At 55.3% G+C, this 58,054-nt stretch overlaps 1 protein-coding gene across 16 annotated transcripts; it reads left to right on the plus strand.

Annotated features, from left to right (window-relative positions):
- The first annotated feature begins 13,388 nt into the window (after window positions 1-13,388).
- On the plus strand, window positions 13,389-30,251 carry IRF4 (interferon regulatory factor 4). Of its 16 annotated transcripts, none has more exons than XM_084966014.1 (9): window positions 13,389-13,557; window positions 15,233-15,509; window positions 16,540-16,726; window positions 17,478-17,566; window positions 18,170-18,311; window positions 20,282-20,389; window positions 22,458-22,811; window positions 25,252-25,364; window positions 27,233-30,251. In XM_084966014.1, exons 2-9 carry the CDS (start codon window positions 15,294-15,296, stop codon window positions 27,374-27,376), a joined length of 1,353 nt encoding a protein of 450 aa, XP_084822140.1. In that variant the 5' UTR covers window positions 13,389-13,557; window positions 15,233-15,293; the 3' UTR covers window positions 27,377-30,251.
- The last annotated feature ends 27,803 nt before the right edge of the window (window positions 30,252-58,054 follow it).

Here is a 58,054-nt window from a genome sequence, read left to right on the forward strand (position 1 = left end):
TGTCAGCAGTGGTACCAGCAGTGACAGTAGTGGCAGTGGTGGCAGTGGCCACCCTTTATCCAATGCCCCTTGAGGTGAACACTGCCCTAGGGTACCCTTATCTAATCTAAAAAAGAGCTTGTCGGAAACGCTTCAAGGTTTGGTTGCCCGTGCACTGGCATCTGAGCACTGTCACCGCCTGGCTGCGCCTTCTCCCCTGCCCGCCAGCCCCCTGCACCCTTCCTCCAGGTGCCCAAGGCCTCCTGCTCCCCCCATGCCCAGCCCACCTCCCACCCCACGGCCTCAGCCTGTCAGCCTTGTAAGTGCGCGTTTCTGCCCATGGAGCCAGAAAGAAGGAGGAACTCGGAAAGGGTGGGAATCTGGACACTGATGCCAGCCAGAGGGGCGAGAGGAAAAAGGGTGGTGTAGCTCCGGATGCACAGAATAAAGTGAAGCTCAGGGTCCGAGTGGACATTAGAAACCAGACCAGAGGCGAGAAAGGCTTCGTCCACCTGGCCCCCGGTGGCAACTGTCAGTCTCGGCCCAGCCTGGACCCTGCATGTCCGCTGACCCTCAGGAGGGGGTGAGGCGCTGCCATCGCCTCCAAACAGGCCTGGATGGAGCCAAAGGGAAACGGTGCCTTGGGAAGGGAGGGAGTGGAGGGGGGGCCTGAGACAGTGATGGTGATGATTTGGGCACCCACCACACATACCGCTGGCATATGTCACGTGTGTGGTATGCGCGATACGTGGTTGCACTTGTGCAATATGCACACCATGTGTGTGATGTGTTGCAATGTATGTATGATGTGTGTGGTATGTGCTTTAGAGACCAAGCTACCTGACCTTCTGGGACACACATGCCCATTTCCTGGCTGCTTGAGCAGCACTCGGTTCTGTGGGATAACTTAGACTTCCTGGATTCTACCTCCTTAAGAGCTGTTTTTGGAAAAATAAAGACACTTGATTCCTAGTTTCAGGCTCCCCAGGCTGGCAGAAGCTGGAATTGCTTCAAAGCCGGATCCTTCTGTGACCAACTTGCCCGCCTCCCTCCTGAGAGGGAGCCAAGCAGATGGCCTTGCTCTTCTGGGGCCAGTGTCTCCACCCGAAGATGGTGATTGGCTGTGGCTGTGGCTGTGATACAGAAGTTCAAGCACAGAGGCCCACAGCCTGTTTTAAGTCAGGTGTCCTTGGGGTGGCGTTCAGCTCTGGGGAGGGGGTTCATCCAGGGTGGAAGCAGAGAAATGACCAGATAAGCCTGAGACTTGTGGGGCCAGAAAGCAGGGAAGTGTCTGAAAAAGAGAGGGAAGTGCCAAGAGAGACAGCCCCAGGGCTCACTGAGCAATGTGAGCCACCGAGGAGACAGCAGCTTCTAACCCACAAATTAGGGGTGTCAAAATCACTGGGCTAAGCTTTGAGAAAAGGCAGGATATTTTCATAGTCTCAACTTATCTCCCCCAAGAGAACAATCAGTCAGGGAGAGGGAAGTAGTAACTTTCTCTTCTTTACCACGGAGAACGCCTGCAGCCACCACAACCAGGTGAGCCAGGTAGCGCCTTCAGGAAGAAGCACCTGCCTCTGATGCTCTGGGGACCATGTACCATCTCCATGGGATTCCTGCTCAAATCATCACCTCAACCGTCAATAGGCAAGTCCTCATCCTGAGACTTTTTCAAGGTCACTGCCTGGAATCAACTGTCAAGCGCGCGAAGGACGAGAAAAGATGGAGGGGTCATTAACAAATTCTAGTGACCTGCTCTCCTAAAAACAAGAAGGCAAAGGCTGAGACGCAGAGCTGCTCTTAAGCCCCAGCCAGGGCTTGGCATGTCCTGAGGGCAGGGGAGCCCAGGAAAGCGTGGCCCTGATGCACTGAGGGGATGAAAGCATCTGAATGTGGCCCACGTGGAAGGACAGTGAGGACAGTGCAAACCCAGATTTGTTATTTTAAAAAATGAGCCTCATTTGAAAAATTGCCTCACTTTTCAGCTTTGAGTTGCCTGCCAGAGAGCTTACTTCACACAGAGCCCTGTTCTAGGTCCCTATGAAAATAATGAAGAATTAGAAAACGTGATCCTTACGCTTAGAACTTAGGGGAAAATAAAGTACTACACGGGGTAGACACAAACCAAGATTTAAAAACCCCTGTGGTCACTGACCAGGCACCCCCCACCTGGAGTTTCGCTACGAGTCTGGTCTTGGCCTCTCAGGTGCAGTTGTGTGCCAATAGCTGTCAATCTGTCCACACCCCTCGCAGCCCAGCAGGTGCCGTGATATTGTAAAAGTTACCCAAGAATATTTGTTGAATGAATACAATGCCCCATAGTTTTTAAAAACACCTGCAATGAATGGATAAAGAAATGTGGTGTGTGCATGTGTGGGGTTTCGTTTGGTCTTAAAACAAGAAGGACCTCCTGCTACTGTGACGACATGGACGGACCTCATCGAGACAGGCGGACGTGGAGGGTGGGTCCTGTGTGGCTGCGCTTGCACGTAGAACCTCGAATAGGCACACTCACAGGGGCAGAGGGTAGAGGAGGGGCTGGAGGAGGAGGGAGGGAGGTGACAGCCAAAGGGCACGTCGTGCGGACGGAGGGGGACAGGTTCTGGAGGCAGGTCCACCGCAGGGCACGGTACCTGGGCAAACGGCGCTGTGTTGTACACTCACGCTCGGCTAAGAGGGTAGACCTTGTGTTAAGTGTTCTCACCACAGAATAACAATGCTGGAAGGCAAAGAATATGCTCATGGCCTTGATGGGGGTGATGGTTTCAAAGACTGTATTTAAACCCAAACTCAATTCGTATGTATGAAGTAGGTTCAGCTTCTTACATGTCAATCATACCTCAGTCGAGCAGTTTAAAATTTAAATACACGCTGAGTAAATTTTTAGAAACCCTGCCCATAGGTATCACACATCCCCTGAGATAGAGCTCCTGCAGAGCCAAGGGACAGCCCATCACAGGAGGTGGTTCAGAGAGGACCAGCCCAGGAACGGGAAGTTAGAAGCTATGGCTGAACGCTTGAATTTGGGCTGTGAGGAGAATATGCTGGGATGGAGAAAAACCCGCCTTTTCCTGCTGAAGACACAGCACTGGAATCACTGGGAGGGGTGGCAAAGGCTAGAGGCAGTAGTGAGGTTGCTTTGGTTCAAGAGGGCAGACAAGGCCACTGAGCCCAAGGCTATGACGGTGATTGGCGTCGAGAAAATAAGCAGCTCTGAAGTATTTGGTTAGATGATCAGGGCTGATTCCAAGGCGCTGTGAGGCTTAGAGATGCTGGGAAGGAGGGAAGGAATTCAGTTGGACGCCAACGGAACATGAAAGCAATGACGACGAAGCCGGAGGTCCCTGAAGACCAGACCCGAGGCGTATCGTGGGCAAAGGCTGATCAGACTCTGCAGAGGAGCTGAGAGGCCCAGAGGCTCAGAAAAGGGATGAGGCCATTGGATTCTTGCCTTAAGAGCATCATGGGTGGTTCATTAATAAAAGTGGTTCCTCCAAAGTAAAGACAAGAGACCCAGAGGTATTCAACTGAAAGTATATTGAGGCAGGAAGCATGCTCCAATATATCTCTTTATTTCCCCAAAATACCTGACCCAGAAGATCCGCTTTGAGTTCTGACAGTGGAGTCCTGTGGTCCTGGCCAAGAGCCTCAACCCAAGCGAGAGTGAAGCGACCCAGAAGACGACCCCAGTGTGAAGACAGGTGTGACTTGCACCACAGAGTGTGAGGGATGAGTTTCACAGCCAGAAGGAAGAGAACGGGGGCTGGCCCGGGCTGGGGGTAAATGTGTCACAACGTCAGCCACAGGCTGTGTTATTTTCTGTCCTTAAGGACACGATTCGACAGTTTTGATTGTAACATATTTTATCCCTAAGAAAGCATCAGCTTCGGAAAAGGAATGGAGGAAAGGACAACTGTCCACGTGCAGACGGACCCCCACTCCCGCACGTCTTCTCGGCTACGACCACACACAAGCACGGGATTCTGTGCCCCTCTCCGCTTCACTTCGATCACAAGCACGTTTGCCGGATTCACAAAAAGTTCCGTACATACAATTTCCCAACAGTGCGACTGCGCTGACGTGTATTGAATTGTTCCCCATGACTGGATGTTTAACCCAGTTCCAGGTACCGCAGTGACGACCGCTGCAATGAGCATCTTGAGCAAGAACGACCTCTTGTTCCTGGAGGAGCGGGGTTCACTCCGGCCATGCTCGTCTCATGTGGCCTCACCTAAATGGGTGTGAACCTGCCTTCTCTCCGCAACCACCACTCACTCATGTGTTCTTTCCTGGCGAGCCCAATATGTGCGGATCCTGCCTCTGCCCTCGGAGGGACCCTCTGGAGGGCAGAGGTCGTGGATGTGGACAGTGACGGGAGCAGCGTCGCCCTGAGCAGAGGACCAGAAGGACCTCCCACCAAGGGCCGCGCCCAAGGCCGTGTTCAGGGCTGGTCGTACTGGGCTCCCAGGAGGTGGGGGGCCAAGGGTCCACCCAGCGCATCAGGTGCAGGCGCCCCTAGGAACCCCGCATCTCAAGGGTTCATCCCCGAGTGGAAGCACCACGCCTGCCTCCCACCACCACCCCCGCCCCCGCTCACAGTGGAGAACCAGCCCCGACCTGGAGGGCACTGGGTAGAGACCTCCAACCTCAGCTGCCCAAGTGGGCCGCGCAGCTTCATGTCCGGACAACTAGTCGCTGGAGTCACAGCCCCCGCCCCACTTGTGCCCTCTTGGCACTGGATCCTCTCCCTCCTCCCTCGTGTTCCCAGGGCACGTCTGCTCTCAGCCACCCGGAGCGCGGCTTCCTCCCAGGCTCCCTCCCAGGCTCCCTCCCAGGCCTGGAGCCTAAAGGACGTCGTCACCTTTTGCGGCTGCCACCAGGGCTACCTCAGGGCCTGCCAAACGAAACCTCCTTGGAGGGAAGTGACCTGCATCCACGGTCAGGGGAAACCTAGTTCCTCCTGCCCTGCCCCTGCCCCCAGCCTGACGATCCAGGGCAATGGAGGGCCTGCCGGCATCCACCGAGCCAAGGACTCTGGCCCTCCCTGTCCTCGGGGCCTGTCCCCCACCACCCTGCTCTGACGTGGGCTGCGCTCCTTTTTACAGGACGCTCCACCCAAACGTCCAGCTGCCGGTTCAGACTTATCCTCCATGTCTGGTTCTCGGCAACCAGGCCAGCACATCTCTGACATGGCCTCTGCCGTGACCGCCCGGCCCCCAGCCAGCGCCCGCGCTCCCACCTCCAGGCCCTCTCCCCCCCGCTGCAAAGCTGCCTTCCTGAAACTCGAGTGGGTTGCATCACTTCCTCCTCTGACATGGGTAACGTGCCCCCTCCCCCCGCTGCCCCCGGGTGGTCCCGGGGCACCCCGGCCTGACGGGAATGCAGATTCCTGGCCTCCCAGGGAAGCGCCTGGGTCCTGCTCACACAGTGCAGGCCGGGTGGCTGTTCCTAAGGCTCTGAGGTCTCCCTCGTGGGCCCGGAGCCCCTCCCTTCACCCCGAGCCACTCTCCACCCGATCTGGGCTCTCCGCCCGCTGCCACACCCAGCCGGGGCATCCTCGGCCCTCCTCCCTCCTCCGCGACACTGCCGAGCTCAAGGTCTGGGCCGAATGCCATCGTCACGACGCCCTGCCTTCCCTCAGTGCCTCGCCTTTGGTCCCTCCGACCGGTCTTCATTCTGCTCTGTGTTCCTCCTGTGGGCAGACTCGGTGGGCTCTTGGCTCACCAGGTGCCACCGGCCTCCAGATCTCAGAAGAAGAACTTTACTGAGATCCGGGGTGTGCTTCCAGCCTGCAGCTGGTGCGAGGGAGATTCAGGTCCTCGCCTCCAACATTAGGACTCAGTTTTCACAAGCTCTGCCTCCCAGAAGAGGGCAGAAACCTGAGGCAGAACAGTCTTGGGGTGCTCTGGGCTACTCTGGGGAGCATTCAGCCGTCAGGGCAGGACTGCTCCTGATCTTCGAGGGCCTTAGGAGGGTCGGAGCCTCATGGTGGGTGCAAGGGCCCCCAGGTCAAGGTGCAGCACCTGCTCTACTTCTCTGAGACCTGGTCACGCGGTGGGGGTCTCAGTCTGTGCCCTGTGGTTCTGCTGCTGCAGGTGGGGAGACGTGGCAGACAGAACAGAAACCTCAGGACAGACAGACGGACACCGGAGAGTTCAGGGAGCCTCCTTGTGAGGGACTGATGCACGCACACTACTGAGATCTGGGCGCGATTGTTCCATATTTCGAGAACAAGATTTTCCTGAAAATTATTCAGTAAGCTAATGCAAACAAAATAGCCCCGCTAGATATATACTCATCTACTCGGTGGTTTAATGTGAGAATCAAAATAAACAGGGACTTTGCTGATGGACCTTGAACTTGATTTTCAAAATGAAGAAATTGTGAAGGAATTGGGACGTTTCAATGAACTTTGAGAAAGGAATGTGGATTTTTAATTTATAAAGATGGAGTCAGAAAAGAACAGATTAGGAGGACTTTTGTTACAGATGCCACAAAAAGAAGCCAAGAAATGGCAAAAATTTCCCAGCAAAAGGAACATCACATTAATCTATAAAAGTAGAAAGTTTATAAATTGGCAAAGTGAAAAATTTTAAGCATCCCAAAAGTTCTACGTAGGTCGCGCAGGACGAACACCCCCAAGTACAACCTACAAGGACCTGATTACTACCTGTGACCTTCGGGGACAATGGTGACACTTTGAGATAAAAGCAAAATGCACCTGCCAAAGAAGCTTAATTAAGCTCTCACGGCATAGCCTCTGGAGGCTTCATCTTCTCTGTAAGCTGGTTCCTTTCTACTCTTGACAGACAATACCAAATAAAAAGAGAGCCGAGTTCAGTGAGCAGAAAGTTCTACTCAAGTCCAGGGGGTTATTCAAAACGCACTGCCTGCTGGCCTTGAATGATACTTGGCTAAGAGTTGAAAGAAAAAGCACAATGTTTAGAAAAGAAAGGGAATTTCTGAGGGGAGTTTCAAACCAGAAACTTCAGCTCAGGCAGATGAAGGACACGGGTGAGTTCAGCAACCACGGAGAGCCTCCTGGGCACAGGCTCCCGGGAGATGCCGCAGGCGTTCAGCCCTGGGCCTTGGAGGCTTGCCCACAGCGACGGGCAAAGGCAAGGACAGCCCAGAGACGGCTACCTCGCACCCGAGCCCTCAGCGTTTCCACGCAGACCCGCCTCTGCTGCCCAGGCCAAGGGCCACGAGCAGGAGCTGGCCGATGAGCACATGAGAACCCACTTTGAACAACATATGTCTTTGGAGAAAGCCTCTGTCAGGGTCCAGACTGGCCCCAGTGACTGAATGCCTCTGATGGACGTGCGTCCATTCCCTGGGCCCTTGTGCACACGACCTTTCAGAACCTTGAGCTTGGGGATGAGTTGGCCAGTTAAATCCAAAACACACATCTCACCAGCCACCTGCCCTGGCTGTGCAGGGGCACCTCGGCCATCGCCTCATTCCCTCCCGAGCCTCTGATGCAGGCAGGTGGGACCCAGTAGCTCCTCGGGTGCAGCAGGTGCCTCGGCTTCTCCAGGAGGTGGGCAGCCAAGGGCACCAGGTGAGTGCAGCAGGGAGCCTGCAGCCCCTCGTGGTTTTGCTTCTTCATGTCCAGCCGAGTGCTAGAGGGGGCAAGCAGAGACAAGGAAGTGACAGTCCCGGGGGCCTGCAAGGACTGGGTGAAAGGTCAGGAGCCTGGGCATCAGCAAGGTGTGTGGCCAAGAGTGGCCTCACTGACCAGCGTGTTCTGGTAACATCCCTAGATCATAAGTGTTCGTCTCGAAGATGGAATCATGACGCCTACCTCACTTCCTCACCGGCCAAGGAAAGTTTCTTTGAGTGCGTCACGGAGCCCGTCTAAGGTGTCAGGGACCAGGCTGTTGGCCGTCGTGTCCAGGAGAAGAACACCGGGCCATGCCCAAGGTCAGAAGGGGCCACTTCCTCTTGGTGGGGGAGGCCGGGCCTCCAAACCCAATGATGCTGGGCTCTCATTGCTGTGTGCATCCCAGGAGAAGTCCTAGGGTGTGGATGAGTGTGGGTCGTGGGCCTTTGCACATTCTAGGGGCAGACACCCCCTCTCAGAGGGCCAGCCTGGGTCCAGTTCAGAGCTCTGAGGCAGGAACTCCACAGTGAAGTTCCTAGGGTGTCCACCTCTGCAGCTGCAGGTGGCCTGCCAGGAGAACAGGTCCCTGAGTCCCTAAAGAGGAGCTGCCACCTGACTTGGCGTGGAAGCCCCGCCTCATTTCCCAGTCAGGGCAAATCACTGGCATTCGTACATAAAGGTCTTAGAATATTCAGAAGGAGACACGTCCAGGATTTTTAAGCTAAACACCTGCGGAGAGGCGTTGAAAGGACTTTTTGAGTCGCTTAATATCCAAGTTCAAATTAGGTCAGTAACTCTTACTAGAATCAGTTTATGTGTATAAAGCACTTAAGCTGCTGTGTGTCAGAGGCTGTCCAGCGTGGAAAGCACGGAGCCAAGGAGGAACCAGTGCTTTCCAACCTGAAATGCCCCCTGTGGATCTCCCCAAGCACGGGGCACCGGGCTGGGGAATGACGCTGCTTCCTGGCCAGCTGCTCCCCCGCCCACTCGGGCATCGCTCATGCCAACCTCCCACCAGTTCCCACACCAGGGGCGGGGGGGCGCCTGCTGGACACCACCCTGTCTTTTCTGCTCTTGTCTCATGGAGGGGCTGTGCCCCTGACCAGACTGAGGGGAACGGCCTGGTGCATCCTGTTGAGAGGGAACAAGACGGTAAATTGCAAGGACAAGGACAGTGGCCCAGAGGAGACCTGCACCGGGCTGGCTGCTGGGTCTCGACTCCCAGGCTCCACAGAGCTCTGAGCCCGCAGGAGTGCAGCCCTCCGGCAAAGGCCATCGCTCCCCTTGTTTGAAAACAATGCAGAGGCTCCTCTTCTGCCCCCCAGACTCTGCCCTGTTGCCTCTCCTGGCTGGCCACGGGGCCAAGTTACTGGAAGGCCAGGCTGGGGCTGTGCAGGACCCACGGTACTGCCCACAGGGACCTGCAGGACGTGGGCCAGTGCTCCTGGCCTGGCCTCTGGCGGGGCTGGGCCACGGGGGTTGGGGGGACCTTCCGGAAAGACAGGACCTGAACATCCAGCAAGACCCTGGAGAGGCTGTTCACCGGCAGGAAGATGGGGGAGCAATGGCCACCCCAGTGGGGCAGAGCACCTCAGCCAGGGCAGGTGTGGGGGGAAAGGCAGGACGCTGTAGCACCCCAGGTATTTAGGGTCCCCAAGGCCTCCACTCCCAGAGCCCACGTGGGGGAGGTACACTGGTACCTCACAACCTGCTTTCCCGACAGGCTTTGTTGGGTTCCTGGTCAGCCTCCCCCAGTCTCCCTGGAATCTCATCATCTCAGCTCTGAGCTTGTCACACGTCCACCCAGGTCCTTGGGTACATGGCCACCGCCCTCCCAAGGCCCTTCCGCACACCCGTGCCCAAGCGCCCCTTCCTCTCCCTGGGTCCCAGGGCTCCCCAAGGCCACGCCTGCCATCCCTCCCTCGGGGAGCCCTTACCTTCCACCAGGGGAGCAGACAGTGTGAGGAAGATCAGAAAGCCAGCACCCAGCTCTCCCTGCACCCTGTCTCCACGCCACATGACCAGGAATGTTCTGGACACTCACAGCTTGGTCACCTGAATTCCCAGAATGGTGACAGGAAGCACCAAGCCCTTTGAGTCTCAGAAGTGACACATCGTATGTGACAAGTGGCGGTATGTCCCCCGTGTCTGGCTAGAAGGATGGTCAACGAGCTTGAGAATAACCCAGCCTCGTGACCTGCTGCAAATGGGTGAAACTGGCTTTTCACCCATTGCTTCCATTTTCAGAAATTGCCCAAAGTCCTTACAAACCATCTGCACGTTGGTTGGCTCGGTGAAAGGAGCTGGCAGAATCAAGAGGTCCCTTGTTAAAGATGCGTCACTGCTTATGTAGTCGGAGAAAGGACAACGCCACAGGAGACTTCTCAGAACACTGGCGAGAGGAGGGGACAAAAGAGAACAGCTGCGGGCGGCATGTCTCGACTCCATGACTTCACCGCCTAACTGATTACAACCTCGAGCCAGTTTGCCTGGCAGCGGGTTGTCCTCTGTGCCTGAGGAAGCCTGCCTGTTACCTGTGGGCAACAGGGTCCCCATGCTAGGCCTGTGCTCTGGGAATGCTCGGGGCTATTCTGCAAAACTCTTTCAGTGGAGAAAAGGCACACTGCAAATTACATTAGGAAAGCGTGTTCAGCTCTGCATGAACAAAGATTCAGGTTTAAGGACTGGATTTTTGTTCTGCCAAGGAATTTATCACTTTATGAAGTTCACCTCAATTCCTGTAAACTGGGTGTGCTGTGGCAGCATTTAACATATAATTTCTTTCCCAGAGCACTCCTTTCTAACTCCTCTCTTGTGTAAGTCACTCCTAAAGTTGGATTTTCCTAGAGGATTAACTATGGGAGAGAAGGGCCCGAGAAGCAGGACCCCTGTCCTCCAGTTTCCTCGGAGAAGAATAAAAACCACTGGTTACGTCAGTGGCTTTAAAAGAGGCAGTTTTTCTTACTCCGAACTCACCATAACCAGAAAGGCCACTGGTTCAAAGTGAGAGCTGAAGGAAGAAACAACCGTTTAGGTTGGAAGAAGGTCCAGGCCCCACAGCATGGAGAGAAGAAGCCGAGAGGAGCCAAAAGGATGAGAACCTGAGCTCCAAGGCTGATTCTGAAATATTGTCTCGACGGACAGACAAATGCCTGTAGGCCAGGCTAAAGGAGAGCCGTGGGTCAGAAAGAGTCCTGGGCAAGCCTCGTGGACCTCCGTAGACCCCTCTGGATCTCTTCCCTGTCCAGCACTGCCTGCGCTGCCCCAATCTGCACCCCGCCCCGCCCTGGGCAGCTTTGGTTGGAGGTCAAGTACGATGACGTCTGAAACGTCCCCAGATCCTGAAGCATAACCTGAGAGATAAGATTCCACCTGAACGTGGGCCCAGCCAGGCAGGCGCTCGCTCAGCACCACCTCATCATCACAGATCACGGAGAGGCAGGAGAGCCATCGCCTCCGTCATATACAGGAAGGAAAGAGTTTGGTCAAAGAGTCCACCAAGACCTCATGAGTGAGAACCAGGTCCAGCTGGCCCCACATCTGAGCATTTAATTATCAATGATACCGCACAGTAATAACACTATATCACATACTACAATATTATGTCACGATAGAATACTATGACATCTAATACAGAGCATCGACTGCTGCACCACACTAGTACGATCATACACAAGCACCAGAGTACTAGAGTACTGGAGTATATTGTACAGCATGTGCTATAGCATATTACTATAATACTCTAGTATAGCATGCTGTGTATTTCTATACTGTTATATGGTATGTATCATTACTTATATAAGTACATAATGATAGAGTAATACTGACATATAAGAGGCCACAGTCAAAGCACTGCACACACATACAACCAAAGAGCATCAGAGGAGATATTTATCTTATATGAACTACACTGTAACAACACATCCCTTTTAGTATTTTCCTGATTTTTTACTAGCAACTAAGAATTACCTGCCCTTTAACTTTTTCAATCATCTGGTTGCACTGTGGATGGCACGTTGAGGTCTCCCCTCTTAAAGAATGAATTCATGAGAAAACAGTTTTATTTAGTCATTTAAAATGTATTGTTTGTGTCTGGTACGGGTTTTTCTAAAATATATTCTTGCGTGGTGAATTTTAATATTAAAAGACTGATTTTTAAAATACTGAATTTAGGTAAATTCAGCTGTTCCTACATTTTCTTTAGGACACATGTGAAATGAAAATTGAGCTACTCCATTCAGACCGGATTCCACCTACGGCAGCACTTCAACATCTGGACCATTCGCTGGAATGAATAATTTCCTCACACACCGTGATGATCAGCTTTGTTTTGTTAGACATGCAGTGAACCAGTTTCCTCTCCAGGTTCACATTTCTATCAAGTGGTGACATTTAAGATAACATCTAATCTTTTCCTGAGGGGCACTTTGATTTCCTTGGGGGGGGGGGGTCAGCTTTATAACTCCTGCTTCAACTGCGACGAAGGTCTCAAAATGTTGGGTGGGCACCTGGGAGGGCTGCCTGTCACCCTCTGCTTCCCAGAGGTACTAAGGCCCCGGAGAGTTTCAGTGATTAAAAGAAGTTATTCTTTGTATCCCCCTCATCGCAAAAGAAAAACTACCCCTTCAGAAGGGTAGTTATGACAAAGGAGTGAACCAGAAGATGGCGTTGAAGGTTAGCAATCACACGCGAAAGCCAGGCCCAGTGGTTTTCAACGTCTCAGCGTGGCTCAGGGAGGGGAATGCAGAGGACACGTGTGCGAAAGCACCAAGAGCTCTCTTTGCCGCTTCTGTTCTTAGCAAGCTCCTGTTTGCTGTCTGTGAACACGTTGGGGGAAAGCAGTTCACTGATTACAACGTACAGCAACGTGGAGGCAGAGATCTTCCACTTGTTCACTGACAAGTAGTGGGTGCTCAAAAACATTTGTTGAATAAGTGAACCCATGAAAGAAGAAAGAAGGAAAAATCCATGAAAGAAGAAAAACCAGAATTTTCTTCGAAAAAAAAAACCCTGTTGTTTTTTACATAGACTCTGATAATGGAAAACTTACTTGAGTGAATAAAAACATGGCATCCTGTTAATTTCTGAGAAAGCCACTGGTTTGAGGAAGAACATACCTACTCTGCACCTCACGCCTGTTTTGCTCTAGGCTAAACTTTGTTCTTTGGGGAGGAGACAGTGGCCCAATATATCAGAGTAAAAGAAAAACTGAGAAATAAATGAAATCAAAAGCTTTTCAAAAGTTGCAAGTTGACCTGGGGTGCTGGTGGCCTAAAATCATATAGAAACCACCCGAAACTGGTAACTACACGAGCCTGCTCTGAAGCATCCAAGATGCTCTGGGAGAAGTAGTGGACAGGTGCTCAGGGTGTTGATTCTGACAGTAAGGAGACCTTGGAAAATCAAGGAAAATCGCTCCACTTTAATATTCCTGTTCTGGACATTTATACCCCATTAGTAATTTGTTTCCTATTAGCAAACATTTGGAGGTTGAAACTCTGCCACTGTGAGATGAACTGAAGCCCTGATGTGGGGAGCGCTGGATACTCTGGGATCCTTCCCACTCTTTCCTGTCGCTGAAGAAAACCGAGGGCTGCGCCTTGTCTGAGTCACCACAATTCCTCAGTGTAGTAGACCCAAAAGAGCATTTCAAACGTGCAGGCAGTGTGGGCCACACTCTACAGCTCAAGGGATCTGGGCCATTTCCTTTTTTCTTTTCAATGAGTGTGATGTTCTTTAAACACCGAGGAGGGGCGGGGCTCTTGATGACAGCGTCCTCACCAAGGGTGCCCCCCGCCCACCCACAGTTCTCGACGTGGGCAGTCCTCGGCCTTCGGTTACTTGCTCTGCAAGCCTGGTCCCCTTCGCACCAGATTCCCGCTCCTACACGCCCCCCACCTCCCGCCCTGACAGCGCCGCTCTCCTTCGCTGTGATGAGTTGCCCGCTGGCCTCCCGCAGTCCCCGCGGCGCGAAGGTGAGGTCCCCTTTCGCGCCTTGCCCTTGGCAGGAAGCCGCCCGAGTGAGGTTCCCAGGCCGTGCGCCCGACTCGAGGCGCGTCTCCCGCCCGGCCCCGCGCGCCCAGCTCAGCGCCCGCAGCCCCCCAGCCTGACCCCCGCCTCCCGAGCCCAGCTCGCGGTCCTCAGCCCCTGCCCCACCCGCGCGCCCAGCTCCGCGCCCCCAGCCGCCTGGGCCCGCCCGGGCCCTGCGCGCCCAGCTCTCTGCCTGAGCCCGCCCCCGCCGAGCCCCCGCCCCCGCCGAGCCCCCGCCTCCGCCCCCGCCCTCGCCCCCGCCGAGCCCCGCTTGCCCCGCTCTGCGCCCACAGCCCCAAGCCCGCCGGCGACGCACCCGGCTCGCCGGCCCCGCCCCAGGCCCCGCCCCAGCGCGGCTTTTAAGCTTTATAAAGTTCCTCTTTCGCGCTTGGGAGGCTTAGTTTCACTGCGTGAACTTGGGGCTCACCGCTGCCCTCAGCTCCAGGTTCGGGGCGAGGTAAGACCTGGGGCGGGCGGGAGCACGGCTGCGAGGCGGGCAGCAGAGCGAAGCCGGCGCCATGCCAGCGGTCCCAGGGTCCACCTGGAGGGCAGCGCAGGGGACCCCAGTTTCGGAGCTGGGAGGGAGCCTCAACGCCCACCCCATCTGGCCTTGGCCGGGGGACTCCCGCGGCCCCACCATCCGGCGAGGCCACGCGCTGGACCAGGTGGGATAATGAGGCCGTCCAGGCTCAGGAATGGCCGAGGCGAGGCCATCGAAGGGACCCACACGGGGCGGCAGGCTTTCCCCGCGGGGTCCGTTTCCTCACTCGAGAGGCGGCCGCTCTCCTGGTTCTTGAGGGGCTGCAAGCTCAGCGCCCTCCAGCTCATGGCTCCCCGGCTGGTGGTGAAAGAGGAGGCTCTCCAAATTTCCGCCACTCGGGGCCCTGCACTCCGCAGCCTCCGTCCCTTCGCTCCCCGACCCCTGGCACCCTGCCCGCCTTCGCTCTCCCTCCCCCGCCTCTGGGCCCGGCTGAAGCTCGCTTGGCGCGGGGATCTCCCGCTAGGAAGCTGCGCACCTCGGCTAAAGCTGGGTCCCTGCCACTCTGCGGCACCTGGGACCCGCTTAATCTTTTCTAGCTGCCTGTGGCTCAGGGGTGTTCTTGGGGCACAGAGTGCGGGTTCGGGAGAAAGCCGCGGGAGGGGTCGCTGAGTGCTGCGCAACTGAAATGCCCAGGCCGCAGGTGCGCCCGCGTGTCTCGCACGCGGGGGCCACCGAGGGAGTGGGAAGTTGGGGGTGGACCAGAGTGGAAACCGACAGTGAAGGGGGAAAGGGACTGGCCATGGCTTGGGAATGGGCAGCGGGGCGAGAACTAGGAGTCTCCAAAGGGAATGTCACGCGTGGTGGCGGCAGGATCGGGGAATGTGCTCGAAGGGTAGAGCCGTGCGTCGGGGCAGCGCTTGGCCTGCGGGGCGCTTAGCCAAACGGAGAGGCCAGAAAGCGGGGTAAGAGGACGGACTCCGGGGAGGCGGCAGGACTGCACGCGCGCCCGGAGCACGAGCCCGGCCAGCTGAGAAGGTGCCTTCTCTCCCGGCCTTCGGCGACACTGATTCAGTGGCGCTCCTCGGAGACTCCCTGGCCTCGTGGTCATTGCCGGAGGGCGTCCCTCCTCTCCTCGGCAGCGCAGAGCGAGTGCAGGAGGCGGATCCTGGACTGTGAACTGACGCGCGGCGCACACCGGCCATGAACCTGGAGGGCAGCGGCCGAGGCGGAGAGTTCGGCATGAGCTCCGTGAGCTGCGGCAACGGGAAGCTCCGCCAGTGGCTCATCGACCAGATCGACAGCGGCAAGTACCCGGGGCTGGTGTGGGAGAACGAGGAGAAAAGCATCTTCCGCATCCCCTGGAAGCACGCGGGCAAGCAGGACTACAACCGCGAGGAGGACGCCGCCCTCTTCAAGGTGCCCGGGGAGGAGCGGGGAGGGCGGGGACCCGCGTGTTCGGACCCCGGCTCCGTGGGGTCCAGTCCCTGTCCCGCGCGCCGGCCTTCTCAGCCGGGAGCGAGCATAGGGCGCGGCCTGGGGGAGGAAAGGTTTCAACTTCTCTAGTAACTTCAGAGAAGGAAGACCGGGTTCCAGTCCCCAGTCCGGAGCGGGTGGCCCGCGGTACCGGTTGGTTGGATGCTGGAGCCTCGCCCGCCCGCGCGGGAGAGGGGAGGTCCGAGGCTGCAGTGCTTCCCCCGAGCCTCCTTCTGACCTCTGGCTTTCTCCTCACCTCTGTGTCTCTCTGTCCCCTTGTGAGCCCCGTGGGTGTGCTGGACTGTCTCTCTCGCCGTCTGTATCTCTGTTCTCTCCCTTTTTTCGCTGGAGATCCCCTCAGGCTCCCGCCAGCCAGCACGCTCCCTGGCAGGGGCTCTGGTCTCCTCTGTTTCTCCCTCTCCCCTCTCCCTCGCAGTCCCCGTCCTACTCCCTCTTCCCAGGTCTGTCTCTGGAAAGGTTTCTGTGGGTCTCCCATCCCCAGCGGCTTTGGGTTTCTTCCTCTTTCTCCTCTCTCTCCCTCTCAGAGCCTCTGTTCGGGCCTCTCTATGGGGATTTCTCTCTTGTCTTCTGCATGTGTCCTTGTCCTGGCAGTTTACCCGGAGACCTGTCCTTAGGGCCCAGCCCCACCACCTGTGGGCAGAGTCGGGAGGGGGGGGGCGCCTTCCTCAGGGAACTTGCTCTCAGAATACCTCAGATCCTCTGACCTCCAGAGCCGCCTGGGGTGGCTCCTCCTTACTTCCATAGCTCCAGACCCCTGGTGGGTGGGGCCCTTTCCAGGGACCCTCCAATTTCACCCACCTTTTACAAATACCTGGTGTTTTTCAGTCCCACATTGTGGGTAACAGTGTGGATCTGAAGCTCTTAACGCCACTCTTTTCTTTAGAAATACAGTTCCCAGATTCTTTCCTGAAAGACCTGCATTTTATCTTTTTTCCCTCTTCTTTCCCACCAGGCTTGGGCGCTATTTAAAGGAAAGTTCCGAGAAGGCATCGACAAGCCAGACCCTCCCACCTGGAAGACACGCTTACGCTGTGCTCTGAACAAGAGCAACGACTTCGAGGAGCTGGTGGAGAGGAGCCAGCTGGACATCTCGGACCCCTACAAAGTGTACAGGATCGTCCCCGAGGGGGCCAAGAAAGGTGGGGCTTCCTGCCTCCGGGCCGCCTGACACTTTGATGCCTAATTTCATTCCGAGGGTCCCTTTTCTGTTGCTGTTTTTTAATAGCCTGCCTTCTTCAGTGCCCCGCCCGAGCCCGGCAGGCTACTGGCCCAAGTTCTCTGGGTCATGAATTGAAATTCTCATGGGTACAGCACAGGATAATTCCTCAACTCCAAGTCTCTACCTGCATGTATGTCTGTGTGTGTGTTTTCTAGTGAGTTCTACGAAGACAGGGGCCAAGGTTCCCAACCCCAAGTGGAACACCTGTTGAAGCCTTGCTCATCTGTCGGTCCCTCACGATTAGCCATTGGTAGAAGGGACGCATGCATGAGCCACATATAGTCACTGTTTGTAGTAATCAAGGGGTCAGTTTTAGAGTGTCCCTGGTACTTCCTGAAGTTCAGATTCCCACTTCTCAAGACTGGCCAGTGTGTCAGAGTGGAACCCAGGAATCTGCCATTTAAACAGACTGAAAGGTGACCTTGCTGGCACATCACATGCGGTCTTCATCTGTTTCTCTCCTTGACCCTCATGTATCAGACCTTGTAGGACCCAGTTTACTGTCCTGACCAAATAATTGCCCAAGGGAATTGCAGAAAAATGCCTCATCTGTCAACACAGTGTTAGACATTCTAGGAATTCAACACTCAGGTATTTTTCTAAGATTTGGCCTTTTGTCCTGTCAGTTCCCTTTTTCATACCATGTATTTCCCTTTTGCTCAAACACTCAGGAGCCAAGCAGCTGACCCTGGAGGACCCACAGATGCCCATGAGCCACCCCTACGGCATGCCAGCCCCTTACACCTCACTCCCAGCTCAGGTATGGGGGCCGGGGCTTCAAGAAGGGGAGGCTGGGTCTGTGACAGGCCACTTGAGCCAGTGATCCCACAAACAAAAACAGCAAAACTTCTCTGTTTGTCAAAAAGCCCCACCAAACCCAGATCATTGAATGAACATCTCATGTTCCCCCTGGTGTTGAGGTTGGAGTTGGTGTTGGGTAGAGGGGTGGGTGTGTCTGCCTGTTGGTTAGGCTTCTACTACCGATTCCGAAATCTTCTGGGAAACAGACCTTTTGTGGAAGTTGAAGATTTTGGAAGCAGGGCTTTATCATGTGAGACCACAGGGCAGCTGATCTCTGCAAAGTTTTCTGATGTGAATTGCAGCTCTGTTCCATTCACTTTGCTGGTGAAGGCGCAGCTCTCCTGGCAGTACTTCTGGTGCCAGGTTCAAGCATATGATGAAGCTCCACATAAATCATCACTTTACAACACTGTCTCCATTGTGCTTCTTGATTCTTCGTGGCGAGTTTCCACCAAGCCTTTTCGGGTGACATGATGACTTGGCTGCCAGCCACACGAGAGGTCCCCTAGGAGTTTGGGAGGGCTGAGCTTGCTACAGCAATCCTCTCTGGTTCCCCCAGCAGGTTCACAACTATATGATTCCGCCCCACGACCGAGGATGGAGGGAGTTCGTCCCTGATCAGCCACACCCGGAGATCCCATACCAGTGTCCTGTGACCTTTGGACCCCGCAGCCACCACTGGCAAGGCCCGGCCTGTGAAAATGGTAAGGAGGCCCTGGGGTAGCTGCTGTGGCCAGAGGGCCTGCCCCCACCACCCCGCCCCATCCGTTCTCTGCAGCCCCAGGGCTCGCCCTCTTCCAAGCTGCTGGGAGAGGAGAGGTCCCCAGGCAAGGACACGGAGGACCTGACGCCTGGCCTGCTCTGTGCCCGGCCCTGGGCTCGGTGCGCCTTGTGGCTCTAATTCAGGCAGCACAGGGATCACTCCAGGCCCCCAGAACTGCCCTGTGTTGCATAGGGGAGAGCTCGCAGCATGCAGGCAGCATGCCCACAGTGACCCAGCAAGAGTGACCAGGTCCCCTAACCCCGAGCCCAGCCACACACGACAGGGGACGCTGGATTTCCCAGTGGCTAGCTGTGTACTTTACGTCATCTGCTTAGTAAGTTAACATGCTTCTTCCTCCCTGAATAATCTTAAACTTTATTTTTAATCTTGGGCAAAAAGTAGTCAATTTTGGCAGACTTCCCAGAGAAGATGGGCTCGTCCCTTAATGCTGACTGTTTCTGTCTACACATCTGCGAGCTCGGGATCCTGCAGCTGTGCCCAAGCCCTCCCTCTGTAGGGACACCAGGAGTTTACTGTGCTAGTGTATTTCTCTTAAACAATGTGTGCCCATGTTGCCAAGATCAGAGGCGATGGTGAGAAGGGAGTGAAGAAATACCATAAAGAAAACACGAGAAGTCTCCACAGGGGGCCTGCTTAGTGTTGGAGCTGATTGGGTTACATGTGGTCAACTGGAGGCCTTCCTCAACCCCAGGATGAGAGCTCGCAGCAGAAGCACAAGTTTGCTGAGTGCAGAGACAAGTTCACATGGTATATTCAGTACAGCAAAGCAGAAGTTTTTAGGGCTCTTGAGTCAGTTTTTAAGCGAAATCCTGAGACCAGTCAACACACAGATGCTTTTGTCTGTTCTAGGAATATTTGCTCCTTTTTCTAGTCATGTCCAGGTCACTCTTGGCTTGTGGTATTGAGCAAGCAAACAATTACTTAAGATTTGTGTTGAGTGGCATGTTTGTTAAAAAAGCTCAGAATTGGGTTTTATTAGCTTTTCAACAGTCATGTGCAGTAAAGGTTGGTTTTCCATATTGTGGTGCAGGAATCAGCTAATGTTGCAGGGGTTTCTGGAGTTCAGACCTGTTTCCAGTGCACCAGCTCCATTGAACTCATCACCTCATAAAGAGGCAGTGCCTGGAACTGTGAGAAGATAGACCAGATGGGCACAAGGGGCTTTAGTCATATGCCAGCAAAACGAGGTTCTGTCCCATACTTTCTCTAGTGATGTTTAACGCAACGCACAGCTATCGTGCTGGCATGACTTTTGGTTCAGTTTTCTCCTGAGCCCAGAAGTAGCAGCTAAGTAAACTGGAACCAAACAGTGTGTAAGTTCTTGACTGGGCTCTTTGGTGTCGGATCGGATTGGAGAGAGACCCGGGCTCACAGCGCTGCTGTGAACTTGCTGTGTGGATGGGGCAAATCACCCCATTTCTCTGAGCCTCCGTTACCCTGTTATCAGTTACGCAGGAATGTTCGTCCCAGGGGACAAACTTCCAATTATGAGACGAATGCATCCTGGGGTGCGACAGACACAGCCTGGAGACCGCAGATAACGACGGTCTGTCATGTTCAAAGTGCAGGTAGAGTAGATTTTAGGTGTTCTCTGATTTTAAAGGTACCTTTCGCACAGGTAATCGTGGGAGGGGATGGAGGTGCTAACAAAAAAGGAAGAAGGCAGGAAAGCAAGCAGGAAGAAGGCAGGTCGGAAGAAGGCAGGAAGGAAATTACAGACGGAGACTCTAAGTTTCCTTCCGGCTGGGAAAAGGCTTCTTCCTCCTTGGATCTCGGGCTGCCCCTCCCGTCGGTGCATCCGGGGCTGACCGGCCCCACCTCAGGGAGAGGCCACCCCCCTCTGCGTTGGACTCTGTTTAGATGGCGTCTGATTTTTGTTTGCAAACGCAGGTTGCCAGGTGACAGGAACCTTTTATGCTTGTGCCCCGCCTGAGTCCCAGGCCCCCGGAATCCCCATAGAGCCAAGCATAAGGTCTGCCGAAGCCTTGGCCCTCTCAGGTGAGTGGGGCTCCCAGGAGGCGGCGTCCAGAGGCTCCCCTCACCTCGGGTAGATTCCAGGGGGTGGCTGAGCACAGCTGGGGCCTGGGGCGGGTGGGAACCTCTGACTCCTGACTATGTGAGTGAGGTTAGAAAAGTTAGCCACCAGAGGCCGGCTCCTGATCCTGATCCGCTTCTCCAGGCTGTCTGAAATGAGTCTTTTAAAGCTCCCCATTGACGCCTAACTTTCCAGGAATGTGCAGACACCCCGGATTCATTTGCTGGGTCCCCTCTTCAGCCAGAACCCCCACAGCTTAGTGCAGTTTCTCAGGACCAAGCACAGGAGTGCCTCGTTTTGAAACGCTCCGCACGCTTCCAGGTTTAGCTGCAAACAGGTGGCCCCTCAGCTTCCCGGGCACCCAGTTCTGGGTCCTCTCTCTCATCACGTTCGAAGGCCAAGGGACAAGCACCCTGTCTTCCTCTGAACGTGAAATGTCTTGCAAACAAAGGTGGATTAGATGTGGCTTTTAAAGTCTCATCTCTGAAAGAACCCCTGCATCTTAGCAACCCCCGCCCGGTGTAAGGAAGGCAGCTCAGGCTTTACTGAGCATATGTGATGTATGTACATTTATTGTTTTTAGATAATGTTTTGATTGTTTTAAAATGGGGTTTGTACTTGTATTAAAAATGAACAGCTTAAGCTTCAGAATTCTCACCTCACACACTGGTCTCTTTGAAAATCAGTGACAGAAACTATAAAGTGAATTCTCAGGGTTTCAGGAAACAAGGGTTTGGCTCTGAGGCTCTGCAAGGGTGCTGCCTTTCTTCTCAGGGGCTCCTGGGTGATGGAGGCTGGGAAGGGCTCTAAGCAGAAAGGCCCGTGTTTGTTTTTAGAAACTTTCAATCCTTTTCTTGAGCACCTCACACTTGTGTGGGTGCCTGAAGAGTAGGAAATAAACGGCTATTTATATCCCATGACCGCGTGATTTCTGATGACGCTCAATGAAATGAACCTCAAATGGCCAACACCCACTCCTCGGGGCTCACGGCAGCCGGCGTTGCAGAAGAGGCTGGAGGCAGCGATGTGGGTCGAGTCTCAAGACCTGTGTTGAGGAATAAGAGGCTTCTGTGGCTTTCTCTGAGTGCACGGGACAGATTAATTACTTGCCCGTTTATCAGAGGCCTGCCATCCGCTCAAGTTTGAACTCCACGCGGTTAGGATGGAGCTGCTGCCTCTCGGGAAGCCCTTTGGGGTTCAGGTCAGGGGCCCTTGGCAACCTTGGCTTGGTCCTTTTAGTCTGTGAATCCGATTTTAAAGAAGGCTCTGAAATCAGCAAACTTCCAAAAAGAATCCATCCTGTTTGGTGTTTGAGAAAGCCCCATTGCAGGGCCTTTCTCCGACTCCGACGCAAAGCCAAGCGGGTCTCAGCAGACCTTAGGTTCAGAACGTTTGCCTCACGAGGTAATCTTAGTACATAAGCTGCACATGTGCAGCGGAGAAAGAATTTAAAGATCAGAAAAGCAAAAATGGAGAATAAAAAGCCACAGTCCCACCACCCAGAGATCAACCACCGTCAAGACTTACCCTTCCGCACACTTAAATGTGTACCGGCATATGTATAATGGTTTTTTAGCTAAATGGCATCATATTGATATTTTAGGGTAGTTTCAGGTGTGTGGACATAGTTTTGTTTTTTTCTGAAACACCACTGTACGCTTTTGCAAGTAGAAATCATTTAAACATAGCTTCTTCCAAAACCAAAATTGTTTGCTGTGCTTGAAGTGCATTTCTGTTCAGTGGCTTGTGAATCGGTGTGTTAAGACACTAAGCGTGGGCCACCCCCGTGCTCCCCACCCCGCCCCCCAACCGTGTCCGGTACATCCGGACAATGCCAGTAGGGAACATTGCCCAGACTTGTGCACGGCTTCTCCAGCATCGGGTGAGTTTCCAGGAGGGACGAGAGGCCTTGCAGTGTCTTCCGAGGGTCCTGCCAAGTATGCTTTATTCCGGTCGGGAGTGTGGCATCCTAGCAGGTGTGCAGTGCCCCATGGCTCCTTAGCACTGACCCCAAAAGCTCTGTGTTTGCAGACTGCCGGCTCCACATCTGCCTGTACTACCGGGAAATCCTGGTGAAAGAGCTGACCACGTCCAGCCCCGAAGGCTGCCGGATCTCCCATGGCCACACCTACGATGCCAGCAGCCTGGACCAGGTCGTTTTTCCCTACCCAGAGGACAGCGGCCAGAGGAAGAACATTGAGAAGCTGCTGAGCCATCTGGAAAGGGGCGTGGTCCTCTGGATGGCCCCCGATGGGCTTTATGCCAAGAGACTTTGCCAGAGCAGGATCTACTGGGACGGGCCCCTGGCGCTGTGCAGTGACCGGCCCAACAAGCTGGAGAGAGAGCAGACCTGCAAGCTGTTTGACACACAGCAGTTCTTATCAGGTAAGGCAGCCAGCTTCTGTCAGAATGGCGGGAGTGGAGCTGCGGATGGCGCTCCGGCCACGGGGTCAGAAGCAGCAGGCCAGTTGCTCCTGGTCTTCCTTCTGTGTAACCTGGAGCCCCCAGGCATGATCCTGGAATGGGTTTCCTGTCTGCTCACCTGTCACCCCATCACAGAGGAGTAGGAAGAGGAGGGGTAGTGAGGGGGCTGAGGTTCAGGCCGAGGTCTTGAAATTCTGGTGTTGACCCACTGCTCACCAACTAATCAGGTTCACGTTTTTATTGCCTCTGTGATTTGCTGATGTTTCAGCGCTTTTAAGGTTCCTAGACAAATCGTAAGGTTGGCAGTGCATTGTTGGCACTCTTGGTTATGAGATGTGTCATTCTCAGGTAGAGGCCTTTCAGCAGGTGGGACCGGGGTGAGTGCAGTGAACTGATTTTGCAGAGGGGAAATCGTGAGACGGTGCTGAGTTGTCTCTAGGTTTCAAATCACATTTTCCGGGACCCGTCGGTTTTGTTTCCCCAGTTCTGATTTCATGGCAGTTCGACTAGCTCTGGGCCACTCTCTTGAGACCCCTGCCCCCTTTTTGTGGAGGCCTCACCAAGCGTCCCTGAGCCGTCGGTGTTCACGAGGCTTTCTGGAGGGAGGCGGTTCTGCCTGCCCACTGGCACCCCTCCCTGACGATCTTATCCGCAGCCCCGCTTCGGAAGCACCCTTTGGGCTCTCGGTGCCTCTCCAGTCCCTGAAGTGCTTTGTGCCCTGCTTTGTGTAAACCAAACACGGCACCCCTGCTGCACCGCCAGAGACACAGGCTCAGCCTTGGGGTTTGGGGGTTCAGTGTCTGGACTCTCTGCGCTCACCTGGATTCTCTTTTGCCGCCCAAGCAAACACATCCCCCGACCATGAACCCCCCCACAGAGGCCAGACGAGGCGGGGATGCCGAGTCTCTGGTCCCCCCTCCTTGGTCTGAAGCCTCCCCCACCCAGAGTGGCAGCACTGCCTCCATGTGGGTTTTCCGTTGGTCCTGGGGTCCAGGGGTCCAGCGTGTGGATGCAGTGAGGCCTGCGAAGGAGCCGAGAGCCGCAGCTCTGGTGTCTGGGGTCCCACAGAACCCTGGGGGGGGTCTCCTCCGAGGTTGCGGACCTTGGGGTGGGAAGATGCCGCGGGACAGGGATGTTCACTACGGTTCCCACAAGGGCAGCCTTGCCCTCCGGGTTCTGTCCCCGGCCTGCCTTGGGGATTGACCCTCATCCGACCTCGGCGGCCCCTGCAAGACGGGCAAGAGGCCTCCGGCCATGCGCTCACTCCCTAGGTGTCTGCGCCCAGGGCTTTCGGGCTTTTCCCTTCCTCTGACCCCGGGCTGTGCCCTTACTTCAGGGCAGCCTCTTATCTAAAGCATGTGCTGAGGTTCAAGGAGGAACCCAGGAACCCAAGTGCAGACCAGCAGGCATCTTGGCGCGAGTTTCAGGGAACCGCGCCAGCCTGCCGCTGGGAGCAGCCTCCCACCTCATGGTGTGGGGGCCTTGCACATGTTCTGACGAAGTTAGGTTAGATTTGAATTCTGGAAGAAAAAAGAAGCAGGAAGTCAAATGGTCCAGTGAGTTAGCTAGAAACTTCACTTCAGTTGAAGAGAACAGTGGAAATCTTTGATATCTACCCCTTCAGGGCCTGCAGAGTCCTGGGGACAGCCCCGCACGCAGCCCGAGGCAGCCGCAGCTCTGCAGACGTGGCAGCAGCTGTGTGAGCGCCTTTCTTCTGAGGACGTGACGTTTGACTCTAGAAGAAGCGGCTGGAGGCCCCCTCCAGCCTGAGTGTGTCGAGAGGGCAGGGGCCCGCTGGGTGAACGCGGGGATCCCCCAGCACATCTTGGGGTGGCAGAGGTGGCTTCAGGCACATGTCCACCAAAGTGGGGCCCAGGGTTTCATCGCCACCTCTCACCTCCAGTGCCAGAAGGCACACCGTCTGGGATGCAGCTCGGTCTCCAAGACAACATGAGGCACTTTCTGTGGTGCCTGAGTCACGTGGAGATCCCGGGGAGCCCAGATACTGGGTTAGAAGGCTCAGCAGTTTTGAGAAGAGATTTTTAAGTAAACCTGGGTCCAATCAGAAAATTCTGTTTTTTTTTAAAAAAAGATGTCTCTTGGGTGTAAATTATTCTTTTGGCTCAACGTGGCTGCGTTTCGCTCTCTTCCTCTTTGACCCCTTGCTGCCACCTTTGCTTCTTCATGGGTCCAGGGCTGCAAAGCCAGGCTCTCCGTCTCAGGGTGAATTTCCCTGAGGGGAAGGCTGCAGCCCTCGGGAGAGACGCTGTGAACACGGGTGTGTGCCCTTCCCTGGAGGCCCACCTCACCCCCGGTCTAGTCCCGCATCCTCGCAGGCGCCCTGCTCTAGCCCGCGTCCAGGGCAAGGGTTTCTGAGCGGCTCCTCTCACGGTCTCTGCAGAGCTCCAGGCATTTGCTCACCACGGCCGGCCCCTGCCAAGGTTCCAGGTGACTCTGTGCTTCGGGGAAGAGTTTCCGGACCCCCAGAGGCAACGGAAGCTCATCACTGCTCACGTGAGTGTCTTCTTGCCTCCAGTGGTTGAGGCTTCCTGACTGTCCTCGAGGGCAAGGCCCCATTCAGAGAAGTTTAGACGAGAATTAAGTGTCCGGGCACTGGGGTGCAGAGGGACACAGGGAGGGAGGGTGTGCAGTGAGGGGTGCACAGGCACAGCCCAGAGACCGAATGCCTCCAGCCCCCAGTGTCCACTTATTAAGCAGAGGGTGACCTCCAGCCATGGGCTGCTTCTGTCCCATCTTTTTTATTTTTCAAGGAAATCATCATTTCCTCATTGTATAGGGGTTTAAAAGGATGATGCTAAATGTTACCCTTTAAAATTTTTCACATTTAATATTGCTCTTTAAACGCCACATAGCTGATCTTCACTTGATGGAGAAGCTTTTCCCAAATGGGAGGCTGCCCGCTGGCTTGTCCCCCAGACCTTCTCCTTTTTCTGGATCTGAGCCATGTGTTATTTGGAGGAGGCTAAATCTTGGAAGGACCACAAGTAGATCAGGCCATTGTCCTGTTCTCTTGCAGAGTTTAACACAGGTTCATTTGTGGCAAGCAAACACCTTTTCACAAAAAAAAAAAAAAAAAAAAAAAAAAAGAACGAAAGAAAAAAGCTTTAGATAGATAATATTTAGCAGTAATATGCTACATAAAACAGAGTTTTGAATGCTTAAGATTTTTGAATTTGAAATTTGGAGACTGTCCATTGATGGATACCTTCAGATAATGAGCAGTAACAGTAAAAATTATACCAAATAATAACAAAATTCAGGTCAGATTTTAGTTCTGATAATGTTTCTTATTGAAATCTGAAATATAACATCATCTAATCTTAAACATGCGACCCTCTGCCTTTTGATGTAAAATCAAAAAACCCAGCAATACATGAAAATATAGACCATAAACTTTAGAGTTTTCTCATGAACCCTCTCCACTGATTGATATAATTATGGAGAGAATAACTGATTCTCGTTAACTGTCCGAGGACTAAAGGATCTCAGCATTTGTCAATATCAGCTCTGAAGGCAAAAGTGAGTCCTGCACCTGGGTCTCGGGGGTTGGCCCTGGGTCTGCGAAGGTATCCAGCCCGGGTCCCTGAAACCAGTTGATGGAGGAAGGACATGTGTGCAGCCAGTAGTCCTCTGCCTTTTGCTGTGGATTTCCTTTATCTCTGATCCTTCAGATGACTTCTGCTGAAGCTGTTATATGTCAAATAACATGAAGGCTGGATTGAATAGTACAATTGATGGGCTGAAAGCATTCGGTTTTCTTAAATGCTGTAAATTCAGGAAAAGCTTAGTGTTGTCATTTTGGGGGGTGAATGTGGTCCACATTAATAACCGAAGTAGATGCATTTAGGGTCCGTTAACTTCTCTTTTTCCACTAGAGCAGTGGTGCTTGTTCGATTTTGCTTCTTTTTTTTTTTTGCCTTTTGCCTTCGGCTCAGAAATAGCCAGATTGTCCAGGTCATCTGTGAATTGCAAATCCCTGAGCTCCCTCATCCCTGTCAAACTAAAGATGTGGACAAATAAATCCATGGCCTAAATTATCCTATTACCTCAAACTTACTTTTAATTTGGAACTTTTACCCAATTTTCTTCATTCGGTCTTAGCGAAACGTACATTTAAACAAGTACAGTCTTTATTGACCTTTCGCGCCAATCAACACCCAGAATTCAGTCGATTCGGTTTAAAGTTGGTGTATATATGAAGGACTAACAAAAAACTAGTTCTCCAGAAGACTCTCACAATGGCACGTTTTGAGGTGTTATTCACCTGACTTCAGACTTGACTGGACCCACAGATTTGGAGGGTTTGCTGCACAGGGTGTTAGCACATCTTGGTAACGTCTTCCTAAAATCTTTTCTTAAAGGTCGAACCTCTCCTAGCCAGGCAGCTGTACTATTTTGCTCAGCAGAACAGTGGACACTTCCTGAGGGGCTACGATCTGCCCGAGCACGTGGGCAGCCCGGAGGACTTCCACAGGTCCATGCGCCACTCCTCCATTCAAGAGTGAACCTCCAGGCCGAGAGGCCGTCGCCTTGTAAATGCCCGACTCTGAGAACAGCGGGTTGAGCCCCCACTTTTTCTTTCGAGGGACGTGGAGACTGGGGCTTCGCTTCCACACTTGCGGACAATGTGTGTGGACACTCTTCTCCCCCGAATTGACAGACACGCTTTTTCCAAAAGCAAAGATGGCATTCGAGGTCTTCTGCCAACACCACACCAATGATAATGTGAAAAGCTCACCCAAGTGTCTTTATGTTTACCGAAGTGCTGTCTCCAATCGGACACGGACTCTCCTCCTGGAGCCCAGAGAGAGCCTGCACCCGTCACCCCGACGACAGCATGAGAGCTCCAGGTGCTGTGTTTCTCAGGGAAGTCAAGGTCTGAGGCTGTTCTGCCCCCAGAAGAGACATGCTGATACCTCTTCGCTGTGTTCTGCAAAGCCTGCCCAGAGCAGGGCACATGCTCTGCTGCGGGTGGGCCATGCCTCGGAGCCCAGAAGCCGGATGGAGAGACTCTGTTGCTTTCTTGAGCCAAAAAGCAGTAGGGCCCCCTGAGTAGTGCGTTTTGTCCTGTGCTGACTGGTTAAGACATTTCTTGTTTGTCTTTTTGTATCTCTTCCTATAGACATTGTTGCTGAAACTTTTTTCTTAAAGACAAAGAAAACCACCCAGACCAACAAGCCAAGGTTTGGAACTTGGTGGAGGTTCCCTCCTGCCCTGCTTGTTTTGTTTGGAGGCCGGTTCTCCATGACAACCCCAAGAGGAGGAGCCAGAGCTTGTCAAAGTGGTGACCTCTGTAGGAAAGATAGGACAGGGCCTCAGGGATTGTGTAACTGCAGACTCAGTGGGCTGTTTCTGCTTATTTTGTATATTATATGCTTCCTCATGCCAGTAACAGTTTGACAGGGCCTTAAAATTCCTGGGCTTTTTCCAAATCCATCTTTTTATAGAACCACTGAGATCTCCACTTGCTTAAGTAAACTTGCACTTATGTTCCTTTTGGAAACATACAGGTGTCTAGGCTGTGATGGAGCTGCTGATACTTTTGTCCCGCTAGGAAGTAACTGCCATTACTTTTAAGCTCAGCAATAGACTTGTTCTCAAATATTCTATTCTAATATTTTTAAATTCATTTAACAAACTGTATCCCTTGCATTAGAGAGATTACAGCTTTTATGCAGTTTAGTCAGCAACGAAGTCTTGGAATGTCATTTCTTTCTTGTTTGGGGGAGGTTTTTAGCAATAAAAAAACACATATTGACCCCACAGAATGTCAACAGTAGAAAAGGGCAACAAATAAAGCGAGTCTTCCCTTTTTCCAGCCCAAATCCTTGTCCCTAGAAGTGTCCCCAGGAGGAGCTTAGTTCTTCCAACATGTTTCACTTTTCTATAAATATACACAGCCCTGAAAACCTCACGGGTTCGTTGCGCACTTTTACGCAGTGTTCACTCCGCCCGTGCGGCTCTGCTGCCTTCTTCTCAGCGGCATCACTAGAATCTGCGGGCAAGGGCATCCACACAGTTTCCGGTGGTTCATCACCCCTCGGAGCAAGTACGTCTGGACGGTTGCCTGTGCTCCATGGGCTGCAGCGTTGTATGCATCTAATAGATGCGAGGATTTGGGGTACATTATCCTAAGGGGGCTGCTGGGGCCCTGTGGGCGTGGACCACCGGCGCCTGGAGCAGCGGGGCTGTCCCGGCTGTTCCGTCCTCCCGGAGGACTTCAGCGACGCTGAGGACGCTTCCCTTTTCTCCCTTTTCAACGTTAAGAGTTAAAAGTTAGGAGTTAAGCTGCTGTAACTCTGGAGTCTCATTTTCCGGAAATGCGCTTCCCAGGGGCCGCTCCCCTTCCCCCTCTGCCCTCATGTGCTCACGTTGGCTCTTCTTGGTTCTGAGGATCCAGAGTGTGAGGCAGCAAATGAACTGGTGAGGAGACTGTGGGTAGAGGATCCTGACAGGCGTCTCAGGACCGTGAAAGGGAGCCTCCTTCCTAGACTGGGCGGTGGGCTCAGCAAACCGGAATGTAGTTTGTTCTCGGTGGAAGATGATGTGAATATAGGCCCCTGTTAATTCTTTTTTTTTTTTTTTTTTTTGCCTTTTAGGGCCACACCTGCAGTATATGGAGGTTTGCAGTGTAGGGGTCAGATCAGCGCTACAGCTGCCAACCTGCACCACAGCTCACGGCAACGCCGGATCCCCGACCCACTGAGCGAAGCCAGGGGTCGAACCCACATCCTCATGGTTCCTAGTAGGATTCTGCTGCACCATGAAGGGAGCTCCAAGGCCGCTTGTTATTCTAAAGAGCTTTTAGGTCGCGGGGGGAAAGATTCGTAGGTCGTGGGGACGTTCATGGCTCATTTCTTGCTCTTGGGATTAGTAAAGCTGCGGGCTGTAATTGGTGTCTTCTGGAACACTACAGAGAGCACGCTTAAACCAAAGCTTCAGAAAACCCTCAGTCACGGGCAAGGGCACAGAGCACCCAGGGGGACGGTGGTGTCTGAGCTGAAGGCACTGCTCCGCTGGGGGAGAATCCACAGTCCGCCAGCACAGGGAGCCCGCGGCAGTGTGTGCACCCCCGGAGCACAGCCATTATTTTCACAACTTTTAGAAAAGCATTTACGTGGAGGAGAAGAGACAGGCCAACCTCGTTCAGTACAAACTCACACTTTGCTGCGGACTCTGGAGGGGAGGGGCCGACAGGTAGCCGTGCGCCCTCCGGCCTCCACTCTCCCGGGCGCTGCCTGGACCTCACTCTGACGCTGTGCTGGTTCATCTCCTATTCTGCCTCCTGGGCAAGGATGTCTCGAGAGCTAGGCTAAGTGTCCGTTGGACATTTGTACATAACTGTATCATGAATTTTGGATTAAATTGCTTTTCAAAGCATTCTGATATTTGTGATCATTTGTTGCGTGCTTGCCAGACCAGTGGGAATACAGGAGGACGAGCAGCTCGTGGTGTTAAAATCCTTGCAGCTGAAGACCGTGTGGAACTGTCAGAATGTTTGTACTTTGCAGCTAGGAGCCCCAGAGCATTGGGTTAGAATAACTTTGCTAGGTGGTAACCAAAATAGAAATAATGGGAAAATAAAATATTTTTATAATTTAAAATTTTAGTTATTTATAATTAAATATTATTTAATATTTTATTATTAATAATTAACAATTATTTTATTAATATGTTATGTAATTAAAATTATTTAATTTTATTATTTAAATATTTTTTAATTTTTATTTTTATATACTCTGCTCAGCAAGTATGAACTGACCTGAGTCAGAATTCATAGTAGCTTTTTTCAAATGATCTATCAAGTTGTTTTATCTGAAAGAGGGTTTCAAAGGGATTCTGTGCCCTTGAACTTCTTCTCAAGTAATTCCACACCTCTGTCAGGTACCACATTTGTAAACCTTTCTTTACACATGGGGCAGGGTTGGCTGTATTGCATTCAACTTCTTGACAAGCAAATCCTTTCACATGAAGTACGAAGTTCACAGGCAAAATCTGCCTGCACCGGAAAGAAACTATCCCCCTCCTAGAATCTCTGGGTCATTCTCTTCTAGGAGACGCTATCCCTAAATTAACCCAGGCAGGTGGACCGACATCTTCTGGCTCAGTGGAGAGGTATGAATTTTAGGCTGTTCCAGGCACCTAGTGAACCAGGAACTCTTTCAGTGTTCCCTGTGTCCCCAGGGAACAGTGTGTGGCCCATGGCGGTCCTCAGATTCTTCCTGGAAGGGGCTGTGGTGCTGTCAGGAGGCATCTGGCACAGTATGCTATAAAGTTCATTTTATCCCAGTCCTTGAATCTGTGGACATTTTTTGATCCTTGAAAGCAATTGCTTCTCTTCTTTAGAAGTTGCCGTTCTCAGTTGCCCCCTTTTCCCATCAGCTGGGCAGGACGGTGGCTCCAAAGAGAATCGTCCCAGCGAGGAAAGCCTCACTGCCCTGACGGCTTCCCTTGTTGGGCTAGGTTTCCACGGCAACCATCATCTGGCGCCGTCGGACATCTCTGTCTTATTTCTCACCATCCTCTCAGTTCTGCTAAGCAGCCACAGGGCCCACAAGTCCCTCCTTTCTCCTGGAAGACTTCCGCTGCCACCTGTGCACCTGGCCACCCTTTCCCACACCAGGGCCCTGCTCTGATGGCGTCTCTTCTGGATGCACTTCTTCACCCCCACGGATGCTTTCCTGGTCGCATCCAGTTGGGCTCAGCTGTGAATTGTGTTGAAGTATTGAAGAAACGCCCCATTATGTACCCACCCCCTTGCTCACTCCTAGGGCAGAAAGAGGATAATGTGACTCTTGTCTTCCAAAAACACTAGCTCTTGGTGAGAAAAGACAAGACTCAAGGAAGCTGGGAATTCAATTTTTTTCTTTTTAGGGCCGCACCTGAGGCATATGGAAGTTCCCGGGCTAGGGGTCCAATCCAGAGCTGCAGCTGCCGGCCTCTGCCATAGCCATAACACCACCAGATCCTTAACCCACTGAGCAAAGCCAGGGATTGAACCTGCATTCCCACGGACACGATGTCAGGTTCTTAACTCACTGAGCCACAGTGGGAACTCCAGGAAGCTGGGAATTTAAGAAAGATGAACCCTTCACCCCTTCTGGATTTCCACCCAGACTGGAGAAAGATGCTCAAGCTAAGGAGAGAAGAGAGAATGAGAAGTGAGGACACCGCTGTCAGCAGCTCCCAGGTGAGGGAAGGCTGACCTCTGCCTCCCATGAACCTGAGAACACTTTGTCGCAGGAAGAGTTGGCCCAGGCTTGGAGGGGGGAGTAGACAGGAGGCAAGCTCCACATCCCCCAAGCAAGCTGACCCCTCCGGGTGTGTCTGAGGGGAGCCCGCAGTGAGGCCCAGCACCCCCACTTCTCTCCCCAGTCACCTGGCACCACAGAAGCAGGGCCAAATCTAGTGCCAACTCTAGGAAAGGAGAGCCATCCAAAGTGAGCTGAGATTGAACTTCCACCACCCTGGTGGAATAAGAGCTAAAATGAGAATTCTGCTGTCAAGGAAAATATGAATTATATTTCTTGAAAACATTGGCCAAGGCTTAGATTTTTACCTGCTGTGTCTGTAGCACAGCTGTAGTTCCTGTTCCCTATTTTCTGCCCTAATACGCACCCCTGGAAGACAGGAGCTGGGTCTCACTGCGCAGCCCGTGCCTGCAGGGCTCAGGAGAATCTGTCCACAGCGTCAGGCAGTGGCCACAGGCGAGAGCTGTAGGAGAGGCCGTATTTTCAGACCCACTCGGGGCTAGTATTTCCTGGCTTGGATAAAGCTTTGTTACCTTGTTAGGTGAAAAGAAAGCAGCGATCAAAACATGATAAATGATGAAAATTTTTATGAAATCTGCATGTAAAATGTTTAAAAAGAGTAGTCAAAAGTGTAAATCGTATCTTTGAGTGTTAAAATGGGATTTTTAATTTTCTTACGTGCTTTTCTGTATTTTCCGGTTTCTCTAATGACCATATATTAAATACCAGAAGGAAAATAAAAGAAAAAAATGTAGCCTTTCTAGGGTGGTGTGTCCCAGGGTGTGGGGGGGTTTTCTTAGTTGCTGTGTGGGGCCCCCAGTGGTCCCGTTTCCAGGGGACACAGTGACTAGGAAGAGAGGAACCTGGGTGCTCAGCCCTCCCCTGGCCCCAGGGCTCCCATCCCCCACCCTCCTTGGGTCCTTGTCTTCTAGCTGTTTCCTCCTGGTAGACCAGCCCCTCAAACCCTGTGTCCTCCAAGACAGATCCTTTGCCATGTTGTGCTTGAGCCCCCTCTTGGGCCCCTCTGTGTTTGAAGCCCTGTCTCTCCCCACCCCCACCCTTCCTGGGGGACCTCCCTTCCTCCCTCCCCACCCCCATCTTCCCTGGGGAGACCTCCCTCCCTTCCCCACCCCCACCCTTCCTCTCTCCCCACCCCCACCCTCCCTGGGGGACCTCCCTTCCTCCCTCCCCACCCCCACCGTCCCTGGGGGACCTCCCCCTCTCCCCACCCCCCATTCTTCCTCTCTCCCCACCCCCACCCTCCCTGGGGGACCTCCCCCCACCCTCTGCTCCTCCAGCTCTCTTTGCCCTTGGCCCCACTCTTTACCTCATGTGACTAGTAAGAGGTAGAGTTGCTTGAAAACAGGGAGGAAGAGGGCACTGGGGTACATCTTTAATGGTGGTAAAACTCCCAGCAGTAAAATGCGCCATCTCCAAGTGCACAGCTCGGTGGCATTAAGTGCCTTCACTTAAGGCTGTGCAGTCGTCTCCAGAACTCCTCCTCTCAAACTGAAACTCTGTCCCCATTGACACTAACGCCCCATCCCCCTCCCACAGCCCCTGGAAACCACCATCTACTTTCTGCCTATGAATCAGACTCTTCCAGGGACCTCATGTAAGTCAAGTCATTCAGTCCTCATTCTTTGTAACCAGTTTGTCTTCGAGGTCCGTCCGTGCTGTAGCCGGTGTCGGGATTTCCTTCCTTTTTAAGCTGAAAAACACGCGATTGCGTGGTGGACCACATTGCGTTTGTCCATCTGTCCTTCGATGGACAGCCCCTGGGGTTGCCTCCACCTCTTGTGAATGATGCTGCTATGAAGGCAGGGTACTGTAGCTGCTTGAGATGGGGCTTCTAACTCTGGATCATCTGGTAATTTGTTCTTAATTTTCAAGGAAACTCCATAGTGTTTTCCACAGCAGATGTTCCAATTTACACTCCCACCGACAGCGCACGAGCGGTCCAGCTTCTCCACATCCTTGCCCACACGTTATTTTCTGAAGAGCATTTTTTTTTTTTTTTTGTCTTTTTGCCTTTTCTAGGGTGGCTCCCGCGGCATATGGAGGTTCCCAGGCTAGGGGTCGAATCGGGGCTGTAGCAATGCAGGATCGGAGCCGCATCTGCGACCCACACCACAGCTCACGGCAACGCCGGATACTTAACCCACTGAGCAAGGCCAAGGATCGAACCCGCAACCTCATGGTTCCTAGTTGGATTTGTTCACCACTGAGCCACGATGGGAGCTCCCTGAAGAACATTTTTAAAACAAACACCTCCCGAAGCTCCACTGTGTTCCTCCTGGCCCTCTGCCGGTTTTCCTCTGCGGGACAGGGTCTGGGCCCTGAGGGGCTTACGGCTGGTGAGGGAGGGGCTGCGGGCAGCCGGGGCGGCCGCCAAGAACATATTTTCACCCTCCTCCTTCCGAGGTGCAGAAGCAGGCTCAGACACCTGCAGTTGCTGCCCGATGCTGAGCTGTTACCACATGGCAAAGCCGGGTTCTAAGGCAGAGCTTGCTAATCCCAAGCTGTAGTCAAGGGCAGAGGTGGAGAGGTGCCCAGCCAGAGGTCGATGACGGCCTGCCGCCAACCATCCAGACTTTCTGAGATGTTTGGCCTTTTCCAACAAGACAAGACCCATAGGTGGGAACCCATCCCTGTCAACGGGAAAGAGAGAGAAGCAGAAACTTCACAAAGGGAGACCATCCAAGAATGTGAGAGGCCCCTGGGATTCGCTGTGAACCGCTGTTTCCTGCCCGAGGGCTTTGACGCACACTTTGGCCTAATCCTTGGGGACACTGCATTTCTCCCCTGGTGCTGGGGAAACTGAGGGCCAAGGAGGCAGACACTGTCACAGCCACGTGGCCAGCACGTCTCCAGAAAGCAAGTGGTCCCCTGCCCGTCCTGCACCAGGGCCTCACCCTCCTGCTGTGAAATGCCTGGTTCTTTAGTTTCTTCTGGAAAGGGGGGCTCATGCTTCATAAGGTTGGTGTCAGCATTAGTGGGTGGCATGCCGGCTGCTACCATGACAAGCCTGGCTTTTAGGATGAGCCCCTTTGAGGGGAGGAAAGTATCTGATTTCAGTGTTTCCTCAATTTTGGTCACACGTATTCTGCCTTCAAAATTTTATGATTATTTAAATGTTGCCTAATTGACATGTATGATGAAAACTATTATTTCTTCAACACACTACCATCTATTTAAAATGTGACCTCTCAAAATCCATTTAAACGTATTGGTATTTTCTTGAACTATTTAGGTCGACGCACTTTTCAAGTTTAAATGTTTGCCTTAGAATCACTGTAAGCAATGAAAATTTGTGAAAACACAAGTGGATATGCTTGTTACATATCTATTTTCCAATATCCATTTAAAATAAATAAGAATGATTGAAATCAAAATATCTACCCCGACACCAGTGAAACGCCACCCCCCCCCCCGCCCCCTCGTGTTGCTGTGGGCAGGCCCTCCTCGGGGACACTGAGTCCCTCAGGCCAGGGTCTTTGCTTCACAGTGTTTATCAAATGAATGGAATATTTAAAGTTAAGAAGAATTATTTCTCGATAGACAACTGTCTTCATAGGATACGCGTTCCATTAGGTTTTACCTGGTAAAACCTAATCAGCATTGATATTTTGTATCAAGGAAAATAATGTGATACATTTTCTTTTTTTAAGAAGGTTCAAGAGTTCAGTTTGCAGAAGCAGAACCTGGCAGTTCCTAAAGAAAGCCCCTCGTCCAGGGACCAGGTACCTGCTGCCCACTGGTGTCTCGAGTGCTCAGCCCAGTGGTGCTGGGAGAGGGACCTGGTCTCTGACCAGAGGAATGGCCCTCCTGACACGTGACACCTGACACCTGACACCTGACACCGGACGCTTCTGCCCCTGTTGACCCCCCTGGGTCAGCACATAAAGCCCTGCCAGCCTCTCACAGAACATAAACAAAAACAGAAACATACAGCCTCATACAGGACCTGCGGGAGCATTGCTCTTCTCTGAAAGGTGGCGCATCTGCGCTGTTTCGCAGCCAAAGGACACTCGGGACCAGCAGCACCCAGTCGCCCTGCCCTGTGCCCACTTATTCTGCGCGATTCTGACACATCACCGCTGCCTCTGGAGCACGCGGCAGCATCGAATTCAGAGTTTTCTGACGTTTAGGCCCCCAGTCATCGTGTGAGACATTAAACTTTGAAAAAAAGAAAGAAAAAAGCCCACTTAGGTTTAGATAAAAGCATCTTTTCCTCTTTGAAGAACAGGTGGGGGGACGCAGGACGTTCATTCGGTGACAAGCCCGCCCTTCCACCACGGTCCTCTTCCGCCTGTGACTCGGGGTCTCCGTGCCCCTTCCAGCTGGAAAGACTCCTGTCACCACGGTGACCAGAATGGGTGAAAGAGGAGAAGGTTCTGGCACGGTGCTTCCCCCTTTGAGGCCCATTAGGCGGGGAGGGGAGGCAGGCCCTGGGGGCTCTGCCCTCTCACACATCCTGATGCTTTCTAGGCCCGGGGCTCTGCATGAAGGCAGAGGGCGCTCCAAAAGTCCCTTTGGAAATGCAGGCGAAATTCCAGCTCTTCAACAAAGCTATTCAGAGAATAAAACAAGGTTTGTGGGACCAGAAAATTTGAATGAGAATTGGGTGGATCCCAAATCCACTTTCGGTCGGAAGTTTCTGTCTGGGAGGCGCTGGGAGGAACAGCCCCCTTGAAGGCTGGCCACAGGGGAAGGAGGCTGGGGTTCAGAGGTGTCCTGGGGGCAGTGGTGGGGGGCTGGGGGCCTTCTGCAATAAACCCACCACGTTGCCCACTGAGTCCTAAGGAACTTTCTGCATCTGCCACTGGCAGTGACTCAGAAGGTGTGGTCAAGACCCCCGGCAGGTCCCTCCTGACAAGCCCAGCTGTGACCCAGGGCCGAGTGTCCGGAGGGCTCCATGCATGGGGCAGGGCGCACAGTGTGAGGTCGCTTGCAGTTTGCTTGCCTTCCCTAGGCTGGAAAAGGCAAGGCTCCCCCAGCACCGTGCTGCAGGCCAGGGCGCCAGCGAGAACCAGAGCCAGACTTTCTGGAAGCCCAGCAAAAGCCCCCTCCAGCCCAGGGTGATGAATAACTGCTCTGCAATGAGAAAGCAACACCAGCAGCAAAAGCAAAACCTCAGGGCAGGGGAAAAACGGACCTTTATTCATCCGACAGCCCAGGCCTTGGGGCTCTGCTGGTGGAGCCGCGTGGGCCCCCAAGGGGACTCTGTGTCCCTGAGGGCTGCAAGAGGCCTCATTGCAGGGGCTGGGGGCCTGAGGCCAAGTCACCAAGTCCTCCCTGAGCAGATGAGTGCACCTGCCCTGTTCAAGGGCTCTGCGTTTTCCGTCTGGCCTCTGTGCTCTCTGCCTGGGTCTCCTGCAGGGTGTCGGCCAGCCCCTGCGATAGGGACCTGCAGGCTTTCGCAAGCTGCGAGGCTTCCCCTGGGGGTGTGGCAGCTGTAGGGCAGCAGGAGGGGGGCTGCAGCCCACCCTGGGGAGGGCCAGAGGGTCCCCCCCACCAGGGCCTGGAGGAAGGGCGGGGACTTAGAGAGGGGTGGGCCCTTGGAGAGGCGGGGTCTTGGAGAGGGGCGGGGCCTGAGTCAGGAAAGGGGGCCGCTGAGCCCAGAGGCTGCTGCCAGTGTGGTGGGGATACCGAGCAAACGGCCTGGGCAGAGATGGACATGGGGAGCCAGGGCCGAGGAAGCCGCAGGCAGAGGTCTGGCAACGTGTCGGCTGAGCAGAAATCAGGAAACTCCCAGGCTGCTTTGTCAGGTGCATCTTTGCATGTCTCCTGGGGTCCCTGCTGCCTCCTTGCAGGGGAGGGAAATGACTGCCACGCGGGGTTTCCTGTGAGTCAGAAGCCCTGTGCTCTCTGCCACCGCGGACAGCCAGGCTCTGCTCTTCGTGGCGGGCGTGAGGGCACCCGGGTCACAGAGGTACTGGCGGCCTGGGGCCAGCCCGTGGTCTGCTGCTATGGAAAATCAGATCGTATAAATGTGTAAGAATTTATAGTAAAAGAAAAAGCAAATCCTCAAAATGCCCTTTTCTTCCAAATTATTTGCCTTCGGTTTACTGTCCTCTCTGCCCTGGGGTTTATTTATGTAACTGTGTCTGCTCTGAAAACACCGCACAGCCTGGAGCTGCTGCCGGTCTTCTCCCAGCTCCACATCGGTGCCACCTGGAGGACCGACCATACCCATGGCACTGGGTGGCCCTGTGGCACCTCCTCCGGTGCTGCGGAGGAGGAAGGTGCAGCTGAGAAGGAACCCGCGTGAGCCCCAAGGGAGGTTGGTCAGGCCCCGGGGAGCCCTGGCTCTCCCCAGCCTCAGGCTGGCCCTCCTCGTGCAGCCCGGCCACCTCTGGGGTGCCCTCTCTGCCACGCTCGCCAGTGGCCGCCCCACCTTTCTCCAGTCCCCTCAGAGTGGTTCCTGGAGCCCCTCCACGGGCTGTGGCCCAGGAGGAACAGCCTGCCGCTGGGGGATCCTCGGCCACTGCCTGCTGCGCAGTCTTCATTCAGGCCCTGTGCTGCCCTCGCTCTCGCCCCCGTGGCCAGGAGAGGCAGTGAGACATTGGGCAGTGCAAGAGCTTGGACTGAGAAGGGCCCTGCCCAGATTTCTCTCCTAAGGGGTTTCTGCCTGCCCCTCGGCTTCACCAGCCATGCAAGAGGCGGCCTCCAGGGCAAGGGGTGAAACCGAGCGAGCTCCCGCCGGAACCGGCCTGGATGGTCACTGTTCCCGCACACGGTGCCTTTGCAGCTGTACTCACCCTCAGAGAAGGGACCTCCGAGGACAGGGCCTCTGGGGGCTCTGTCCCCCTGTTGTGGGGGGTGGTGCCGCAGGACCACCCACTCCCCCAGGCTCGTCACTGCCTGCAGCGAAGGTGGAAGCTGCCCCTTCTCTAGGTCCCCATGGAGGGAAGGGTCCCTGGGAGAAGGGCCTGTAGGACCCAGGCCAGCAGCCCCAAGAGGCTCCCGCCACCTGGGGACGATCTGACCGGTCCAGGGCCCCAGGCGGGGTCAGCCAGTAGACAGACGACCGGCACAGGTGAGTCCCTCGGCTGCAGAGCAGGTCACGCCCTTCCTGTCACAGCGGCCCTTCTGTCCAGACGCCTTCTCATCTCCAGAGCTTCCCTCAGTGGGGTGGGAAGGAGTGAGCGTGCGGGGCAGCAGCTCCAGGGAAGGTGCCCGCAGCAGGAGCCCCGCCCGGGTGAGCCGCGTGGCTTTCTGGGTAGGGACCATCTCAGACCCCAGTCCTTGACCCCAAGACAGGCTGACACAGCTTGGAGCAGATGGTGTGTGCTGCGTTGGTGACTGTGCCTGTCCCCTTGCTCATTCCGCTCAGGAAGCATCAGAGTCAAGCCGGACTCTCCAGGTGCCGACTGAGCCTCCCCTGCAAGGAGGGGCGAGCGTGTTTCTAGAGGTCACGCGTCCACCAAGTAGCTGAGAGTGTGTGCAAAGGCGCCTATCTCAGAAGGGGTGCATCTGGGAGGGGAGGGTGGTGTTGTGGGTGTAACTTGTTTTCGACGTCTTTATTCCAATGATGTTATTCTCCTAATTTAGACACCTTAAGTTCAGCTGCAGGCCCACACCACTGTTATGTCATTATTAGTAATTCCAATTTCTTATTTAGTTTCCATTCAAGATAGGGCTTGCCTGTAAAATGCATTGACAGAGGCAGTGTTCTATATTTAGTGAAAAAGATGTTATCTCCAAATTACAGGGAACTGATTACATCAAGGTCCTCAGTTGATGAAATAAACCACAAGAAAGAAATAAATTGTATGAGTCGTTAAGAACCAAAGCTAGTTGGCTTTCCTCCACCTGAAGGTCCCTTTGCCCACAAGTACCCTCCAAGTAAACGGGCCACATGGCCATGTGCCCTTTGAGCTTCAGGAACAGGTGACTCCACATCCTGACCGAGTTCTCCACAGAGGCCCGTCAGGCCCTTCGGAGGCGTTTAGGAGGGACGAGAAGCCCCGTGTCCCTTTGGCTGGTCCGCGTGCGCTGGAGATGGTTGCTCCCTTCTGTCTCCCGGAAGTCCTCCCTCCACTTCTCTGGACACAGACAGGTCAGAGGGCAGGCGGGGGGTGGGGGCACGAAGACAGAGATGCGTCGGAACCTGGGCTCCACTTCCACAGGGGTGACCTTGACAATCTCCTGGGAGTTCCCTTTGGGGCTCAGCGGAAACAAATCTGACTAGTGTACATGAGGATGTGGGTTCGATCCCTGGCCTCGCTCAGAGGGTTGGGGATCTGGTGTTGCCATGAGCTGTGGTGTGGGTCGCAGATGCGGCTTGGATCCCATGTTGCTGTGGCTGTGGTGTAGGCCAGCAGCTGCAGCTCTGATTGGACCCTTAGCCTGGGATCTTCCGTTTGCTGCAGGTGTGTCCCTAAAAAGGAAAAAAAAAAAAAAAAAAAAAAGGCTACCTCCTATATGATTTTACATGACATTCTGAAAAAGCCATCAGGACAGAGAACAGATCAGTGGACCCCAAAGGAAGGATGGGGCCTTTGTGGAAGGATGCCTGGCAGTGGTGACCCAGCTCTGTGTATCTGGCAGAAATGTACTTTGAAAAGAGTGAATTTTACTGCATGTACATTTTTTTATTAATCCTGGTAGCTCTAGATCTCAGGAAAATCATTTTCCATTCTGAAGACTCTTGCAGAATTCTATTTTTCTAATAGATAACATCCCTAGAAGCATCAACCTAAATTGCAGAAAGAAAAACAAAAGAAAGCCGATATCCTGACAACTTCTACAGAGTGCCAGCACAGCAGGGATAAAAATGGTTGGAAGAGAAGCCAGTTTCTAGGAGCCCACAGCCAAGCACCTGAAAATCGCAGAAGGTTGAACAGGAAGGCACTTCCGGGACAAAAGTCAGTTTGTTTCTCCATAAATGTGGAAGCTGAGGCCCTGCTTGATTGGATGGAGCTGGGCCTAGACATCGGCTCTCTGTGCCATGACCCCCAGGTGTGTGCTGTGGGCAGCGTGGCCTGGCAAAGGAGGGCAGAGTGGATGGTGGGCCGGTGCCCCCCGGTGCGTGCCCAGCGCTGTTTCTGTATCTGCCACCAAACTCCCATGGCCCTTTCTCTTCCTTTGGCATCTCTCTCTCGCTGGACAGTTTTAAGACACCAGGATCCAGGAAAAATTCCGCAGTCCTAGCAGGTACCTCAGCACAGGAAAGTCAGAATCCTACATGGTCACTCTGGCCTTCACCTGCCCACCGACTGGCTCCCCAGGCCTCTGTGGGCAGTTGCAGTGATGTCCCTGGTTAGTGGCCTGTCTTCTCCCTGGAGCTGGAGCTGCTGGCCCTCCGGGCTGTGTCTTGTTCGTTCCGTGTCCCCAGAGACTGGCAAGGGGCTCAGGGAATCATCCGTGTTTCCTGAAGACATCAGCGCAGGAAAACCGCTGGGACTGCCGCCGGCACTGCCTCTCCCCAGAAGGGGAGACTCCAGGGACTTGGGGCCACATCTTTCCAAGGAGAGGTAACACATCTCAGACAGGTTCTTTGCACAGCACCTCAGACCACACACACTCAGAAGGGATATTTCATAATCAAACTGAGAGCTGCCATACTTGCAGAACTAGTGAAGTGTTTCCTAAAGGGAGTACTTGGGTTCGCTTTGGTGAGAACACACAGGGACCCTCTGTGTGATGTGCTGTCCAAGGGGCTTGCAGCTGAGACCCCCCTGGTTGTGCAGGGCAAAGACACGCCAGGAAGAGCAGCATCCGTTGCCAGGGTGGGAAGTCAGAGCAGTGACTCATTCTCTGCAGGACTGATCGACGTTCGCGTCCGCGGGGAAAACGCCCAGGTCAAACTCAGTTCTTCAGTTATTAGAAAGGCTGGGTCACTCCCCAAATCCTTGGCCTTAGTCACTGGCACAGGCTGATACAGGAGGCGATTCGCCCGCAAGCTGGCTTCATTTGTTTTTGATTAAGATGAACGTTGTGCACGGAAGGGAAAAGAAACGTGTCTTGACGGGGTTTGGGCTTGGGAAGCCGCAGGGACCAGGCCTCCGCCTGCTCTGCCGTCCGCAGGCATCAGAGGAGCCATCGCCTCGGGCTCTGCCGTTTGCGAGGAGAAACGGAAGAGCCGTGGCCTCGAGGGACAGACACGAGCCCTCGGGCCGCTCTGGGGCGGGCACGCACGTGGGCCTCAGAGGCTCACGCCTGACTCTGAACTTGACACTGTCCGTTGGCTGGACCCTGAGTCACATTTGGCTGTTTCCAAATCAGTGTCATCGGCCACGTCGTGCATGCTCGGAAGAGCGGGTTATGTTCTGCTCTGGAAAGCGATCGGGGGGACAGCGGCCGTGACTACGAGGGCTGTGGACTCAGAGCATAGGACGCGCCACCTTGGCGGCTTCTAAGGGTGCAGCTGTCACCTCCGAACTCTTCTTCCCTGAAACTGAGACTCCGACCCCATTAAACGCGAGCTCCCCCCGCCCCAGACCCCCACTTTCTGTCTCTGTGCGTCTGATGACCCTGAGTGAGCTTGCCTGAGGGAGCGCACACAGCCTCTGTCCTTCCGCCACTGGCTCGTGTCACGGAGCCTCTCTCCTCAAAGTCCATCGAGCTGTGGCCTGTGCAGGCGGCCTGTGCGGGCAGCCTCCCGCCAAAGGCTGGATCCTACCGCTTGGGGCCGAGGGGCCTCGTTGCGCTCATCCCCTGACTTCTGGATGGACCCTGGGCGGCTTCCACCTTTAGCCAGGGCGAGCAACGCTGCTGTCAATGCAGGGCCACGCGCCTCGGGGGGAGCCTGCCTCCCTGTCTCGGGCGGCACACCCGGGGCGGGGTTGCTGGACCCCCACGGTGGTTCCACGCTTCGAGGAGCTTCCACTCCGTCTTCCACAGCGGCTGCCCTGTTTTAGGCTCCCAGCCTGCTCTGGTCGCGTGGGCTGTTGTAACCCACTGCTGCGGTCCCTAAACAGGGAGAATGTACTTCTCGTGGTTCTGGAGGCTGAAGTTCAAGATCACGATGTAGGCAGACTCGTGTTTAGGGAGGACCCTTCCTGGTTCAGGGACGGTCATCTCCTGGCTGTGTCCCCACAGGGTGCGTGGAAGGCAAGGGAGTTTCTGGGGTCCCTTTATAAGGCCCTTCACCCCACAAGGTGAAGGCTCGGGACCTGGCCGCCTCCCAAAGGCCCCGCTGCCTCATACCCTGCGCTGGGCTTGGGTTTGAGCTTAGACGCAGGCACTCAGAGCTGGGCCCCGGACCGCGCTTCCTTTCAGGTGCAACGGAACCAAATGGAGCTTGTGGGTCAGGGGAGCGCTGGGGGCAGCGGGCACCCAGGAAAGCCCGCCTGCTCTCTGGCATCTTCAGGGGCCTCTTCAAACAATCTGTCCTTGGTCAGATTGTGAAGGGGCAGGTTGAGGGGAGGCAGTGGGAACACGGGTGCCTGCTGGAGTCCTGGGGCCCAGTGGGGGCATCACTGCGTTCAAACACGGACAGGGTTAGGGTCAGCCCAGGACGTAAAGTGCGGCAGTTGGAACCTGGCGAGAGCTGCGGCGTGTGGACTGGGGTGGGGGGTGGCAAGGAGAGCAGATCTACGGGGATCGACCACGGGACAGCTGAGGTGCACTCGGATCGCTTTAGCACAGCCATCAGCTGCACGCGGGGCTACCGCGTTGGTTCCCTGACACGGCTCCCGCGGCAGGACCGTCACGGCCCTCCCCACAGACGTGGGCGATCGCCCGAGTTCGCGTGGCTTCAGCTCCAGAGCCCAGGTCTCAGCGCACTGGTCTGTCTTCTCCGCAGAAAAAAGCATATGCTGTTCCCCAAGGTGTTGCAGGGCAGCTGGGGAGACAGACAGAGACCAACCACCAGGCACGGAGCGTAGGCCGTGGAGAATGGCACGCTCTTTGGCTCTGCAGCCAAAGGAAGAGCTGGGGGCCTGCTGTCCAAGCCCGCGGCAGCTCCTCGGGGGCACTGCTGGGCCGCGACACCATCCGACACCTCGCGGCCGAGAGGCCCGTGAGCGGGGCTCCCATGAAACTCCACTCGGAAACGGAAGTTTCCCGTTTGATGAGATTGGGCCCCCGAGCGCGGCTGCTTCACTGGCGGGGACTCGGGCCTTCCTTTGGCCCTTGGATCCATCTGTGGGCCCAAGCCGGGTGGCTGGCTTTGAATTTGTTGCCAATCTTTTAAGCAATGTGGCAACGTTTCCCAGTTCCACAGAATTTAACCTCACTGAACAATTTGCAGTGTTGACAGCAGCACCAGGTATTGTTCTGAGGATTGAAAAATCTTGTCTGCTCGAAGTGTGAGCACAGTGGCTTGAGACCACCCCTCACGTCCCCCCGAAGTGTGACCACAGTGGCTTGAGACCACCCCTCACGTCCCCCCGAAGTGTGACCACAGTGGCCTGAGACCACCCCTCACGTCCCCCCGAAGTGTGACCACAGTGGCCTGAGACCACCTCTCACGTCCCCCCGAAGTGTGACCACAGTGGCCTGAGACCACCCCTCACGTCCCCCCGAAGTGTGACCACAGTGGCCTGAGACCACCCCTCACGTCCCCCCGAAGTGTGAGCACAGTGGCCTGAGACCACCTCTCACGTCCACCGAAGTGTGACCACAGTGGCCTGAGACCACCCCTCACGTCCACCCGAAGTGTGACCACAGTGGCCTGAGACCACCCCTCACGTCCCCCCGAAGTGTGACCACAGTGGCCTGAGACCACCCCTCACGTCCCCCCGAAGTGTGACCACAGTGGCCTGAGACCACCTCTCACGTCCACCGAAGTGTGACCACAGTGGCCTGAGACCACCCCTCACGTCCCCCCGAAGTGTGACCACAGTGGCCTGAGACCACCTCTCATGTCCACCGAAGTGTGACCACAGTGGCCTGAGACCACCTCTCACATTCCCAGCACCCAGGCCGAAGCAAGCCCAGCCCGAGGCCCTGCACTCGCGGCTCCAGCAGCTCTGGACTGGGGGCCAGGCTTGCTCCGTCTGTGGCCCCCCCACCGCCCCCACCCCCGGGGTAGTTGTGAAATAAATACCAGGTGTGAAACCAAGAAATAAATTGGTTTTAAAAGTGCACGGGCCTTAGGAAACTTTTTATTTAACGAGTATATCCAGCAAATCAATTAGGATTAGATTAAATGTCTATGAGTTTATGTTGTTTGGATTCATCTGCGTTTACCAGAAAAACCTCAGTCTCTCCGGACATAAATAACCAAATGCATCGCACTAACCTAGTTGACCTGAAGATGAGATTCCAATGCATGTGTTCAAAAAAACCGGCCGAAAACACATCACACGATACTAGAAAACACAGGAAATTTTAATTTCCCTGGAGACCTGCCGACTGCGGACAGGGGTGTGAAAAGCCCCTCCCTGCCCAAGCTGCTTGTAGGAGAAGCCCAAGGAGAGGGTGTTTTTGCAGCTGAGAAAGATGGGCTCCACAGGGTGCCACGCAGTGCAGCTCAGACCAAAACCGCCCCTAATAATCAGCATTTTGTGACCTGCAACCTGTGCCCAGGTCGTGACAAATTTCTAGCATTCATCCAGCATTTTTCAGCCAGCAAAGCACTTTCTGGCATTGGCTCTCTCAGGCCTCTGCAATCTTGTACCAGAGCTGGGCCCCCAGTCCATTCCTGTAAACTTCCCCACCGAGAACGGCCTTCGAGTCACACCTCCGTGCTGAACCCCGTTTGTCCCCGGCACCCTGGCGGGCCAGAAAGAGGCCTTCGACCTCAGAACCGCGGGCAGCATCCCGGCTGGGAGCTCCGTGGGGCCGACCCCCTGGCCCGGGGGCAAGTCTGCCCCTTTGCAGCCGGGGGACACGTCACCTCCAGGTGGACATTCTAAGGCGCGGCTTGCCGTTCTTCCTGCGGCTCGTGTGAGGCCTAGCATCTTAGAGGCCTGGATGGTGGAGCTCTGCGGCCTCGGGACCCGGCCTCTGGCCCGTGGCCCCTCGCCCGGCCACCCGCACGCCCAACAGGCTCCCTGCCTTTGCCCCTGAAGTGCTTCTCCAGTTCACACGCACGAAGGTCGAGACGGAAAGTGTGGCTGGCGGTCGGGGGCCTCATGGAGGCAGAGCAGGGCCTGGGGCTGCAGGGCCTGGTGTGCATCCTTCACACCAGGACACGTGGCCCCCGAGGATGTCACGTGTGGGGCCACGACCGTCCCCGCGGTCCCAGACTCACTGGGGGCTCCTGGAGGCGGGAGATGTGGGTCCCGGGCAGGCGGGCTTAGGTGGGTCGCCCTCCGCGTCTGAGGGCCCGTCCCTGCTCTTCCCACAGGCCTAGGTGCCTGTTTCTAAGGAAGGGGACTTGCAAATCGTCAGCTGTCTCTCTGCCTCCCATGCGCCGTTTCCTTGGCTTTTCTTTCTCCGGATAAAAAGCAGCGTGTGGTGCAGCATGGCAGTCACGCTGTGGCCTCAAAGGCCACGAGGCTCCAGACTCCACCTGTGTGTCCCAGAGCCCGAGGACGCCGGTGACATCCAGCACCTCTCAGGCCACAAGCAGGGCGGCAAGTTGCCCCCGGTTCCTGGGGGTCCACAGCCACAGCGGCGGGGGAAACGCAAAGTCCGCCTTTCCATCTGCTCCTAGACGGTGTCCTTGGAAATGGGATGAATGGCAGCTACATGCTGTCCCTAGGTCCCCACATTCAAGTGGTCAGGGAAGCTCTAGGCAGGATTAGCCCTGTTCTAGAACATGCTCGTGGGGCAAGGGTGGTGGGAGTATTGCCTTGGGAGGGAACATTTCTCAGAGCCCCTGCCCCACCTTCTGCCAAGGCAGGCTCTGGTCCTCTGTGCTGTGTCCACACCCGGACACACCACCCCAAGGACCCTTTGAATGTGCAGGGCGACCAAGCGCCAGGGGTTCCTGGGCCTCACGCTCGGCCTCACGGATCCATTCTGCACCTGCTCTCTCAAGGACGCAGGCCTCTCCACTGCCGGTGTTGTGGTGCCAGTGGCAGGACCGGCCTTGGCCAATGGGCTGGCCCAGTGGTCAGTCCTGTTTGTGGACACTTGGGGTACAGGGGGTGGAAGTTACTCCAGGAAACCTCTCCCAGCACCACCAGCAGCCAGACCAGTGCACCCGCCCCTGGCTGGCCCCTCCCAGTTCGGGGCCCCGCAGGGCCAAGGTCTGGGTGATTTCCAAAGGTGCAGGACCATCTATCTCTGTGCAGTCACCGCCCACGCCCAGAGAGGCTTCCAGCCCAGCCCACCTGCAGAGACCCCAGGCAGCAGCTGTCGGGGTGGGGGGTGGATGCGCGATGCTCCAAGGTCCCCCTCCCCTCCACACCTCCTCGCTCTGTCTCCCACCCTGCGTGCTCTGCAGACACTTGCTGTCCACTCTGGTCTCAGAGCGGGTGTCTGGGGTTGTGGTGAGTCACACGGGTGAATCTGTCACTGGTCGGTGGGAACTTGTGTGTAGGTTCAAGCTCAGTACTCATGGCTAAGTAATGTCCCAGCTCCCCTGCACAGCTGGTGAAACGCCCTCCGTAAATCCAGAAATGCCCACCCTCCCTCCATGCCGCCCCAGGCTCCCCACTCCAGGGCCAGCCCTTCTGTCTTCCCAATTCCTGTGAAGAGACCGTCTTGCTTCCTTCCGCCACCGTAGCACAGTGTCACGTGCAGGGCAGCTTAAACCTTGGCGATTGCCCACGTTTCTGGGGGCTGAGCTTGAGTCCAGGGCACCAGTTGGTCTGGGGTCTGGTTGCCTTGTCTTGGTTGCAGTTGCTGTCCTTGTGCCATGTCCACACATGTCCCCTCCTAAAACTGTCTTACAAGGACACCGATCCTATCGCAGGCCCCACTGCGGGGCCTGATCACCCCCAAAGTCCCCTCCTAACAGCACATGCTGGAGTCAGACTTCATCGTACGAATTCTGGGGGTTCACGTGCACCCCATGGCAGAGGCTACTCCTCCGAGGACAAGTTACAGCAAGTGACACCTCCCAGTAGCATGGGCGGAATGCCAGGGGCATAACCGCCGAGGCTGGCCTGACTCTGCAGCCCAGGGGGCTGTTGATGGAACACACGCGACACTCACGTTTCTGGACTCCCGTGCATCTCCTGCCACAGCCCCTCGCTCTGCACGGGCGTCTCTGCAGAATCAAGCACAGGGCACAGGCGACCTTCCTGCTGACTCCAAGGCATAAACACTCCTGCCCCGCAGAGGGTGATGTGTGCGGAGATGTCCACAGCCCGGTGCCTCCACGAGACAGGGGGCATCGCCCGGGCCAGTGCCTCTGCAGGACCCTCTTCTCCACTCCTGCCGGCCTCGGACTGCCCTCAAAAACCCTCTTCCTCCGCTGAAATGCCTCTCAGAGTGCCTCCATTTTTCACCTTTGGCCTGTTTTTCTGTTTGTCTTCTTTCTTCTTTTGCAGCTGGAAACAGCCCATAAAACACTGAACACATGTGCAGCTCTCTGACCCTCGAAAGGCCCCGCCCAGAGGGGAGAGGGAGGCCGGACGAGACGTCTTGGTGGTGACGCCTGCTGGTACCTGGGGACCAGGACAAGAGTCTCGCCCTCTGATTCCTACTTGCTGGTCTCTGACCTGTTTCTGGCCGGCAGCCCGCCCTCAACCTTGGTGACCCCCCTTCTCTGCAGCCCAGATTTTAAGGGAGTCCCGTGCTCCTGCCCCGGCCGTCGCTGAGACCCAGCACCGCGAATCCCCGGTGGAGTTGGGAGTCCTCGGTCTCCACGTCCCCTCCCCTCCTGGCCCCTGTGAGCCGCATGTGGCAGCCGCTCCGGGGGAACCAGGTGCTGCAAGTTCTTCCCGAGCAAACGTAGTTGTAAATGCTACTAAATTCATTTCTAGCTCCTTCTTTTGCATTTTATAAATGAATGTGTATTAAAAGTACGGTTCAAAGCGGGTGGGCTGAGACAAGTTGATTATAAGCAGAGTGATGGGTACACGGGGTTCTAGCTGCTTTCAAGAATGTTTGAAAATTTTCCGTAGGACAATTTTTTAGTTTTGAGATCTGGGTGCGTTTGAATTTGCTGTGAAAAGTAAGGATCGAGGCCAGGCTCTGGCTGCCTTCATCCCCCGTGGGTCTGTGATGTCGATCGCCCAGGAGCGGGCTCTCAGTTTGGGGGCACTGCCTCCCCGCACCCGGAAGGTACCAGGAAGAGAATAGGTCTGGGAGAACGCTGTGGCCGGAATTCCGGGAAGCGCAGAGAAAAGAAAGCCAGCGCAGGTGAGGACAAGAGGAGTGGACAGCAGGAGACCCCGTCTCCTTGGATTTTAAACCACCGACTTGACAGGGAGGAAGGAAGAGCCTCCTTCGGGGGCGCCCAGGGCGGGGCCGGTGGGAGCCGGGCCGGTGTTGGGGCCTTGGGGGTCGGGGCTGTGGGCACACAAGGTGGAGGGGGCAGGTGTGGAGGCGGTGGGCCGGCTGCCCTCTGCTCCTCCAGCGCCAGAACAGAGACCAGGCTCCACACGGGCCCTCCCACCAGTCCTCGCTCTGGGCGAGGCGGGCTCCTTCTCCTGGACCGCCGTCTCTTTTTTCTCTTTCTCCCACGCCTTCCATCCACCGGACTGGAGCTGACCCCCCACCCCACCCCCCGACTCCACAAAATCTCCCTAATCACTCAGCCTGTGATGAAACCTTAAGATTCAACCCCGCTGCACTGGGGCTCGCGCGGGGGTGGCGGTGGGGTCCGCTCCGCCCTGGCCTCCCTTGTTCATGGTAAGGCCTGTGTGTCTGTGCGGCACCCGAGCTCGGTCACTGACCTGCTGGGTGGGCCTTGCTGGGCCTCTGTTGTCATTGTCCATTGATCAGAAGCTCAGTGTGACCCGGCCCAGGACGCTCGCCAGCCAGGGCCGGCCCCCGAGCAGAGCAGAGCGGCTTCATGCCTCCGTCCACTTAACACCCAGCTGCGTCCACTGCCAGCCTGTCCCCTCAGCTCTGCCTGGGGGGGCATCCTGGGGGGGCATCCTGGGGTGGGTCGGGGGGCAGGCTGAGGGGGGCAGATGGGGGGCAGGCTGGGGAGACAGGCTGAGGGGGCAGTCTGATGGGGCAGGCTGGGGGAGTTGGGGGCACCGAAGTCGTACGTGGAGTCCATGTGACAACACTGTGCTGAATGAGTGTTGAATGAACTTGAAATCAAAGACGAAACCACAACCCGTGAGAGGAAATGAGGACAGGTCTAGAGAGAGTGAGGCTGTGGCGCCCAGAAACGATGGAAAAGCGGGGCCGGCACCTCGGAAACCCAGACTGGGAGGCTCGGGGGTTTCTTTTCGGACGACGGCAGTGATTGTTTTGTTGTTTTTCTGATTTTTCAGACTTTGAAGTGATCCGTTAGGGGATTCATAAGAATCACGGTGAATAAACAGCCCGACTCCTCTTCATGACCTGCTGGCGGCCGCCGGTTTCCGTGGTTTCGGCGCTGGTGTTACGACAGAGCCTGGAACAACACGGGTGAAGCGTGGAGAGATGTGCCCAGGAGCGCGGGTCTGGGCCTTTCCAGAAGCCGTCACGGGAACTGATAAAAGAACCCGTTTGAAGGAAAACGGCAACAAGAAATGTTTACCCTGATAAAGTGCAGCTCGTGTCACAGTGGGGGGTCCAGGGGAGCCAGGAACAGGGACGGGGTGGGGGGGCATCAGGGAGCACGTCCACCCCTCGAGGCGGGGCTGGGGTGGGAACTCGGGGTCACGGGAGCTTCCCGAAGGGCTGGAGCTGCGTGAGGCGAGGGCTCCATGGGCTCAGGGCCAGGTCACACGGCACGCCTTGAAGGAAATACTTGGAACCTGGCCCTTCACTCCTGCCCCAGATTCCAGCTCTTGTTCCCGACTCCTGGGCCTGCACGTCCCCCTCTCTCCGCAACCATCCCCATGGAACCCCAGGGCCTGGCTGCCCTTCTAGGCGGGGCCTTGACGCTGGCCCTTCCTGGCCCAGCCTGCCTGGCCCACGGCCACCCTGGGCCCTGGGGGCAGACGGCTTCATGGGCTGGGGGAGGGACCCGGGGTGGAGGTGGGAGGCAGCAACCAGATGTGCCCAGGCAGCGGAGCCCACGTGAGGAGGAACTGTTTCGGCGGCAGCACTGGAAGGTTCCGGAGCGGGTGGTGTTGAGCAGTCATGACAGAAAGACACACAGACTTCAGGGATGACGACAAGAAGGCTTGGTGGCCATCGGCTCCACCTGTGTCCCCAGGGGGCTCCCTGCCCGGGTCCCCGGCCTCCTGTAGCTTGGGCGGGCGCGGACCGAAGCATCACCCCAGGTCTGCCGCGCTGCCGGGGTCGGTGGGTGCGTTGCTGTGTCGGGCACGCAGGTGAGGGAACCGGTGGGTCTCACCTCTTGCAACCCGACTTGGGGACTTGAGGCATCTCTGAAAGAGCACAGGACAGGAGTTCCCGTCATGGCGCAGTGGTTAGCGAATCCGACTGGGAACCATGAGGTTGCGGGTTCGGTCCCTGGCCTTGCTCAGTGGGTTAACGATCTGGCATTGCTGTGAGCGTAGGTTGCAGACGCGGCTCGGATCCCGCGTTGCTGTGGCTCTGGTGTAGGCCAGTGGCTACAGCTCCGATTGGACCCCTAGCCTGGGAGCCTCCATATGCCGCGGAAGTGGCCCAAAGAAATAGCAAAAAGACAAAATAAATAAATATCCTGTGAACAGTAAAGCGGCCCAAAGAAATAGCAAAAAAAAAAAAAAATAAATAAAAGAGCACAGGACAAACACACCCAGAAAGCCCACCCTCTCGGCGGCTCCTGGGAGAGCCAGGCCTTCAGTGGAAACAGTGAGGAGCCGATTGGCCGCATTCGGCAGCCGCGCACACAGCCCGGCCTGACTCAGGGGAAGGAAGTGGTGTTTCCACTGCAGCTCAAAACAAGTGGTTTCAGGACGGCGTGTGTGTCACTGGCATTTCCCTGTTGTGTTTATGAGATGAGGTGGGAATGGGTGTCGGGGTTACTCTAATCTTGTCTTTTACAAGAAACAAGAAGCCCCCAGTGGAACACGGGTGGGGGGCTGTGTGGCCTGGGAGGCGGGGGGGGGAAACCCCAGGGTGCCTGCCGCGGGGCGGGGCCCACTCAGGGCTGGAGCCGAGGCCGGGCTCACCCGTCCGGCTGATTCCTCCTCTGGACGGGCAGCGAGGGTGCCAAGAGCAGGTGCTCTGTGCGTGGCGCTGTGTCCGGGCCGGGCCAGGCATGGGGCCTGGGGCTGCCTTGGAGGGTGGAGGCTTGAAGGGCTGGAGCCGTTTCACCAGAAAGCAGATCCACGGTCCAGGGGCCAGGTCACAGTTCCTACTCCGTGGGGACAGGACTGCACTGATGAGGCTGCAGCGAGGGACTGACTGTCCAGTCACAAGTGGATGGTTTCTGCATCACTAAGAAGCAGGGGTGCGTTCCCAGGATGAAGTGCTGACCGAGGCCCAGATGCAGGGCCTGGGCTGGCAGTCAGGGGCTGGGGCTGTGCGCTGGGGGCTGAAAGCCAGGGTATGGGCTGGGGGCGGGGGGCCCGGGGGCGGGGGCAGCCTCCTCTCCTGGAAGGTGCCTTCACCAGAATCCCCGGTCCAAGCAGCCCCAAAGAGTAAGCTGCCTTTGAAGTGACATATCGGTTCGTGTCTATATTTAAACTGGAGCGAAAGACAATAAACCAGATGAAAGGGTTCACTGAAAACAGCAGTCCTGGGGGAGTGGCGACGCCTGCCAGCCACGCTGTCTGGGTGAAACCCACGTTCCACTCACCTGTTTGGGTTGTGATCAGGCAGCAAAACAACGGGAGAAAAATCCCCACATTTTCATGAGGAGGTTTTACTGGAAAATCTTCTAATAAATAGGGTCGGAAGTACAGCACAGCAATTTTGAAACCACCTTCTCATGGTTCAAATGTTGTTTTCAAAATCTCCTCTCTCCTTGGCCACTGCCTCCAGGCCTGGGTTCCAAGGCCCCTCCGGTGGCCACCCCAGGCTGCGCCATCATCTTCCATCACAGGCTGAACTTGTCCCCAAATTCACATGCGGCCGTCCTGACCCCGGCTCCTCGGAGCTGACGAGGTCTGGGGGTGGGGTCTTTAGAGAGGCAGTCAAGGGGAAATGAGGCCATTAGGACAGGTTCTGACCCTCACAGGACACAGACACACACAGGGACGGCCACGTGAGGCCGCAGGAGCAGGCCTGTTGACACTCGGCTGGGGCGCCCAGCCCCGGGGACTGCGTGGAGACAGACTGCGTGGAGACAGCCACCCTGTCTGTGGTCCTTACGGCAAGGCGCAGACCAACACTCTGAGCTGACCAAGTCTCTCGTCTTTCTAGAGACTCTTTTAAAAAGAAGCTTGGAAGTCAGTGGGTCGCTCACTTCCCAGATGAGGGGCCTGACGCTCCCACGTCTCGTGGCTCATCTGAGCTCAGCCAGCACCCTGGACGAGGAGCAGGTGCCGGGAGACAAATGGCCGGGGTGGAGGAGGGTGGCAGGGGGGTTCCAGAAGGGCCTTGGGGGGGCCGGAGTGCAGGACGAAGTCAGAGGTGACACGGGGAGAGGAGGGCCGTGCTGCGGGCACAGTGAGGCCCCGAGGGCCCTTCCTGCCTGTGAAGTGTTCACCCAGGCTGCACGTGGAGGTGGGGCTGACCCGGGAGCTGAAGGTGGAAGCAGGGCGGCCAGGAGGCAGTAGTATCCAGGTGACTTCGGAGGGCGCCAGCGGCGGGCCGATTCTGGACATATTTTTAAGGTAGACGTCGCAATATTTGCTAACAGATCAGAAGTAGGTGCAAGAGAGAAAAAGAACAGCCAGAAATGATTCCAAGGTTCTGGGGGCACGGAGATTTAAGGTCCCGTGTGGGCCTGGGATGGAGGGCAGCTGGGGGGGGCCAGGACCCGAGAGGCAGCATTTCAGGGAGTGCGCGCCGGCTGTGCACCTGCTGCCCAGACTCGGATTCTGGGGGTGACACAGCCCAGCGCCTCGTGTGGGACTGACACGGATTTGCTCCCTCCTGTCCATCACCCCGAATCTTACGTCTGCAGGTTCTAAACCCCATGATATTTTTTCCCGGTTGGGTTTAGGCGGTCTTGTATTTGCTTATTCATTGCCTGCGCCTGTGGTGGTGCGGAAGCTCCAGGCCGGAGAGAGAACCTGAGCCACAGCAGCCACCCAAGCGGCTGCAGTAGCAACGCCGGGTCCGTATCCCGCTGCTCCTCGAGGGACCTCCTAGACAGGCTTTTAGAGCAATTAAAAATAGGAAAAAATGTCAATTTTTTATATTCCCATTTTTTCAATTTTCAGGGTTCTTCAGTGTGTAAATAATAATCTCCTGTTCAAAAAACTTTGTTTCTTGAAACGTGGAGTTCTCTCAGCTTCTCTGTTTGTGGGACATGAGTTGCCTCAGCTTTGGTTTGTCTTAAAACAGCTATATTTTACCCCCCTCATTTTTGAGAGATACTTTGATTTGGTACAGAACCCTGCACAGGAACGTTTTTTCAGTACTAAAGATGCTTATCCACTGCCATTGGCATGCATCATTTTGGATAAGAAGTCTTCTGTAATTCTCGATGTGATATTTCTTTTTCTCTGGCGCCGAGAAGACAGCCTCTCTACGTTTGCAAGCACGGACATGTATCCGGGTGTGTGTATGTGCCTTTATGTTCCTGTTTATCCTGTTGAGGCTCTTGGAGCTTCATGGATCTGTGGTTTGTTGTTTTAATTGAATTTGGAAAATTTTCAGCTACTATCTCGTCAATACTTCTCCCTGATTCTGTCTCTATCTAGACCATCGGATGTTGTCCCACAGGTTCTGGGTGCCCTTTTCAGTTTCTCCCGAGTCTTTATTTCCTTTGGATGGTTGCTACGGACTTTTTCCCTGGGTGTGTCCACCCTGCTAGGAGCCTGTGGAAGGGACCTGCGCCTCCGATGCTGTGTCTGCGTTTCTGGCATTTCCTTTGGATCCTTGACTGGCTCTCTGCCTTGACGCCCACGGTCCTGCACGCTGCCCTCTGCCAGGTTCTGCTGTAGGTCAGTCCTGGTTATTTGTGTGCTATTTCCAGTGTCCGGGTCATCTTCAGGTGTGGTCTGTCGAGTGCCTGATTTCCTTTTTTTTTTCTTTTCAGGGCAGCCCCTGCAGCATACGGAAGCTGCCAGGCTAGGGGTCACATCAGAGCTTCGGCTGCAGCCTAAGCCACAGCCACAGCAACACCAGATCAGAGCCACACCTGTGACCTACACCACAGCTCTCGGCAATGCCAGATCCTTAATTCACTGAGTGAGGCCAGGGATGGAACCCACGTCCTCATGGATCCTGGGTCAGGTTCTTAACCAGCCGAGTCACCATGGGGAACTCCCAGTTACTTGATTTCTTAACAAAAAAAATTTTTTTCCCTTAAATCTTCTGTGTCTCAGTTTTTGACTGAATGACAAACATTGCGTGTGAGGTGGCCCCCCGCCCGCTTTCCTCACACCATGAAAGAGAGGGAGGGGCTACCTGCCAGTGGTTCAGCCGGTTTGGGTTTTGTTTTGCTTCCATTATCTTTGCGCCTTGAGCTTCAAAGTCCTCCAGTGGCTTCTGCTACTCTGTGCTCCTGGGGTCCTGGAGCAGGGCCACCCCCACCCCATTTCTCACAGTCCTGCCTGTGGGGCCTGAGGGGTCTCCTGCGTGGCCCTCCCCAGAGGACAGATACTGTTACGTGACGTAACTGTGAGAGCAGGGCCTTTCGAGGGTCCTTCTCTCCCACGTCTTGTCTCCAGTAACATCCCAGAACCCACCTTCATTAAAGAGCCAGGCAACCCTTAGAGTTAGAGACGCTGCGAGCTTTAAGGCTGCCTCCTCTGACCACTCACCCGAGCTCTGCAGCCCTGCGCTCACACGGCCGGGGCAGCGGGAGCCTCCTCAGGGCAGCTCTGACTCCAGAACTCCCAGGTTGAGTTGGGATCGGTCTCCTACAATTTCCACTTGTTAAAGCTATCAGTTTAGGATAAAAATAAGTTTAAGACATTTTCTAGATGATATTGCTCTTCAAATATTTGAAGACAAACATTATCCATTCATACATTAATTTAAAAACTTGGCACCAACATGCCAGACCCTGGAATAGAAACCAGTCAGAGATGAAAATGGAACCACGCTTGCTTTCCAGGGTCTTGAGGTCCAGCAGAGACGATGACTGACGCTAGATGGTGACTGAGTCCCCACGGAGCATCTCGGAACAGAGAACGGGTCTGGTCGGAGGGACAGGCACCAGGAAGGGGCGCCCACAAGGGAAGCGGGAATGAGTCAAGGACCCAGAGGGAGGAGGACGCGGCGGGCGCGGGCGCTGTTGGCAAGCCTTGGAGAAGAGGCGCCTCTCGTCTAGACGCCGATGTTAAGGCCAGGGGTGGCGAGTGCGAGCCGGCCTGGACCACGTCCCGGGGCGCCAGCGCGGCACCGTTTTGCAGTCTCTGTCGGCAGCAAGGACCATGAGCAGACAGAGGAGCTCAGTGCGCTCCGAACGCTCAGTTAGCAGCTCAGGAAGGAAACCTTTCCCGTGCATTTCTGAACAGCGTTCCTTGCAGAAGAGTGTGGATGAGTTTCTGCACGGAGACAGCATGGGCCCAGACGGCCCGGGTGGAGGCTGGGACGTGATGGAAGCCCCAGAGCCAGAGAGGCTGGGGTCGAGGCACAGGCACAGGGGGGGTGCGTGGTCAGTTTTAGGTGGAGGTCAGAGGTTGAGGGAACTGGGCCTGAGGACCAGATCGGAGGAGGCGTGATTGTCTGAAAACTAGGAGGGTTGAGCGTGTGGCCTCCAGGCAGAGGTGGAGGGTGGGGGGTGGGGGGTGGTCGGGGTGTGGACAGGAGACAGCACAGAACTTGGGTCCCGCTGAGGGCTGGCCAGACCTGCAGGGCGCGCAGCAGGCTAACATTACAGAGGCTGCGGCACCCTGGGGTGGCAGCAGCCCGACCTCCCCACCCCCCACCCCGGGCCTGGGAGGGGAGGCTCCAGACTGTACTCAGAGGGAGGGAGGCTGTGAGGGGACAGGGCCAGGTCACACACACCCCCCAGCAGCCAGTGGGGGGGGGGGGTTCAGAGGTGCCCGCACCTGGCATGCTGGGCTCTGTGTCCCTTCCCAAACCACTTCCTTGGTTCTTCAGGCATCTGAGACGGCTCGTGCCCCCTCTGTGTCCCTGGCGGGGGGAGGAGACCTTGAACCTCTAGCCGGTTGGACAGTGGTCCTCGGTTCCCGCCCCTGTTCATCTGGGGGGTCAGGCTTTGGGAAGATCACGAAGGTGGCCCAGGGCCCACCGGCCGCCTCTCCGCGCTCCCCAGGCGCTGGGTCCTCAGTTATGAGCCCTGAGACGCGAACAGTGTCCACACCCAGCTTCTGTCGGGCTGGCAGCCCATTCCCTGTGCGCTCACAGCTGAGACTCAGTGATGAGGGGACCCCGAGCACCGGGTGGGGACGGCGCCTTGGGCTGAGGGTGAAAGTGCCAGCTCGGGGCTGCCTGATGGAGAGAGATAAGGGCTATGGGCCCTTGACAGGTTACAAACTTTCACAAAATGACTAAAGGGCGTCAGAACCGGCTCATCTGAGGCAGCCTGGCTCCCTTTCCAGGCCCGTTTTGGTTCTACTGGATGTTCCAGGCCAATCTCCAGAAAACCCAGCTCAGGGGGTAAAACTCTCATCTAGGAAAGCAGACAGGACGTGACCCGTCTTCACCGTGTCTTCTCAACTAAGACGCAGGATCCTGTGGGTCACCAGCCACCCGGCCGAGGGGAAGGGGCCGTCGGAGGGGGAAGCACAGCTGGTGCTGCGGCCCAGACGCCACTCAGTGTCCCTAAAGCCTTGACCTCCAGGGCCACACCCACGCATTTGGCAATTCCTGGGCCAGGGACTGAATCCCACTGCAGCTGTGACGAGCCGCTGCAGGCGGGTTCTTAACCCACTGCGCCGTGGTGGGAACTCCCAACTTCTCCAAATACTGATTTGTCACACAGCCACTGTTCAGACCACACCGGGACACTCTCCTTGATACTATGTATCACTGGCACGCCTGCAGGTCTTATTCAGC

The sequence above is a fragment of the Sus scrofa genome, chromosome 7 (genome assembly GCF_054392235.1).
Source record: "Sus scrofa isolate SSC_HxYL_T2T_F1_AM1 chromosome 7, Sscrofa_HxYL_maternal_Yorkshire_Landrace_v2.0, whole genome shotgun sequence".
Taxonomy (NCBI): Eukaryota; Metazoa; Chordata; class Mammalia; order Artiodactyla; family Suidae; genus Sus; species Sus scrofa.

Excerpts from the sequence above, each read along its gene's own strand:
- IRF4 (XM_084966013.1), top strand. The coding sequence starts at position 15,294 with ATGAACCTGGAGGGCAGCGGCCGAGGCGGAGAGTTCGGCATGAGCTCC. Across the intron at positions 17,567-18,166 it reads ACACCTCACTCCCAGCTCAG|CAGGTTCACAACTATATGAT; the intron begins GTATGGGGGCCG and ends TGGTTCCCCCAG. Across the intron at positions 22,812-25,251 it reads CACACAGCAGTTCTTATCAG|AGCTCCAGGCATTTGCTCAC; the intron begins GTAAGGCAGCCA and ends CGGTCTCTGCAG.